The sequence below is a fragment of the Heterocephalus glaber genome, unplaced genomic scaffold (assembly GCF_053883595.1).
Source record: "Heterocephalus glaber isolate CG9 unplaced genomic scaffold, H.glaber_assembly_v1.0 deba00001532, whole genome shotgun sequence".
Lineage (NCBI taxonomy): Eukaryota > Metazoa > Chordata > Mammalia > Rodentia > Bathyergidae > Heterocephalus > Heterocephalus glaber.
Genome location: NW_028258330.1, coordinates 32,164,719 through 32,236,807, shown reverse-complemented (window position 1 = coordinate 32,236,807; position 72,089 = coordinate 32,164,719). Strand labels below are relative to the sequence as shown.

General features: G+C 38.3%; 2 protein-coding genes and 2 pseudogenes across 2 annotated transcripts; all 4 read left to right on the top strand.

The window, feature by feature from the left end:
- The first annotated feature begins 7,449 nt into the window (after window positions 1-7,449).
- On the top strand, window positions 7,450-14,756 carry LOC101724850 (olfactory receptor 2T1). The gene is given in 4 exon segments (XM_004841215.2): window positions 7,450-8,110; window positions 8,113-8,310; window positions 8,313-8,369; window positions 14,737-14,756. Coding segments are annotated over 4 exon segments (936 nt in total).
- Window positions 14,757-47,115: 32,359 nt separating this feature from the next.
- On the top strand, window positions 47,116-47,635 carry LOC101708432 (olfactory receptor 14A16-like). The gene is made up of 2 exons (XM_087188591.1): window positions 47,116-47,355; window positions 47,447-47,635. Exons 1-2 carry the CDS (start codon window positions 47,116-47,118, stop codon window positions 47,633-47,635), a joined length of 429 nt encoding a protein of 142 aa, XP_087044717.1.
- An 8,080-nt stretch (window positions 47,636-55,715) lies between these two features.
- On the top strand, window positions 55,716-56,767 carry LOC101725222 (histone acetyltransferase KAT7 pseudogene; annotated as a pseudogene).
- Window positions 56,768-57,709: 942 nt separating this feature from the next.
- Window positions 57,710-61,990, top strand: LOC106009082 (olfactory receptor 5V1-like; annotated as a pseudogene).
- The last annotated feature ends 10,099 nt before the right edge of the window (window positions 61,991-72,089 follow it).

Here is a 72,089-nt window from a genome sequence, read left to right as displayed (position 1 = left end):
GTGTCTCCAACTATGCGTCAGAGAGTTACAGATATGGAAATGGGAAAGTCTGGAATCAGTCGTGTGGCTGAGTTGCAATGGGAAGTATCAGGGTGAATTCAGTTTTTAACACCAGCAGACAGACAAGAAATAGACACAGATGTGGGTGTGTACAAGTCTTTATAGTGGCCTTAAAACCTATTCTGCATAATCAAAATCTGATCCAGAAAATAGAAAAGGAAACACAACACAGTTCATTGTAAGAAACCAGTGTTACTAGGATAGCCAAACCAAAACACAAAACAAAACAAAACAAAAAACACAACAGATCCTGGTGTGGTGGTGAACACCTGTAGTAGCAGCACATGGGAAGCTGATGCAGGAAGATTGCTGCAAGTTCCATGCCAGCCTGTGCTACATAGTGATTTGAAGGCCAGTTGGAACTTCTTAGTGAGACCCTGTCTCAAAAATTTACAAACAAAATTACAACATAAAGAAGAAAACCATAGATCACTACTCCCCAGGAATATATACTCAAAAGTCCTCAACAATATTAAAGAATCCAGCCAACAATATAAAAAAGAATTCTAAATCATGGCACATGGGGTTTTTTCTAGGAATTCAATGCAATTCTGCATCTCAAAGGTAGCACACCATAAAAAACAGGATAAACAAGAAAAACAAACTTAAGAAAAACTTTCTACATCAAATATTTTCTGACAGCCCCAGAGAAATAGAAAGTTCAGTCTTACAGGTCCACCAGTCCCACTCTTTGCTGTATGCTCAGGTGCACATATTATATCTTCTATGTTACAGTCATCACCATGTTGGTCATTATTACCTTATGTAACTTTGTTATGTCCTTTACTAAAGCTGGAGGAAAAATCAAGGGCAAGTGTAAATTTATAATGTTTTCTATAAACCTATTTATTGTAATTACTCTTCAAGCCAGCTTACAGAATAAAGAAAATGTAATGTGCAATTGTACTGTCTCTGGATTAGTTATGAAATTTCCTTTTTTTATTTGTTTCTTGTGAATTCAGATCCCTGTCTGAGGTCACCTGCCTTCACCCCAAATACCTTCCTTTAGCATTTCATAAAAGGAAGATCTGCTAGCAATTAACTTTCTCAGCTTTTGTTGGCCTGTGCACATGTGTATTTGCCCCTCAGGTTTATACTGTAGAAATGCTCTTTCCCCAGATGTGAGGCTTTTTATTTTGAGTGGACTGACAATGTCTCTCCCTGCCTCTGCCTCCTCCACTTCTGGTGAGAAGTCAGAAGGTTTTCTGGGGCTTCACTCCCTGTGCTGTGTGAGGATGAATCATTTTCCTCTTACAGGGCCCAGGATTTCCATCACCAACTTTCAATGCTTTTACTGTGCTGAGTTTGGAACCAGCCTGGAGTTCATTGGACTTCTTGGCTGTGTAGGTTAATGTTTTTCAATAAAGTTGGGTTGTTTTCAGCACTAAGCATTCACTTTGGAATTTTCATTTTTTTCATGTTTAAGTAGCTTTCACATTTGCTCTCACATTTCTCTGCAGGAAGAGCTGCTGGGGAAATGTTTGGTGAAGCCCTCAGGAATCAGAGCCTTGTGGCTTTTGAGTCTAGGGGCCAGGTTCTTCTCTCAAAGCACATCTGACTCTGCAGCTCACTGAGTCCTGGCCCAGCCCTTCTCGTGGGCTGTGCTGAGCCTGTGTCCCAGTCTCCTGAGATGAGGGCCAGGCTTGTTCTTCCAGGGCCCTGCCTTGCAGAAACCCATTTAAACTCTCTGAGCTGCCTCCCCATCAGCTGTGGGCTCCTTTGCCCTGCATTTCAGACCTGTGCAGAGGCCTTCTCTGGGCAGCACTGAGCCCTGTGCCATGGTGGACAGAAGCTGCCAGCATTGCTGTCCTGGACACTGGGCCCTGCTTTAAATGTTCTCAGTAGGAAGTGGGGAGAAACTATTTCCCCTGCTGTGGCATTCTCCCTCTAAAAACAGCAGCAACATTTAAAGGTTTCTGTTCACTGTACACAGAGATCTTGGGATGCCGGTGAGTTTGCTCAATGAGTTATTTCTGACTGTCACAGCCCTGAGTGAGCAGGGATTCTCCTCAGCTGGGCTGCAGTGAGAGTGGGGGCACAGGGGCTCAGTGCTGGGCTGCACACCTCCCTGAGTCTACCAAGGCTGCTGCAGCTGATGGTTTTCATAAAGAGTGTGCAGACTGCAAGTGTGAGGAGAGCTATGAAAAATGAGAGTGATGGAAGGAAAATGAAGAAATTGCCTCAAAGCTTCCTGAAAATTAAATTATGCATGAATAGACTGATGTTTTGTCTAAACAATGTAAAACTTAGGCCAAACTTAAATAATTTAGTGAATCATTCAGGAGCTTGTGCTACACCTAGGCCAATTCTTTGGTTATTCTACCCAGGCCTGTGGAAACTGGGCAGGGATTTCCCAAGTGAGAGCTCCTGGACTGATTCCTCATAGCATTACTTTAAAAATGCCATGTGAGAGGCAATGACTGACTTTCCACATTACAGAGAGGGTGGATTGAATTTATATTCTTTTTACATTTCTAAAATTCCTTTGACTCCACGTCTGCAGTGAATACCAGTGGCCCTGCTTGTGGGGAGTTGGTGCACGTACAGAACACAGCACAATACTTTTTGCACCCCTTCCCCTCCCTTGCTCTTCCCCCTCCATCTATTGATCCCCTTGTCATGGAGGTCGAATCTGAGGAAACTGAGGAAGGATGAGCTGCAGTGGCTGCGGTGCCCATGTCAGGCTCAGGTCCAGTGGAGGAGAGGTAACCCCACTCCAACCTGGAGGCCAGCTGCTCTGGGAGGCAGAATGCAGGCTCCAGAACCTGCAGTGGGCCTTGCAATCCCAGGCTGCAAAGGGGCTGCTGAGCAGGGCAGCACGCTTCATCTTTCCTCCACAGTAGCTGTGTGTATAATCCTAGTAAAACTGTATTCCTTAAATACCTTTTTATCTTAAGTGGAACTCAGTCTTGTGAATTGGACTGGTCCAGGACAGCACTAGCTAGAAGCACAGAAGGGCTACACAGAGAAGGTCTTCTTGGTTTCAGTTTCTAGCGTGCAGACCATGAAGCACCTGGTGTTATCGACACAGTGCCTGGTCCTGGGTTCTTGTCCTGTTTCTCAGATAAGGGCACAGAAGACTGGAAAGCTGAAGATGCTTTCTCTAAAGTCCCAGAGCTCATGAAAGGCTGCTCTGCCAGGTCCTTCAAGTCCAAGCTCTTTGCCTTACAGTTGGGGCAAATAAATCCACAAGTCACTTCCCACAATGTGGACACCTGCACTGCTCAGGGGCCCAGCTCCAGTTCATGGGCATTTTTCCTGTCCACCTCCCCCAGGCATAGCATGGACCCCACCAGGAGAGCAGATCTGCAGGGGTGGCCTTTCTCTGCTCCTGGACAGTTAGGGTCCTAGCACAGGGCTCTAAGAGAGAGGCTCTAAGTCTCTCAAACTGACTGAGTACATGAATGTTTTAATATCTAGTTGTTTATGATTCCACTTCAGTTTGACTTTATTCTAATGATTTCAATTTTTGAAATACTGAGAAAGATTTAGGAACACAGACAAGACTTAGTAATATGTTTTTACATTTAATTTCAAAGTTGTAAAATCTTATCGACCTGGTTTGAAAACCTCTCATGTGAAAATAAGTTTTAATATGTATATAATGACTTGAAATGATGTCTCTGATATGGAAGCAGAAAAGTAGTATTCCAGTGTATCCTGCACTGGAAGCCCATAACTGTAGTCACATTTATAAACTAAGATATCACTCTTTTAAAGGGACATTTCAAAGATCATCCCTTGAAAATACATCAAACTGGAGCATTTTTATCGAATTCATAGAGGACTATACATGAGATTTGGAAAGGAAAGCCTGGCACATAAAAGCATGAAGGAAAGCAGTAGCCATCTTCATAGTATGAAGAGTTTAGTGTTAAAAAGGGAGGAGATTGCTTTGCAGAGTTTGGATGGGCTGGGAGAAGGAGCACAGGGTAGGTTTGATCCAAGGCAGCACAGAAGTTCCCAGCAGCAGGACTTAGTGATGCAGGAACATGGGTCCTGGTCTTTCACTTGGCAGAAGCCTCACTGGTGGTAACCTAGCAGGGCCAAATTGTAAATAGAGTTGACTGTCATTTGATATGAGTGATGGGTATCGTGATCATCATAGACCTGCTCCAGGATTCCATCCTGCCATCAAACTGCAGCCGTGAGGGAGACAGAATTTTCTAACTATGTGTGCTCAACCAAACATGCACTCCATAAGTCCAGGAGAGGGTACTTGCAAATGTCATCATGTAATGAATGCATGGCCTTCTGTTAGTGTGTGATGTTATGTAATAAACAGCAACCTAGTGAAGCCTGAAAGGCTATTTTATTCAATAGCCATGCCATGTTATTCAATAACTTTTGTTACTTGGGCACAATTTGCAGCCCAAATATATCAATGCCCCTCAGAGACATATACATTTCTTGCAGGCTTATTTACACTTTATCTATTTTTTCCTGAAAATTTCCACTAATGCCATTTCCTTCAAGTCAAGGGATGTTTGAGCAAAAAGAAACAGATTCCAAGTACTGAAATGTGCTTGGATTCCCAGCTTTACAGACCTGCTGATCAGAAGGTATTTACCACTCAAATTTAGATTTTAGTTGAGTATCTGGATTCTTTAAAAGAGAGATTGGGAATTCTCACACATTTACCAATAGTGTTGAAAAATCACAATATGTGTATATCACTGGCATTCTAGTTTGTATTGTATAAAATGTTTTCACCTATAAATCTAAATTTCTTATTTAATCCTTAAAGCAGTCCTGTGTGCTTCATTAGCCCAACCTAATATACAGATAGGCTCAGGGAACTCGAGGACGCTCCGGGGTCACAGATTTAGGTCATGTGGTGAGGAGGAGAAGAGCTCAGGTCATCCAGCTCTGCATTTTGTCTCACTGTGTGTCTACTCCATCACTGCAGATAAAACTTCCTGTGTAAAGGCACTGAATCATTGTGGATGCCTTCTTATCATTTATTTCATACCATATCATAGCAAAGTGACAGTCTGTGCCCAGCAACATGTATAGTTCCATCTCTTTATTCTCCTCATAGTGAGAGCAGATAACACACTGCACCAGATATTTCTTTTAGAATTGGAGTTCACATTGCCAGGGCTTGATGTCTGGCAAATTAGACCTTTTATGAGGAAAAAAGACAAAGCTGGTAATCTGCAAAACAGAAGTAGCTCTCCATTCACTAGCTGGAGAAGAATGTAGACAGTGTGATATATAAAATATATATAGACAAATAAGATAGATTTTTAGGAAGTAGGGAGAAGTTCAAACAATCCCCTAAATTACCTACTCTACTGACTCAAAAGCATTTTAATGTATATGGTAATTTGTTTCATTTACACTACTAGATTCTCTTTGTTCACTGAAAAGAAATCTTTGTGCTATTATCTGCATGTTTCCTTTGTGTGAGAGAGAATCTTTTAGGTCTACGTCTTGTACTTTGAGTAACTGTTTTGAAGGTAATGATGCACAGTATATCAACTACTGTTCTCTTATAATTTTGTTATGAAATTTTGTCTTACTTTCACATAATTTTTTTTTAAAAAAATTGTAAAAACCATAAGGTGTGAGTATGGACAGAGAGCCTAGAAACATATTTAAGGATGCAACAGAACACATTGCTTCTCCTTGTTATTGAGGACTTAAGATAGGATAAAAGTTAAACATAAAATGGAGACTGTCGAAGAACTAATACTCAGACCATTTCTCTAACTGCGCAGAAGTTTTCCTTCTAAGGCATGGTTTACTAGACTACATCCATAGCAGGCACAAGGTCTTGAGTCTGATCCTCAACACTGCAAATAATAATAGTCATAAGACAGAAGATACAGATTGTAAATGAGATGAGATTACACATAGTATTAGGAAACTTTATGAAATGTGGAACAAAGATTCTGTAATAGGCAGAATGTAATAAAACTGTAAATATTACCCTCTTAAAAACAGCAGCACAGATTGTAATAAGTTGTGTGAGTTCTCAATTATGAACATTTTTCACTAATCAAATTAATAATTATACTCAGGTAAAGTTCTCAGAGATTCCCATGGTTCGCATATGTTATGTGGTGGGTACAGTTGAGGTGTAGCTTTTGTTCTGTGCATGGGTAAAACACAGAATGAGCTGACACTGCCAGTCCAGACCCTGCCCCACTAACAGCCTGACCCCAACATGACCCTCCAATTTCTGTGCCAAAGAAGGATTTCCTAGCTCCCTGCTTTCTGAGTTTATCCTGAGTGGGGACCAAAAGTCAACAGATGCAAACCACTTCTTAGCACACCTCTGGCACAGAGTAAACTCTTCACAGTGCCATCACCACTGTTTTCAATAGTATTATTTTTTCTGTGCAATTAACTCAAGTGCTCACAACTTTAGAATATTTAGAGAAGTATTAGATTAGTGTGGTCAATTTAGCTCACAGTTTCATAAAGTACCTTGCACATATTTAGCTTTAAAACATGAGAAATCTTCCTTTAGTCTCATATAGTGTTTGCATTTTTATTCTTTATCATAACCTAAAATTAAATGAGACACTGTCATTTGAGTTTTTCTTAATAAGTACTACAAAATAAATTCCAATTCCCAAAAATAATAGATGGAAAATAGCTCAATATGTGTATCCCTGCACTATTTCCTCTGAATCTTTAAGGCTAATAGTGATTGTTAATGATTATGCTAATCATAATTTAAATGATAAATCATCATCATCCTAAAATTAAAAAATTTTTCATAAAAATAAACAAAAATCATTTTGTACTGTAATTTCTTCTTTATTGGATGATTCTTTCAGCCTCAATTTACAAGAATAGTTTGTATCACCCAATTCATTTCATCCCTCACAATCTGGATGGCCTGACAGGAAGTGTCTGCCCAAGATGTAGCCTAGGATTTCAGGCCCAAGTCCTAGAATATTCACACTACTGACTGAGTGACAACATAAGACAAGTCAAAAGAATCAAAGGTGTTTTATAGATGGAGGTTATGCTGGCCATAATGAAGGTGCATTTAATAATGACATCAGTTTAAATTCACCTAAGGCAATGTGTTCACAAATACTCACAATATTACATGGTATGTTCAGCTGCTGTATGGTATAATATATACCCTAAGCTCTTGTTATCAGTATTATTGTAGTGCAGTACCATCTCCTGATATCTCGTCCAAAATATTCTTAAAATATTTGATTATGAATCACTTTTTATTTAAAATTGGTAAAAATTAACATTCTTATAAAAATTGTTGCATATAAATACTAGAACATACAGATGTTTCAATTTTTTTCACCTTTTAGACTGCTTATGCTTAACAATGAATTTGTATAGTCATTTTATTTCCCTGGGAACATCATCCATCATTTCACTTGGAAGATCTGAGGCTGCTTCAGTGCCATGGTAGGGGCAACGGAAGGGCACAACACATCCTCTACAGACTTCATCTTCCTAGGACTGTTCACCAGAGAGGAAACCTCAGGTCTCCTGTTTGCCACCATCTCTGCCATCTTCCTCACCTCACTGCTGTCCAATGGGATAATGATCTTTCTGATCCACACTGACTCACACCTCCACACACCCATGTACTTCCTACTCAGCCACGTTTCCTTGATCGATATGATGTACATCTCCACCATCGTGTCCAAGATGCTGGTTGACTATATGCTGGGCCAGAGAACCATTTCTTTTGTGGCATGCACAGCTCAGCACTTCCTCTATCTCACCCTGGTAGGGGCTGAGTTCTTCCTGCTGGGGCTCATGGCCTATGACCGCTATGTGGCCATCTGCCACCCCCTGCGGTACCTGGTGCTCCTGAGCCACCGGGTGTGCTGGATGATCATAGCAGTCTCCTGGTTTGGGGGCTCCCTGGATGGCTTCCTCCTCACACCCATCACCGTGAGCTTCTCCTTCTGTGGCTCCCGGGAGATTCATCACTTATTTAGTGAGGCACCTGCTGTGCTAAGCCTGGCATGTGCAGACACAGCCCTGTATGAGATGGTGATGTATGTGTGCTGTGTACTGATGCTGCTCATCCCCTTCTCTGTGGTGATCACTTCCTATGCCTGACCACTGTCTACCTCATGAGCTCTGTGGAGGGGAGGAAGAAGGCCTTTGCCACCTGCTCATCCCACATGCTCATGGTGACCCTGTTCTATGGGGCTGCCATGTATACCTACATGCTGCCACACTCTTACCACACACCAGCCCAGGACAAAGTCTTCTCTGTGTTCTACACCATCCTCACACCCATGTTGAACCCCTCATCTACAGCCTGAGGAACAAGGATGTGGCTGGGGCACTGAGGAGGGTGCTGGGGAGTATCAAGTTTTCCCAGTGAGTGTCTGGAGAGGCGTTCTGAGGGTTGGCTTGATCTCATGGGCATAAGAATGGGGACACTGAGTCAGGGTGGCCATGTTGCACTGTAGGATGAACTGGAAGGAATGGTTGGGGTGCACAGGAAAGAAAACATTGACAAACCTGTCTTCTTAATCCCTCTTCTTTCATCTCTTCCTTTCTTTCTGATATCTTCACTTTTCCTACCCTGTTCACATGTTTGACTACATGTAATTAATATCCACTGTCTTCCACAAACACAAATGAGAAAATTTTGCCCAGGACTTTAACCTCTTGTAACTATAAGAAATCACTCAAAACTTCAAATGTCATGGACAATATCAAGAGTTGCAGGAGGGAAGATAGGACATGGTGCTGGTGTATAAATCAAGTTCACCCTACAAAGAGATGGGGTAGGCTATCCTCCCTGACAGCCTCTCAGCAGAGTTGATGAGGTGTTTTTGTGCTCTCATCCCCTGGTTGTTGGAAGGGTCACTGAGCAGAGTTTGCTCAAATGCTGATCATCCTCACTGAGGTCAGAGATTGTTATTATTTGAGTAAAACATCAGTACTTTTCTTCTGTTTCTTTGCAATGCATGAGTGAAGACTCTGTGTGTGATAAGTTACAACCAATGGATGAAAAACAAAGAACAAGGCCCAGAGCAGAGGTCTGAAGAACATGCTCTGTGGAGCTTCCTGAAGCACTGGGGAAACATGCAACTCTGTGGGTTAGGAAGTTACGGAAACACTTTTCAGAGATGATAAATTGTCCTCCAGGTAAACCATGACCCGTCCAGGTAATACAGGTTAGCTTATGTTTATCTCCATGTTCCCAGTCATCATGGACTTGAGGACAGAAAGCAGATGACCAATCATGTACAAGCCCCACCACAGTTATATAAAGAATTCCTGCAGAATGGAAGTGGTGGCTTCAATGAAAATTTTAGGAGCCATGTGGAAATGGCATTATAGAAACTTCATCATGGCATGGCCAACACCACTTTGGTCAATCTTTCTATAAAATTAATCATTGATGTGCCCTGTTTGGTTTCTTGTCTTATAACCCTCTCAGCACAAGGCTCATTGAGCTCATTGAGCAGGTAAGGACTGTGGCCCTCAAGTACAGGCCTTAGGTTTTTGTGTGTAGTAGGTGCCAAGATTTCTAGAAATGTTACCAGTAAAGCATTCTATCCTACAGATATAGCTTTCTCATTCATTCAGTGAATGAAACAAAGCCCCTACCCTAAAAACTTCACATTCCAGTGGAGGAAAGACTGTGCAAAGAGACAAAAAGCAAATCAAATAAAATTTATATCCCCACCATGCTGTCTGTGGTAGTATTGACAAAGCTGAGGATAACCATAACCTGTACCCAGCACATCCATCTTTGGTCAACTCCTGATAGATATATCCATAATGTCCAACAAGAGACAACAGCAACAGGTAAACTGTATGGGGTTGCACAAGTTCACTGGCAGTGAAATGTATAAGTACGTCATGACATACTCAAATTGATAGAGTAATAATGTACAATAAGCCATCCCCTTGCCTTGCCCTTGCCTTGCCTCCATGTTTTTTCCACAAAATATTTTGTTCCAGAAATGTAACAGTTTGTGCTGTAGTGCTTCTGTCCAATGTATCAAATTTTTTTGAAAGTGTTTGAAGTGCATGACCTTTCAAGAATGTTCTGTTAGCTTGTCACCATTAAGGAATGTTCTGCTAATTCTGTCTCTTTCAGTAATGTTCTGTTAACACTGACCCTCTACTTCTGTGAGCATGCTCATCCAGTATGTGTTTCAGGAATGTTCTGTAACTCTGCACATCTGCTTCAGTGAGCATGCTCACCTACATAGTAGATCCTTCTATAAGGAGGCTCCCATTTCTGGTGAAGTGCTCAGACTTCAGGATATGAACTTCTCTGAGAAAGCCAGCAAAATAAAAGCATTTTCTCTGCCTCATCCAGTGATCTTTGTATTCTCGTCTTCAAATTGTGATAGCTGCCACCCAGAGCTATAACTCTGAGATGTAACACTCACCTGTGCTTCAGAGCTCTGGCACTTGGCAGTGACACTAAGCTATAACACTTGGCTATAGCAATAAGCTGTTCTACTTTGTTACAACAATACCATAAAATTAGATGTTCTAATACTACTTGGAGATACATGGATTAATCCTATAATCAACATGTCCAACTCAAGAAATACATTTACATGAAGTGCAGATCCAGTAAAACTAGTCTGTGCTCTTAGAAGATCTATCACTGGATGGGTGTGTGGGCAGGCTTCTTGGTGTGGCTACTTTTCTGTTTCTTCCCATGCACACTGATTAACCATTCAGAGTTCAGTTTGACACAGACAGGTTTTAAATTTCTGTACGTTTAATATTTTGAACTTATATTTCATAAAAAGGTTAAAGACACAATCCATGGTGTAGTGTACACAGGAAATACAATGACAACATGAGAAGGTGGAGACGGGTGGAGGGCTGCCTAGCTGTGGTGTTCAGGATGGTCCCCAGGGGATGGCATTTGAAAAATAGAGGGGACAGGAAGAAGAGGTACACAGCCCCCCGGTGGGAAATACAGCCAGTGCCCATGTAGTGGAACCAGGATAGTTTGTCCAAAAGGTGGAACAGAGTCCTTTATCTAACATAAAGAGTGGAGAAGATGAATCTGAAAACATACATGGAGCAGATGACAGAGGGCCTGGAGTGCTGTAGTATAGAAGTGGGAAGTTTCAAATATTAAAAAAGCCATTAAAGAAAGCCATGTGAAGAGAAGATATGGAAGTTTTCTCTGAGTAACAGGAGAGGCCAAGTTATGAAGGATGGGGACATGGAGTTAATTTACACTTTTTCCTGTACATGATGTCATGCTTGCTCAGGTTTGGCATAAATGGTCTGCTGGGGGAGAAATCAGTGACTCAGGAGAGAACATGAAAAGAATCTGGGATAAAGCCATGTGAGTGTGTGGGAAAGGTTGTAATATGGAGACCACATAGATTTGGCTCTGGGTAGAAGAAGAAAAGCAAGAGTACATGAAATGAAAGGAGAACAATGAAAAGAGGAGTATCTTCATATCTGAGCCTTCATTTTCAGTATTGCAGTCCTGTGATTATTTCTTGATTCTTTTAGCACAATCCTATAACAGCTGTGAAGTAGGATAGAAGACAAGCATAGAAAATAAAGAGAAAGAAAAATGGCAATGATTGAATTGTACTTTAAGAAAACATTAGCTTCAAGACATAAATTTACCCAAGGTTACCATTAATGTTTTCCCCTCCAGAATACTCATGACTCAATAAAGAAAAAAAATAATACTAAGGTCTTTAAAGTATAATAAGCTTATAAACTGGGGCTTTGCTGTTCTCCTATAAAATAGTCCAGTGCTTTCCCTCTAATACTACAGGTTCACTAATTCCACTGATTTCCACCCCTAGGATTCAGTATTATATACACATTATGTATGAAATTCAAATGCAAGCAAACAGTTTGCATTCTGAACCAGCTCACTGATGGGTAGCCTGAGAACACTAGGAAAACACATCCTAAGGCCCTGGCACCCTCAAGAACACATAAGCACCCCAGCCTGGACTGTAGCTCACTCTGTGAACACTCACGCTGCCTTCTCAGTGTGGACTTTTTTGATTCCACACATTTTCCTGTGCCACTTGTTTTCACATCAGGAAACACTCTTCTGTGGCAGAAAGCTCTTCCCTGGCTGGGGTGACTTGAGGTCCCCATCTCCTCTCCTTTTATTTATTTTATTAGGTATACATTTTCCATTGGGATTTGGTTCCTGTACATATCCCAACTTCATACTTTTTACTTCTGTTTACCTCCCCATTGGCATTCATTCCTACTCCCCTTCCCACCTCCCCACTCTCTCTCCTCTCACAGACCCACCCAGTGATGGTTGGATTGCTAGGGCTGTGCAGACACTGACTGATAAGGACACTTTTGTTTCACAGAGTTGATTGTGTCATTTAACTGCTTCAACTAGTTTAGTCTATTAGGAGTATGTACATGAATGTGAAAGTTTTTAAATCCAATTCTCAGGTCTCAGAATATGACACCCCAGAATATGGGAACTTGGTGTACTGAATATTTTCCTGAATATTTTAAGCTGAAAGAAATTGAGAAAAATGCAGAAGCAGAAAGGGCACCCCCTTAGCTTCTTCCTCCTTCCTCCCTGAGAGTTTCTATGGAAGATTTCTCTACCCACCCTGCGAAAGTAAGTCCTAACCCCCTCATTCTGGAAGGGTCCTTCCCTGCTACCAAAGGGAAGGGTAATCCCAAAGAAGCCAAGAAAGACCGAGGCTTTCCCAGTTCCTCTCCCTGAAGTTACTACCATGAGATTACTCCCCAGTATCTTCCAATCAGACTCCTGTGTGACCATCACAAAAACACACATTTTTTCCTGGATCTTTGGAGTTTTGCTTCTGAAGCCTTCAGTGACACAAAAATTACATTAATGCATTTGTTATGCTTTTGTTGATCCCTCTCTTTTATGAAGCTGTCTGGGTGAGGAAAAGATACTACTTTTTCTTGCCTGAAGCATCAGTTAGAAGCCCAGCAAACCCAGACACCATTCCCTTCTGTTTTGCACCCCTGGATCACAGGGAAGCTGCAGCACAGTGCAGGGGTCTGTGCAGCCCCCCTGCAAGGCAGTGAGCTGATGGTTCCTGTACCCCAGCCTCTGGAGACCAGAAGCACACAGGGCTCTGCAGGACACTGCCAAGTCCCAGGGCACATGACTGCTGCCATCCAGAACTAACGGATGGAAAGGCACCATGAGAGACACTGCAGATTGACCTCCTTTGTCTTTTGTCATAGTTCTACCATTTATGTATATTTTAGAGCATAGTTTATTGGTTTCTATGTTGACCTTTTAAACTGGGCTTGCTTTGTACTTGATGTCTTTATCTTGGCTGGAGGATAGGTATTAGTAAGAACATGTTCAAATGTGAAAGGGAAAAAAATCAGGGTTGGGTGAGGGAAGGAAGGGAAAAGGGACTAAAATAATTAAAGCAAAAAGAAATGGAGCTAGAGATGTTTTAAATGGGGAGGGGATAAAGGATTGGAGGGAAGGGAGAAAAAAAGGACCAAAAAAGAATTAAGATGTGTTATGTACAGGTACAAATTCCCATGATGATTGTGATTACTATGTACTGGAAAATATACCAAAAAATTAATGAATGAAAAAATAAATAAAAGCAAGATAACAGAAATTGTTTAGAAAAAAATTTTGGCATTTGCTTCTTTAGCTAAATATTACATTGGTAATATCAATCACACTATCTTGAATAGAAATAGTTTGTACATTTTCCTTAGTATATGACACTCCACTGGATGCGTATTACTAGAGCTGACATAACCATTCAGTGGCTCTTACCTATGTATGCTGTTTCCAGGTTAGGGATGTTGTGAATGATTCTGTACCTACGTCCCTATTCTTAAAAGCAAACAATAAGGCATATGCCCAAGGGGAGTATTTATGAACCAAAAAGGATCCAAACCTCAAAATACACTAGAATTTATATTTCAAAATATCTATACAACTATAGTCCCTCCACCAATGAAGCTTCACATTTAACCAAAATTTAGAGTTTTGGATTTTTTAATATTTGCAAATCCATTTAATATCTACTTCTATTAAGAATGATTTTAATATGTACTCGTGATTTCTATTCATATTTATGAGATTTTCTTTGATCTACCTATCATTTAGAGTTTCTCTTTGGTGAAGATCCTATGAAATCTATTGCCATCTTACCAATCTTTTCCCATCACATTCCTGATTTTGTTCATGTGTGAGATTATTTTAATACATATGAAGGACTTTTTTCTAGTTTTCTCTATGATCTGCTACTTTTTGAGCTATCTTTGTATGTACTTTGATTTTATATAAAATAAATTACCAACTTTTCGCTTATATTAAAAAATTTCATGACTTGTTTACATAATCCCTTCCTATGCAAGATATTCTCCTATCACGTCTTCTAAAAGCTATGTTTTTGCTTTCTATACATTTTGCCCATTGATCTGTGTAGAGTGGATCTAAGGAATATGAAGCCAGATGGAGTTTCCACAAGAACAAGTGAAGATGTCAGTATAATTGCTGACAAGCACCCTGTTCCTCCTCACATGAGGCAGTGTCTCTACCCCTTCTGTAGTCACATCCTTCACCTACTCTTTTGTTTAACTCCTCCTCCCACCTGTTCTCACACCTCTTCTCTCAGGATTCTCACTTGTCCTTTCAAGGAAGTTTATTTAAGTAAATGTGACAACTGATTAATTTTCAGGCCACTTTACACTTGAGCCATTTTGTGTTTATTTATTGTTTTGACACAGTTGATTATTCCTTCAAATGAGAGTGCTTGTATTCCATTTTGTTTTGCTTGATTAGCTTCAAGTGTACTATATAGTAATGACTTTATTCCTTCTTCACTCTTTCCTTTTATTACTTTTAATTATTTTTCTCCTGGTGTCCTTTCTCCAGTCTTGGTTCCTCTATTGGTTAGGGTTCTCTCAGAACAGATTCAACAGAAAATATATGGATAATATGCACGGGGATTTCTAAGGTAGCCTTATAGGATGAGGAATGGAAGTGTCCCCAGTGGCTGAGTGCCTGCTGGAAAGCTGGAGAGTACAGTAGCTGCTCAATCCAAGAAGGAAGCTTAGGTCAAGATGGATCAACAATGCAGCACCACTTCATGGTCAAAGGCCTGGAAGCTCACTTGAGTTTTAGGAGGATTTATTTCCCACTGTCTGACATGCAAATGTTTCACTTCAGAGTGGCCATTACTTTGTTCACTCATTCCAATCTGGATAATGTCACCAATGTAATAGACCAGTGTGATACCTTGTGAAAGAGAAAGATGATCAAGCTCCCTGCAAACTTAAGTGTGACACAGGTCCAGAGAGTGGATATACCCCTGAGGCAGAGTAGTGAAGATGTATTGCTGGCCTTACTAGATGAGTGAAAGTTGCTTCTGGTGTGCCTTGTGGACAGGTATGGTGAAAACTGCATTTGCCAAATTAATAGATGCATACCAAGTACCAGCAGATGTGTTAATCTCCTCAAATAAGGAAGCCACATCAGGTGTTGCAGCTGCAGTTTAAAATCACCCCTTGATTAATCTTATGGAAACCCACCATCATCTGAGGTCATATGTCTTCTACACAGGTCAAATAGGAGAGTGAAGTGAGGATGTGATGACAACTACCACCCCTGCATCTTTCAAGTCCTTTTGGTGATGCTAATTTCCAAAATCCTTCCAAGGGTTATGACTTTTTTATTTTTCTATTTTCCCAGGTAGAGACAACACTAGTGGCTTCTATTGGCCTTTCCCACAATAGTCCACACTCCACCTGTATGGTGCAACCCACACCTGGGGTGGGGGCTTCCCATTATCCACACTCAGAACCATGCTTTACCAATCAGTGGACAAATTTAGTCATCACATGCCCTTAATTTTACCATCACACAATGTGGTCCAAGCATCACACACCCTAGATCCAGCCACCCCAGAAAAGCCTTACCTATGAGTGCATGAGGCTTTGGGGTGACATCTAAATAAAAGCCATAAGAGCGATCAGTTGCACAGAATGGGGACTATAATAGTAATGGATTGCATATAATTAATGTGCTGAAAAAAGTAGATTTTAAGTGCTTCACACCCAAAACTGGTAAGATTGTTGAATGATAGAGTTCTTAATTTACCCCATGTAAATATTCTATTTAGTAAAACATAAACAATTCTGCATCCCAGAATTAGATATGATGGTTGTCAATGAATGATTTAATACATTAAATTATTAAAAACAAAAAATTCAAGAACTAAAAAATTTCCCAGAGAAGATACTTAAGTTTCATGATTGAAACAGTCTACCTCATGACATGAGTTCAAAATGCACAAAAAGTAATGGTAATATGGAATTTTATGAAACCACCAATAAAAATGATGTGTTCTAGGTAGAAAGGCTAAAAGAAGAACAAGACTGACACAATTTTATAATTTAAATTGGGGAATTAAAAGTCAAGATACATGTTCATTGAAAAAATCTGGAGGAAAATAAACCTGGACAGAAAATATGAATACAATTTTATACAGAAATAATTAGGACAAAAGAAATTTTTGTTCCAACATTCAAAGATTCAGAACTGTTAACACCCTACCTTTGTAAAAGTGCAATTTAAATACAAAGTAGAAAGTGAGTTTTCTTTTGAAAACAGCTATGCAAATGACAAGCATACAGAAATATTTCGAAAAGAAATGTGAATATGCTTATGAGCTTAGTTGGGGCAAATATTTTTATGGATACAGAAATCACATCAAGATTTGCAACTTACCTACATATAATTTTAACTGTCACTGTACCTAAATAAAGCTGGAGAAAAACAGAGGTAGCCTCCTCAGTGATGAAACATTGAAAGTTGAGATATCTCAGGCATCAGAGGAGGTTGAGCCACATCTAGACCTTCACCAGGGACATCAGCTCTCAATGACAGGAGGTCCATGGTGCCAAACACCACATGCTTCTTCCAGGAGCAATAAGTTCAGAGATGAAGTGAACCTGATGTGCTGTTGTTCCAGTTCTAGACAGGGACAAAATGGGTACCAGTGCCTCAATCCTGAGGTTTTCCTAGAGAGGGCTTCTAGATGAAACAGCTGAAGTATTTGGGACTCACATTTGTATTTGAACCACTAGGATTCTGGTTCAGCTCTTCAGAGTTAGATAGATAAAATGCTTTCCATTATGAGTAAATCCAAGTGTACATGCTACTTGAGAAAAATTTAGCTCACATGAAGCATCATCTGCTACACACATGAAGCATCATCTGCTACTTGATAGCAGTCTTTGTTCCATATGTCTCCATGTTACACTCTGAGTCTTGTTCTTCATTACTGTCAAGGTTTGAGTGAATCAAAATGATGCATCTTTTCATCCATAGCAAAGGGAGAATCCAAAAGTTTCCAAACAACAATACTTTGAATTTCAGCTTTTTCGTGTGTCCTAATTTTCATTGAATGAATTAAAAACATTTTAGAAGATGAAGCAGAAGGGGCTGGTGAGAATCTCAGTGTTGATCACTCCATTGTGTCCTCAGTTCTTCATTGTCCCCCTGTCTAATCTCCTTGTCTCATGATAGCCTGAGTGGAAGAGTGCATGCAAAGAGCACAGTGCAGATGGCAGGGTCTTCTCCCAGGACTATTAAGCATGCTTCTCCAGGTTGGTCAGATCCAGCACCTAAGGATCTCTCAAGAGCACAGGTGTCTATTAAGGTGGAACATGTAATGCATGCCCTTCTCCTTATGGTGCCTGATTTTGTTCTTGGCTGAGAGTAATCCCACATATTTTCAAAACATATGTGTGCTAGACATCTAGTGTTTCATGAAATGGGTATAAAATATATAACATATACCAAATACCCAGCAAGGAAAATAACTGCTTAAGCATAACAAGAACAGATGAGAAAATATATAAAGAAATCTAAAATAGATAATTCACAGGTGTGGCTTGTAATGTAAGAAAATACAGCAAATAAATTAAATCACTTGCAGCTGACATGTTCCTATTCATGTTTTAGTCAAGAAAATCTTTGATTGTGAACTGAGAATATCTGTGGAACATCCTTTACAGAGCAGTATTGATCTCCCTATTGCATAGACAGTAGATGATGGTGTTCACAAATGGGGGCACTGTGCAGAAGAACATGCTAATCAGCAGATTCTTTTTTTTTTATCAGCAGATTCTTAAGGGATGGTTTCTTTGGAATGAGACTGAAGTGAGCTATTGCCCCTGAAATGAGCAACAGCAGAAGAATGGCCAACTGTGGAGTACAAGTGGAAAGGGCTTTGTTTCAGGATTCCACAGAATGCATATTAAGCACTTTTAAAAATATGTTAATACATGACATAAACATAAAGGAAAAACAGAGTAACACAAGACAAATGCTTATAGGAATGATTACAAATTCTGAAAACTGGACATCTGAAGATAAAATCCTTAGAATTTGAGGTATATCCCAGAAATATTGCTGGATCACATTGGGCTTGGGGTTGGTGAAGGGAAGCCTGAATAGAGCACCTGTGTGGCTAGCAGAGTAGACAAGACCAGGTGCCCAGGAGGCAGTTGCTGTTTGGGAGCACAGAGTTGGGGTGATGATGAGCCTGTAGTGCAGAGGGTGGCAAATGGTCACATAGAGGTCATAGCACATGACCACCAAGAACCCAAATTCTACCCCTGCAAAAAGAAAATAGAGGAAAATCTTTGCAACACACTCTGTCAGGGAGGTTGACATACTACCAGTCATGGAATTCACTATGGCTCTGGGAATAATATCTGAGATTGTGCCGAGGTCTAGGAGGACCACATTGATTATAAAAATGTACACAGGAGAGTGCAGAAGTGTATCTGCCATGATGACAGTGACAGTCACAAGCTTCCCTGTTGGTGCTCCCAGATAAATCACTAAGAACAGCACACCTTGCAGAACCTGGAGCTCCCAGGAGGCTGTGACATCCTTAAGGAGTTAATCTGTGAAGATGGTGAGGTTGTCCATGTCTTCCCACCTGCCATAGTCTCTACAGGGTCAAAGGTTAGAGTGACCTGATGATGGTTCAAGCAGATTGTGGAGCACCTGGTAAAACTACAGCATGACTCTTAATCAGGAAATCAAAATAGAATAAATGGATAAAATAAAATATTCTGAAATACAGTAAATGTGTATATTTCTTTTCCTTTCCCAAACTGCTGAAGGATATCCTATTATATTCTACATGCATAGTCTGAGAATGACACGAACTGGTCACCCAACACCATTCTCCCCTTTCAGGTGCTCTCAATAGGTGTGTGCGAGAGCACTTTCATTCCAACTTTGCATCATCATCTATGACATTTGATTCAGGTCATAGAAATTCTCCTTTCCTGTTGATGATGCATAGACTGTTCCTATCTTGTGCTTTCTTGTCTGCACTTTTTAATTTAAAACAGACAAACAAACAAACAAAACTTCTTGAAGTATGCCTCTGAAATGCAACCTTCTGCTATGTATGCATTCTAATATTTATTTAGGTGCCAATTTTCTCTCCTGACCTTCTGTCTACTTGATCTCAAACCTTTTGATAAAATCTTCTCATTGTATAATTATTATTATAAATGTAACTTACCTGAGCTTATTTGAAGCATTCCAAATAATAAGTAACTTCTCTAGAAATTATTTTTCAGTACTAAAATTAGTTACATAGAGATCTTATTTCAGTATTATTTTATTTTTTGTTGAGAAACAAAATTGAACTGTTATATAACTATTAGCATCTATATATTTGTTAATATTATATATGTAATTTGCCATTACAGAAACATAATTTTTCTTTTTTTCATGCATAAGATTATTATTTGCTTAGTCACACATTCATATGGCTTTCCAGTCTTTTACAGAATATTTTATATGAATGGATTTTTCTAACATGTGGTTACTTCTTTTCAACACAGAAAGTTACTATCAAAATCAATAACTGCTAATTTGATACTATTAACATCCAGTAGGTTACTCCTGCAAACCACACTTACACCTATTTTTACTTTCCTTTATCAAAATAACAGATACGGGCCATAAAAGTCTCCATTCTATTCTCCATCTCTTCTTATTGCATATACTAAATGCTAAATTCATTTCTATTTTCTTTTTGGTACCAGAGATCAAACTTGGGACCTTGCACTTGAGAGACAGTTGGCAGAACCACTGAGCTAAATCCCCAGCTAACATTTCTATTCTTGACAAGCATCATGATCCAGTGGAGCAGAGGAATCTAAGGATTATTCCTTCTAAATCTTCTTCATTTTCTCAGTAGTATTTTGAAATTATTTAGCTCACAATTTAAAATCTGGACAACAGAATGATTGTAAATATTACTTCTCCAGAAATTATTAAATGAGTGAAAGATAATATATCTACAGATTTAACATTATTAAATTTAAAATGAAGCTATTGTTTTAAAATTGCTATAGTTAATAATAAAATTTCTAATAATTAATAATTAAATTGTTATTAACAATAATAAACATCTTAACATTGTTTGTTAAAGATTATTTGTGATTTGATTTGCATGAAATTCCCCATAAATTTCATCTGCCTAGAGATTTCTTTGTTATCCTTTTAATTCTAGGTCAAGAAAATATTGAATTTACATGGACTGATGCTCTATTTCAAGGTAATAACCAATTGCTATGATTTCTTCCTTTGACCTGGACCAATTATGAAACAAAGATCTTTGGAGAGCATTTGAGAACTACTTGCCTAAAATGAACTTTAGAATCTGAAACAATATGGGTATTCTTCAAGTACACAGAGATCATAAGGAACCAAAACCATCATACTAGATTAAGATTTTAAAGTATTTAATAGGTGCTTGTATATGACTTATGCTGTTCTAATGTTAATAGAAATACATGTATTAATACGTAAAATCTTAACCTGAGGAGTGATGAGTCAGACTTCACTACAGAATATTACTTGTGCACATTAGGAGATTGATGAGATCCTTGCTCTTGCTTCTTTCTTCAGTGAGCAAATGCAAACTCACTTCTCAGTGAGACTCCCAGCATGGACCATGCATGCAGACCTGCTTCTGGAATACCTGAGATCCTGCTGAATGTTCACCAAGGACATGTGGGGCTCACACTTCTGATGAGGTCTGGGTAAGTGGTGATCCCAGCTCCAAGGAGCCCATGTTACCTCCAGCCTTTAATTTGTGTCCATTCTTGGTCATACAATTGAGACTACCTAAATTTCTAGCAGAACACTTAACTAAATTTTGTGTGATCAACAATTATTAAACATAGATGCCTTAAAAATGTATCGTACTTTACTGGATAATCAATACATTTACAAGTTCACATCTGATTATAACATTAATTTACTTACACTATAGTAAATCCAAAACTTTTGACATTGAATAGTCAAGTGTGCCATGTTTGGGAGAGTGGCTTCTCTCTGAGTTGATATTTGTCTGATGACCAATACTGGCCTTAAAACAATTTAAATCAGACCATGAAAAATTTACTAACAGGGCTTCAGATTCCAAAATTCATTTATTCTTCATAAGTAGGTTTTGTGTTACTATGAAATACATGACAAATATCAGAATTTATATGAAAGTATGAATAAAGTGTTCCTGCCCTTTCTAATCATGCATCAATACAAGGCAATATTTTTCTTGTAGTTCAACCCAACACAATACTGCAACAAGATAAATACAGAGATACAGAATTTCACTTGCCTTTGACTGAGCCATACAAAAATATATTTTCAGATTAATGTATGTTTGTCCCTTCTCATTAATTTTGATTTTGGGATACAATGCATTTTCCATGAAAATATGGCTGCTGGATTGTGTTACATGATTCTATCTGTTTGCAATATGTCATTAGTTGTATTTAACTATTGTTCATTTAAATGTGTGCAAATTGTGCCTGAAACAATGCCTATAGACCCTGCTCTGGTAATAACATTCTGCTATTGCTTCTACTCTGTTCTATATCATGAAATTTTAAGATTTTCTCTGTTATGGAAATACCTTATTTCTTCATAATTATTTTCTTTTTTCATTTATATATTAATTGGTACATTATAGGTATACAATACATTTACATTTATCATTGGGTGTTTGTACCTGAACATGATGTATCTTAGTTCTTATTTTTCCCCCATTACCTATGCGCCCTTCACCCCCACCACCCTTCCCTATTTACATAGATTTCTTTTCCTTTTTTTTCTTTCTCATAATTTTTTCTTTCCCTTCTTCCCTTTCCCCTTCCCCTCCCTCCACTCCTACACCTTTGGACCTTTTCCTATTTCAAATTATCAATTATTCATTTTAATCATTTTCATCCTTATTTACACTTTCAGTTTCTCACACTACAGATACTATTCAGTTTTTACACGTGTGTCCTATTTATTTCACTTAAGAGTATGACCTCAATATGCATCCATTTAGCTATAAATGACTCTAGTTTCTCATTCTTTATGGCTGAGTAGTACTCCATTTTATAGATAATTTTGCTGGGTATATCATACTAGATTGGAATAATTTTTTAGGGATTGAAACCCTTCACTAAATGACCTCCTGGCTTTTAAAGTATGTGTTGAGAAGCCAGCTATAATTCTAAATTTATAGGTGACTTGTTGCTTTTCAGGGATTTTAGCTATGATGTGTCTTTGGGAGGTACTTTTTCGATTGCAGCTGTTCAAGGTCCCAAAGGCTTACTTTATCTGTATGTTCAATTTTTCACCATATTTGGAAAGTGTTCTGCTATTATTTTGGTAAACAATTTTTTATGCTTTTTGTGCTCTCTTATTTTTCACTAATTCAAATTAATCTTAGATTAATCCTCATTATGTCATGTAGTAGTTGTATCCAGTTCTCATGTTCTTTTCTTTTTAAAAGTCTCTGCATAATTGCTTCTCAACAGCAGACCTCTTTTCTAGTTCTCACACTCTGTCTTCACATTGCCTTAATTTCTGTTTTGTACAACTACATGGGTGCTAATTCTTTGCTGTACAGATCATTCATGTTTTGTCTTTTTGTTTAACTCAGCTACTTTAACAGTGTTGTATTCTGTAAACCCTCTCATAATTTCACTTATTATATCTATGATTTGTTTAGTTATGTCCTCTTTGAGTTTTAGGCACCTTATTTATGTTTTATCTCCTCTATGCCTTTTGTAATAATTTGGCTGTGTTACTTTTTTTTTCATCTCCTCAGTGCCCCATGTGTTGCCTTTGGGGCAGTTGGAGGCATAGGCTGGCTTGACTTCTCATCTTCCTATTGCTTTTGGGGACATGATTTGTGTAGGGTTTTAGGGATGGGGGCAGGTGCTAGTGTGTGTGTGGAGGACTGTGGATTGATCATTTTGGAAGACACCATTACTAGCACAGAGACCTTTTTAGTTAGTATCTGCTTTTCAGTGAGGCATTCTGGTAGTGGCTAACTGTTGTCCTGTGAATCTCACAAGATTCAACTGGCTGGATTTATTTGGGAGGGGAAGCTGCATGCATTTGGTGCAGCACCTAGTTCTCCAGGGATGAGCCACAGTATCATTACTGCCACAGACACAGTCTGATTGTGGCATAAAAAACAAATTAATAGTGAAATCTATGCCACCTTGACAACAGCAATAAGATCAGCAACAGTAGTAGCAACAAAGACCAAATGTATATTGATGTACCCTAAGAACAAGTAATGCACAGTTAATTATAAATAATATATATAATCATAGTGCAAATGCCAAGACAAACCAAATACTGCCACACAGTAAATAACTGCTAAATTTAACAACTGTAAATGCACTAACAATAAAACAGCATTCAACAGTAATAACCGAGTTAACTAACTATATAAAGATTCTTAAAGCTTTTCACAGTCTCAAGTTCCTAAATTTTCTTTTACCCAATCACTGTGGGAAGGTACCAATGGAAACAGTGAAATGGACTTGTTCTATAGTTCTTCTGTGGCTCAGTCTCAATTAACACCTTCCAAAATGATTCCTGATTAAATACCCTCTGGCAATATGGTGGGAACTGCACTGGGTTTTTTCTCCAACTCTAGCCAGCTTTAAAGGAGTCAGTGTTGTTGTAAAATCCTACACTGTTTTTGCATCTTATAATATGTGGGTTTCTGTTAGGGTGAGCACTACTGGTCCAGGCCATTATTTCTCCCTGGAGTTGCTGACCTTCTAGGACAATAACTTATTCCATGATTGAGTCAGTTGATTGACTGGCACCTTTGCTGCCCAATGTAAAGGAGCAACAAATTCAGGCTGGGCTTAGACTTTTTGGGTGGCCATAGCTGCCATACAGATTCCATGAGCAAGAATTTGAACTCTAGTTGCTTTTAGGTCTTAAAGGATGCATCATTATGTCATTTATTGGGGCCTGCTTCATTTTTATATTCTGTAACCAGACCAATAAACTTTCTTCTTAGTACTGATTGTATTTTGTCTTTTACATTTTGATAAGTAATTATCCTAGTGTCATTTGATTTAATCATATTTTAATTTCTCTTCTTCTCAATCCCATAAATCAGTTAAGAATACATCATTAATCCTCTAATGTTTGTGTCATTTTTATAGTTTCTTTTACTGTGGACTTCAAGTATCATTGTGACAGGATGTATGAGATTCTTTCAATGTTTTTCTTTTTAATTTTGAAACATAATGGCCAAAATTATGCTCTCCTTTGTAAAAGGTTCTATGGTATACTGAAATGAAAGTGTACTCTGCTAACATTAAACAAAATATTCTATAGCTATCACCTAGTAGGTTTGATACTTGGTATAGTATAATTTTGATAGTTCTTTCAGATTTTTTGTTCATGTGATCCATATATTTGTGATAAGGAACTGTTGATGTCCCCCACCATGATTATCTTGGTGGTAATAACTCATTTATTGTCAAATGATATTTTTTATGAAGGGGGTGTGTAAAAGCTCAATGCATATATATTTATGATTTTTATCCCTTCTTGGAGAGTTCTTGCACTTATGAGTATTTGGTAGCCTTATTTGTCTGTTCTGTACATTTTTCAGTTGAAGTCTACCTTGCTGGATATAAGTAAAGATATTTCTGCATGCTTTAGTGCTCTAGTAGCTTGGAGTATTAATTTTATCCTAACAATTTGAGTCTCTGTAGGTCTTTGAAGATGAGGTGTATTTATTCCAGACCACATAAGGATGAGTAATTTTTTGATCCATGTGTTTTAATTGCAGAGGTATAACAACATATATTGTTATCATTAAAAGAAGTGCACTAATACATGTCATTTGGGGTTTTTCTGATATTTGATTTCTTTTTCTTGTTTATTCACTTGTTTTCTTTTCCAGTAATCTTTACTAGTCCCTTCTTGCAGTGTATGACTATGGCAGCACAGAGGATGAAAGATTACTCAGAGTTGAATTTCACCTTATATTCCAAGAGGCCAAGAAGGACTCCTTTTCCAACACACATCAGCATGAGACAGTCTCAGAAAAACAGTGCCAAACTGAGAAACTCCTGGCCTTTCATTTTCAATCCAAGGTTGTGGGAACAAAGATGCAAAAGAAAAATTCATATAGGAGTTTTGGTCAGGGGAAGGAAAGGAATGGGATGGTAGGTTAAGCATCTGATCAGGGCACAAGAAGCACAATAACTGGGCCAAAAATCTCTCATATTATCTCATTGTTGATTCTGCTCAGCTGTTGTCCTGAAGATTCGCTGTTATCTTTAATCATGCAATCCAGGAGCCTTGTGCTATTGCTCTAAGGGTGCTTTCATCTTTACATTCAATCCATTCATTCCAGCCAGCATGTCCACATGATTCCCCTTTTTTGTCTTATACCTCAGATTGAGCAGAGGAGAGGGGGTAGAGGGCAGGATAGTATTGGATTTGGTGTAGAAAGGTCATTAGGGCTTCTGCACAGAGGGTGCATTGGAACACATTTTAGAACTCTCTTAGGGCTTCAAGAAAGAACAGAAAAAAGCATTATTTCATTAATTATGAGAATCCAAATGTGAAGTTTGAGGCCAGGGAAACAATTTCCAATGTTGAAACAGTATGTAATATCATTGAGATGAACTAAAGTAAGGTTGCAACCCTCGATGTGATGCTTAGAAAGTCAGGGTTACATTTACACCTAGAGATTATTAATGTCACTTTTTACCTTGTATGAAAAGCACCATGGTGGGACTGAAACTTCTCCCAAGATTCAGACCGATTAAAAGCAATAAGAGTAATGCACATTGAGCACAACCCAGCATCGCAACTAAGTGGGTTCCATGTCCATAGGGTCTGTTGGCGTTCACCAAGCCACATAGCAGATGCCTCAAGAACACCAAGTCTTGTAGAATTTCTTTCCCAGTAGTAGTCTGAGTCAGTAATTCTGAGGTAATATTTTGTAAATATTCATTGTATGAGCAGTTCAGATAGAGTGAGTCAAGGTGACCCATGCAATACCCAGAGTAGCAGTCAATGTAGAAGCAGCAATAATAGTTGTACTCAAAATCCTAGAAAGTGCTTTTGTCTGATATGTGCAAGCACCCAGGTGATTTGTTTAAGAGTGAAATTTCCCAACCACTCCTGGATGAGATTGGAGGCAATTTTCTAATTACTAAGCTTGGACTAATTTTCTAATTACCATAATATGAATACTATTTTATTGAGAGATATTAAAATTATTTATACACTATTGGGGCTGGAAAAGAATACAATAACCTTTATTGGTAGTATGTATTAATGGCTATGAATAATTGAAATTTTTCTGCCCGGAGATACCATGTGTGGGGTAACAGATGAGACCACTGGAATGGCCAGACTGGCTATAGTCCCTCCAACAGTCACTTAAGTGTCCAGGAGGTGGACGCTAAGCTCTGCCTGTATATGAGTTGTCATTAGAGAAAAAGGTGGTTTTGGATCTCCCTATTTAACTATGTCAAATACAGATGGGGTGAGAACAGGAGCCAAATAAATCACACCACTTACATGAGGTGTACATGTCAGCAAACTCAGAAATAGAAGGGATTTTTAAAATAACTTTATTATCAAACACACACACATACAAAAAATTAAAACCATTCAAAAAACAATACAAGGGAACAAAGCTACAATAATATTCAAATACAGTAGAACTCAACCAAAACAAGATTGAAAATCACTTAAACATTTTTCCATGTAACTTAAAAAAGCATCTCAAGCACCAACAAGACACCAGAGAATGTGATTTCTTTCAGGAAGATCCCCAAAACCAGCACTGAACAAATAATGATCTGGAAAAAATCTCCAGTTAGTTAGCAGACTCCACATAAGCCAAACATCTCCCTAATTTAAATTTTGATACAGTCATATGACATGCGATGGAAACACAATCTGAGAAATATGTTCTTAGGCCATTTCATCTGTTGGATCCTTAATTACACTTTCAGTTCCTTGCACTAGAGAAACTATTCGGTATTTACACATATGTGTCCTATTTATTTAACTTAAGAGGATGGCCTCAATATGCATCCATTTATCTATAAATGTCTCCAGTTTCTTATTCTTTATGGCTGAGCAGTACTCCATTTTATAAAATAAAACACATCTTCTTTATCCAGTTTCCAGTAGATGGGAACTTGGGCTGTTTCCAAGCTTTCACTATTATGAACTGTGCAGCTATAAACATGGGTGCAAATATATCTCTGTGGTAAGATTCTTTTAATTCTTTTGTGAAGATATCTAGCAGAGGAATAGTGGGGTTGAATGGGAATTCTAGTCCTAGTTCTTTGAGGTATCTCCATACTGATTTCCAAGTGGTTGCACCAGTCTGCACTCCCACCAACAATGGAGAAGTGTTCCTTTCTGCCCACACCCCCACCAGCATTTGTTATTAGATGGTTTCTTAATAGCAGCCATTATTTCTGGGGTGAGGTGGAATCTCAGTGTTGTTTTCATCTGCATCTCTCAAATAACCAGTGATGTTGAACATTTTTTTGTATATTTATTTTCTGCTTTTACTTCTTTGTCTGAGAAATGTCTGTTCATTTCAGATGCCCATTTTTTAATTGGGTCTTTGAACTTGAGGGGTCTGATTTTTTTCAGTTCTTTATTATAGATAGTAGTCCTTTGTCTAAGGTACAGTTGCTGAATATTTTTTCCCATATTGTAGGTTGTCTCTTAGCTCTGTTGGTGATTTGTCTTGCAGTGCAGAAGCTTTTTGATAAGATGAAATCCCAGTTGTTGATTCTTTGTACAAGTTCCTGTGCCACTGAAGTTTTGTTCATAAAGTCTTTTCCTATACCAATACCTTCAAAACTTCTACCTAATTTATCTTGCAGAAAATTTAGTGTTTCTGTCCTAATATTGAAATCTTTAATCCACTTTGATCTTAATTTAGTGCATGGTGATAGGCAAGGGTCAAATTTTAACCTTTGGCAGGTTGAAATCCAGTTTTTCCAACACCATTTATTAAATAGGCTGTTCCCTCCAATGAGGGTGGTTGGCTCCTTTGTCAAAGATGAAGTGGCTGAGCATATCTGTAGTTGTTTCTGTATCTTCTAATCTATTCCACTCATCCTCAGGTCTGTTTCTTTGCCAATACCATGCTGTTCTTATCACAGTAGATTTGTAGTATAGCTTCAAGTTGGGGATTTTAATACCCCCAGCCATATCTCTGTTGCCTAAAATTTCTCTTGGTATTCTAGGTCTCTTTTGGTTCCAAATGAATTTTTGGATTGTTTTCTCTAGTAGAAGGGATTTTTATCTTTGCAATTTTGGACTTATAAGTGATTCATGTGACATTTGCAAAAGAAACAAGTGTTCAGAAGTGAAGGAAATTCTCATGCTTTGCCGTGTCTGCTCAGCTTCAGGGTGAGTTTGTCCACTGCTGTGAAAACTTCTGAATCACAATTTTTAAAACTTGAAAATAAGCTTTGCTGCTGGGGGGGCAAGAAGTTCAAGAACCTGGAGGACTCCCTCTCTGGGTGACCAACCCCAGGCGATTTTAGTACTAAGAGAGTAATGCAGTGACAGAGGAGGGACACATTGGTTGGAGGCACTTGGCCTCTCCTCCCTCCTCAGAAGATTTCCAAGAGCACCTCTAGTGTGAACTCTGGCTGAGGCTGCTCTGTGGTCCCTGCCACCAGCTGTGCTTCCAGGGACGTGAGCTGGTCACCCTGCTGAGCCACAGGTCCTTGCTTCTGGGTCAGTTTATGGCCTCTGGGGCTGGAAGGAGTGCAGCGCTGGGTCCTGGCTCACGCCCAAGGTCTGGCAGCTCAGTCACTCAGCGCTCAGTGGGCCAAAGCCCTGGGACTTGCTCAGGACCAACCTAGTGTAATCCTATTGTAAGGAGGTATAAAAGTAATTGGAGAAGCTATCTGTAGAAACATGAATAGATTTAAATTCATCAGAAGGGTTGTGATGAGATGTTTATTTGTTAAATTTTATTTTCTTTCTATCTATGTTGCCTCATTTTTGAAGACTAGATCTTAACTTTCTGCAGTTGGGATTGTATGAACCATTTGTTTAGCTGGTTTACCTGTGATGAGGAAGGAGTGGATGTGGGGTTTAGACCCTTGATAAAATAATTGATGAGAAGCAAGAGCATCATCCAGAGTATTGCCTTCAACTAGAGGGCCAGGAAGGCTAGAGTGAGAGCATATATGTACAACATAAAAGAGAATAGTGTGTTGCTCGACAAGCCCTTGTAAAAGTCTAAATATATGAAAGAGGTTCTCCTCATTCCATTGTGCACTTGTACAGTCTCCACAACATGCTGAATCAGTGAAAATATTGAGGGGTTAATTAGTGAACTGTTAATTTTTCACAATCATAATTGTCTTACAAGTTGAATATTAACACATACAAATTATAAAATTTTATACAGAAAACTTATATTGAGGGAAACAAAATGTACCAGCATTACAATCATGATGATATCATTATACCAAATAACATGAAGAAACTTTTATCTAAATTTGTTATTTTTTAATAGAGCATAATCTAAGATGAAGGGATCTGCCTATAGACAATTTATGTGACATTGTTTGGACTATACATGGTTTGAGCATATACGTAACATATGTATGATATACACATAACAATCACACAAGTATCACCCTGAAAAACTGTTTTCATCCTTTGGCTGGCTGTCTCATGTTGGATTGGCATTATTTTATCACAAATCTTTGGAAGACAAGTAAGAGGAAGCCAGATATTTGAGCCTAAACACTTACCACCAGAAGTCATTTTAGCCTGGAAGTCACCAGTATGATGTTTTTTTACTTTTGTATCTTTGAAGACATATACATTTGTGAAACATAAATATAGTTAATATACTCTGAAGTCATCAATAGTGAGTGCCACAAGCCAGATCAGAACTGCCCAAGGAGGCAGTTTTGCCCTGCTTCTTGTCATTGACCAGTCTAGGTGCCTCTGCTAGTCATGAAGAAAAGCTCATGTTTAGCATTAATCTCAGAAATGAGTTATAGCCTTTGTCTGAAAGCACCAGACAAGGAAGGAAGTGGCTAATGAGAGTCAGGGTTTTAGCTTCCTTATCATCCTTGAGTAACAAGGGGCTTTTAGAAGAAATAGCTTGGGCTCAACAAAACCAACAAGAGCAAAACCTCAAAATAACTAAGCAGACATATTCCTTCTATAAATTATATCTTCTACAAACTTTTTCTCAACATGTTGAACCTTCTAGGTGTGTTGGAATTTCTGTGTTCTTTTCCTGGAAGAAAAAAAAAACCTTTATCATAATAAATCATCTCACATCAAAAAATCTCTATTTATAGCTCACTCCATGTTTTCTTCTTCTCCTATTTACCATAATCTTTCCATAACAAACCATGCAAAGACATTATGAATTATAAAGTACTTTACTCTCCCTCTTCCTTAGGTCTCAGATTGCTATATTTTAAATTTGACTGACTGTGAAAAAATTTCCAAGCACCTGAATAATTTTCTTATATTCAGAAAAACAGCAAAAGAGCTCATTAACTCTGTAATTGTGGTATAAAAATATACAATGCACAAGAAATATTTTAAACATATTGACTAACAAAAATGCCAACTCAAATTGGAATCCAAATGTGAATTTATCAGTTAGCTAAGATTTGTATCAAAGGTCTCTAGAAAATTTAGGAAAGGGTATTTATATACAGCAGACAATTTGGTGCAATAACCCAGGAAAAAATTTTCCCTACCTTTGTTTCCCTAATTTTATTTTTATTTTGAGTTGACTTCCACTATTGAGCTTCTCTTAATTCCCTTTAACCTTGAATTGTTCCTCTGTGTATGTAACCCCCAAATAAGATAATCCAGTCACATATTTGACTCCCAAAGCTGTTCAAACCACAAAGAGGCAGTACTTGCAACTCAATTTTCTACTCTGGGTCCTGCACAACATTGTCCAGTCACTGCAAAATTCTGTGTTATCTCCACACGCACCAGCTTTGTGGTCTTCAGAAGAACACTCTTGGGTGCTCTACAGTTTCTGTGTGAAAACAGAATCTCTAGGCAAAGTGGGCCACCCAAAAATGGGGGAAGAATTGTGAGAAGTAAATTTCCCAGCTCCCAGTTCTTGAGTCACAAAATTGGGAGAAATAAATGTACTTATTCATACATAAATTGGACTCTAGAGGCAACAAAAGTGAGGCTTTAATTTATACTCCTATGAGTGGCACCCATACATACCAATAGGCATGCTGGAGTTGAGAAGTTCTGTGTTATTTTTAACTCATAAGAGTCCTCTCTCTGTTGGATGAATTTGGTTTCATTTTCATGCTGATGTCTTGAATACCTAGGAGAAAACTTTTAAAATATTGCATACAGATAATAAGGATTATATTTATGAAACCAATTTTAATATCATTTTGACTGGCTAACATGAGTGAAAACATGTCATTGACCTTAAAGACAGTTTACCTTCATTAATTGATACGAAATAGCCCATTGTTAAGCTATGTGAACCACAAGCATTTTAATAAGGTCTTATCTGAAAGCTTATATGAAATGTCAATATGACATATCAAAACAGTCAAAAGAAGAAAAATTGTTGAGCTGAACCAGTTATTAGCACACACTGAACAGACAGATGGACAAACACACACAACACATAAACACACAGAATGCAATTGCTTTTAAATTTGTGTGCACTTTCACTTCTACTGGCCATGGTGTCCTTGAACCTTTGTAAAAACAATGATGAAGCTTCCTTCTTCCTGATGAAGTTATCCTAATTTAGTATAATTTACTGGGGGCTTGACTTTTATTGTCTGTAGTCTTTTTAAAGAAAAACAGGTCTAATTGGCATACAGGAGTGTAATTTAGAGTATCCAAATTTGGCCAACATTTTTGATCCCCTAGGGGGAGGTAGGTAGAAGGTGGTTTCAGAGGTAGCTGAGGGAGGAGGAGGAAACTTTTTAAATGAAGCTTTCTTTGTTTACATAGAGCAAATAGCAATCCTGCAGAGGTGCCATGCAGTGTGATGCACAAGTTTTACAGGAACTAAAGGATAGTTTAATTTTTGCCCCACATATTTCCAGTCTTCCACTTCTAGACTTCCTTCCAAAGGAAACCAAGAGCATTGATGATGAATAATGATTAAGAGTTCAATAAGTTGAGTTTCAGACTTTACATGTAGAAATTTTTGTAAATGTTGCTTAAGTGGTTTTTTATTTTTAGATAAAGTTTGATCCATTTTATAGGCAAAGCAGAAGAAACAAAATAAAAACCAAAAAAAAAAACAAAGCAACTCCCCCCACTCACTTAGTAATTGAACAGTTAAAAGACCTATGTGTTGAAATGTTTAGGCTTAGACCTCACTGTAGATGAAGGTTTTCACTGTAGATAGAGGCTATTCACTGTAAATAGTTGGCTATTCCTTGGCCATCTATGTTCCCTCCCCAAGATTAAGATAAAGAGTTGGAAGTCTTTTTTTTCTTTTTCAGGTTGTGAACATAAGTTCTCTATGCTGATCTGCAGCAGCAGATTGCCTTGCCATTTCATACTCACTTTTTATTCCTCAGCATTTCCTCACACGAGGCACCGCTTGTTGCAGTGCGTGACTGTGGCAGCATAGAGGATGAAAGATTGTACAGAGTTGAAGTTCACCTTACACTCCAAGAGTCCTAGAGAAACTGCTTTACTGAGATCATCAGTGTGTGAAAGTCTCAGGAAAACAGTGCCAAGCTGAAAAACTCCTGGTCTTGTATTTGCAACTCAAGGATGTGAGAACAAAGGTATAGAAGTAAAACATTTAAGTAGAAGTTTTGGTCGGCATAAAAAGAAGGGACATGGTGGTTTCCTGAATGAGCCATGCTGACTTAGTTTAATCAGGGAGAAAAGAACAAGTATTGCACAATATCACTCATATGAATAATCTAGTGCGGTCAAGTTGGAGACAGAAAGTACTGTAGAATGGAGGTTGATAGTATCTTGACAAAGGCAGGAATGGAAATTTGTTAACAGAGACTTTCAGTTTTGCAAGATGAAGAGAGTTCTGGAGGAGAGTTCCCAATGTGAATGTACATAGCACTGGAGAGGTCTACACTTAAACATGATTACCATGGGAGATTTTATTTTAGGGACATTTAACTTCAATTTTGAAAATTCTAAAAATAAAAAAGTGAAAATACCATCCACATAATGGGAGAAAACATTGGCAAATAAATGTCTGATAAGGAACTGAAAATTAGAATGTATGGAACCTCTTATAATTCCATGAGGAAAATCAAAGCATCCAATTAAAAGTAGATGAAGATCTATGTACATATTTTCCAAGGAAGACGTAAAAATATCTGAAAGTGCATAAAAAGATGCATCACATCATTTCTCAGTCAGAAAGTTGCAAGTTAAAACCAGAATGAGCTAACACTGTACTCCCTGAGGAAGGCATACATTCTATGGAGCTAATAACACATGATATCCACAAATTGAAACCTTCCTCACCTCCACAAAGCAATGAAAATTTGCAGCCACTGTAGAAGTATGACAGCTCCTCACATTATTCAGTGTAGCATTATCTTGTGACCTTAGAATTCTATTTCAAGTGAGCAATTCCATGCCCAATACAAATAGAAACACATGTCCACACAAAAATTTGGACAGTGTTGTTTACAGCAGTTTTATTCATAGTAGAAAAAAGTTGGATAGGTAACAAACATCCATTAATACATGATAGATGAACAATTTATGCTATATACAAGGTATGATCAAAACATATAATGGGTGTTTAAAATTTTTAAGATTCACTGTAATAAAAGACACATTGCCACCTATCACTCTCAGAATCCACCTCCTCTCTTCTAACACCCTAATACCATTATTCTCCAACTTTCTGAATTAGTTCTGGAAGTCTCCTTTCCAGAGTGTCTGTATAAGGTCTGACCAAAATATGGTGACTGCTGCTGCCAAGTGTCATCCAGCAAAAATGCAAGCTTATAAGAACATGACAATGGCAATATGCATGTCCTCTAATCTACTTTCTCATACTATTCTCATTTCCAGGGAAACCTCCCAAGCCTAGGGTTTACTAACCACATTCTCAACAGCATTCTGCTCCTCTTAATTCTGACCATAATCACCATTATGCTCTACTTACTGCATTCTAGGCCTTTCCTACTTTGCATCTTCAAATGTTTCTAAACTCCATCAAATCAATTCTAAAATTTATGATCAGGCATAGTCACAGAAATGATGCCACTCAAAGTCACTATTTCCTGTAAGGTCCCATCTCTGGGACTAAATATATGACAGCCATGATTTAATAACATAGAGATTTAATTTGGCTCTTGGTTTTAGAAAATTCATTCCTTGGACAGCTGGTTTCAGAGAAGGAAAATGATAGCAAAAGACTGTGAAAAATCCAGAAAGCATAGCAGGGAAACAGCATGAGAGAGGACGGAACAAGGGACCATATACGGATTGCAAGGTGCACCACTATGACCCAGCCAGATACACAGAAGTCAGATTAGTTGACACTTAAGCTTAATGACAGTCAGTTTCTCACTTTTGAAAGATTGTCCAAATATGTGAGCCTTGGTGCCATTTTCTATCACCACTATAATTTATATATTTGGCCCTAGCTTGGACCTTACAATTAATGATGTCAACTTAGTTGCATTATTTTTTATATTCTTATTTTCATCTCTAACATAAACATAGTGAGACCATCTGACTTGTAACAGAAGGCTCTATATGAGCATGCAACACACTAGTGAGACACAGCCCACAAAGCAGGCAATTTGAATGTCTAGGATGAAGGTAATAACAAGCAACTGATGAAACGCATCAAGAGGATTCATGAAACAATGAAGCAAATGGAAATACTCCCTAAATGAGCCAAAAGAAAGACTTGAATTATTGACAAAGTAGCCAGGGTGTTGGTTTCTTTAAGCAAAGATTCTAGCACAACAGAGGTTTTTATCCAACTACAGCGGGAGCTGTTCACTGACACCCCCTTTGCCCTGTTCTCCCAAAGACAGGGGGGAAAACATCACATTATTTAAAACAAATTTAGCCAGAGAATTTGAGCTTTCCTGCAACAATAGGCTGTGCAATAGGTTGTTAGGCTGTATTATCCAATGTTTCAGTTAGATGTCTTATTATAATTTTATTTAAATTTATGCAAAACTAGTTTAGGAGCATTTTTTAAAAGATGGGTTTATGAAAGAGACCAAATTCTTCACACTCTAGTGCAATTTAATAGTTATAGGCTAATATTCCCTTTCAGTTAGCTATAGAGTGAAAATGGTATTAATCAAATCTCTTTCCACTTATTGTAATATGAACTTGTTGACATGTACGATGGATCATTAAATCCTTCATATTTCAAATGTATACTGGAGATCCATAGTAGAAAGCCTAGTGTGGGACACTTACAGCATTTGTTTCCACCACTGGGCAAGCACTACATATACATGTCTGAGGCTCTTCTATTGTAGAGTAAGATAAAGTTGAATGCTACTGAAGACCAGAAGATCAGGATTATGAATTTGTCTAAATGTTCCATTAACTTTCATTTTGTTTTCTTATTCAATTTCTGGCATAAGTTAAATTTTAAATCCTCAATGTAGGTTTTGCTTAGTGCTAAGTTAAAACTAGTAATCTGAAGATGTGAAAGTAATGTCTAACCCTAAAGGTTCAAATACTACACTTGATACATCAATGAAATCTGTTAAAAGATAAATCAGAGAACCTTTAATATGAAAAACTTTTGACTAATAAGATGCTGTGATCAAGAGGCTCACATCCTTGGGGCAGTTTCCTCAATGTCAGGGTTTCAAGAGATGTTAGAACCTTTTAAAAGTACAATCAAGAAAGAGGTAATTACATTTTTGTGTAAAATTCTCAGGAAAGACTAATATACTTCTCACAGCAATGAATTGTTTAGAAAAAGAGGAGGTTCCCTCAAAAAGACCAAGCTTCTGAGACCAGGACCTACCTTCTCAACTCTACTCTCTTCCTTTGTCTTTAGCTACATTATTCTCTCTCTCTCTCTCTCACTCTCTCTCTCTCCCTTTCTCATTCCCACTCTATGTGATACTGTCTTCTATTAGGTGCTCATCAATGCCTGTACCATGCCTTTGGGCCTTCAAAACTCTTTGCTACATACATAAATGCATTTAAAAATAAAGTATTTTCATACATTAATGAAAAATCAGACCAAGGCACATTACATGTAGTGTTCACCTAAGCTTCCTGAAGAAACTATTAGTTACAAAGTCCTGGGTATGCACTGTCTTTCCATGTACAAACATAAAACCTACACTGAGGACAAAGAAGCTCTGTGACAATAGAGGAGAGGATCCTTGGTCCATGGGCTTGAGAATGCTGTGCAGGAGTGAGCTGCTTCTGAGGAGAAACCTCCTGGCCAGGGCAGTCAAAGAGTTTGGATGAAGAACAATAAAAGTACTGCTTAACATTTATATAGGATTAGTAAGGGGGGGCCGGGGATTTAGCTTAGTGGTTCCACTGCCTGCCTTGCAAATGCAAGGACCCGAGTTCGATCCCCGGTACCAAAAAAAAGGATTAGTAAGGGGAAGAGTTTAATCATACACCCATTTAATTCTGATATTTTTAACTTATTCGACATGGACACAAAACAACTTCTGATTTCTTAAATAATGATTGAACATAGGGAACTGAAGCTCTATGAATGAATTTATCATATTCTGATTTTAATTTTTCTAGCTCTTGCTATAAATCATGCATGATTTTATAATATCATGTATTGATTTTTTTGAAAACTTTAACCCACAGAGTGACGTCCCTCTACCAGTCACAGCACACTGACTGCAAGGCCAACATTTTGGGATTTAATAAAACATAAGTAAATTAATGTTATAATAAGTTGTGAACTGGAAAATTTATTGAATCTCCAGTGACATAGAAATCATATCTGAATGCTTACTCTTTCTTAAGTGTCAGAACCATAAAGTACTTCTTAAGACTCTATGTGAAATTTAATTTGTCTCAATGGTGTGGCCAACAATGCTTACCAATTAGGGGCTGGAGGAAACATGGGATCACCAGAGCTCCAGAGGTCATCAGAAGTGTAACCCTCACAGGTCATTGGTGAAGACTTGGCAGGCTCACAGGTATTTCAGAAGCAGAACTCCCCACGCAGTCAACAATGGGAGTCTCACTGAGAAGTGAGTTTGCTATTACTCACTGAAGAAAGAAGCAGGAGCAAGGATCCCATTAAGTCAATTAACACTGAACACAAGCAACATTCATGTTAGTGAGGTTAGACTCATTACTCCACTGGTCAGGTAATTTCATAAGTGTTATTTTCTGTATTTCTCTTAACATTAGTAATGTAGAAGACACATACAAGTATCTATGAAATACTTCAAAATCTTAAGCTAATGTAACTATTTCAGCCACATATGAAGTATGTGTACTATAAAATAGACAGATTGTTCCAGATTCTACAGTTTACCTTGAGCAATTAGTTTTTCAAATGGTCTCAGAGGAGCTGTGTTTCGTCTAAGGCCCAAGTCAAAAGATAGGAGTTATAGTGATTGGAAATTACCATGGAACAGAGCACTAGACTATTCTAACTTAATAATGACTTGAGGTGAATTTGAAAGGGTAATGAACAAATGAAAAAATGTATAAGCAGTTGAAATTTATGAGAGCATTTCATGGAAATCAAACTATAATATTTAAACATAGTCTTTAACTTAGCAAAAGAAAAAAGTTTGAGAGGTCTTATGTGGTCACTGTTATGCTCGCTTTTTGATGATAACTGTAATTTGTACAGCACTAAAGTGATAATGACTGTTTTTTAGATAAATTGTGATAATTCACCCATTTAGTAACATGGGAAATGAACTGTTTCACTCAGTCTGTTGTTCATATTTTAAAATTGTGGCCAAATAATTTCAACACATCTCTGAGAAAATGAAAAGAGGGACTAATCTGTATTTCCTGTTCTGCACATGATCAGGATGTGCTGTGCAGAATGGAAATGTAAGGTGAATTCAGCTCAGGTCAGCTTGAGAATTTGTTTTCACTGAGAGGAAGGACATGTAATAAGAAGAGATGGAGAATGAGACTAAGAGTTTTGAGGACCCTTATCTGTCATTTTGACAAAGGAAATAAAATCACCTTAGGGTGATTTGCATCTGTGATCCACACCAAGTCAGCAGATGCAGCTTCATCAATCAATTTGGTTTCAATAGTGAGATTCTGTGCTCAAATGATTGTCTTTTTATAACAAATATGCCTAAAAGAAGAAACCACATGTAACTAAAAATACCAGACAAAATAATTCCGATCAACATTTTTGTAATATACTCAAAAGCCATATGAATGTATCACTGTAAGGAAATCAATATTATTATACACAGAAAAGGCAGGAAAATGGTAAACGTTCTTGTAATGGCAAAGTAATTATATACAAAGTATTACAAATGCCAATGAGAATATTTTCAAGAGTATAATACTTCAATTTGCTCTTTACCAATGAAAATAAAATAATCTGAAGACTGAATCTCTCAGTATGACTAATTTGAATACTGAAAAGAAAATTAGTAAGCAGATTTTTGAATTTTTTGAATGCTTCAGAATAACCAGAGAAGTCCTATGAGCTGAATTGTGCAGGTCACTTGTAACCCTGCCCTTGGGCCATGGAGAAGGAGGCAAGAAACTGAGCCCTATCACTGCCACCCCTGCCCTTGGCTTTGGCTGCTGGGTCAAGCAGATACCTGGACTCACCTTGCAGAGGTACACAGGGTCTTAAAGGACAATGTTCTGAGCTCCAAAAGATAGAGCAGAAGTGAACAACAGAAAGAGGGTCTCTCTGAGGCTCCTTGATGAAAATTGAAGCCCACTGGAAAAGTGAAGAAAATCTCTGCAACAAAGGCACACCACACCACCATACTTGGTAATTTGGAGGGGTCACCACCTCCTATTGGAACCTGGACTATCTTCAGGGAAGGAAGCTGGAACCTGCAGTAGAACCTTGCAGGATTCATCCCAGCAGTTCAGTGAGCTCAACTTGGGCCTTGCAGCCAGAAATCAGCCCTAATCTCAGGGGTCTGCTGTTTGCATGCTGAGATTCATTGACTTATATTTGAGATTAACTGACAGATCTGCTGTCCACATTGTCTATTTTGACAGCATGGACATACCCTGAAGGAGGCCCTTCTTTCTTGTTTTTTATTTTCAAAATTATTTTCCCTTATTTTTAATTTTTCATTTTTTCTCCTTTTCAAATTTCTCTCTTTCCTTTTTTCTTTCTTTTTCTTTTTTTTCTTTTCTTATTCTTCTCTCACTCACTCTCTCACTCTCTCCCACCTTGTTCTTCATCACTTTACCTTTTTTTTGCTCTTCCTATGCTATTTGGATTTCTTTTTGCTTTGTTTTTCTATTGTCTTTTTCCTTCTCTCAGTTGTCATTAGATTTGAAGGAAAATGAATACTGTTTCTAGCTTCCTTATTGCTATTAGGTTGTTCTGTCCTTGTCTTTGTTCTTTTGTTTTGTCTTTTCCCCTTGTCTTCAACAGTTTCCTTTAGCTTTTGTGATATTCCTGTGTACTCTAGTCTCACTTCTACCCTTTCACTATCCTTCTACCTATCTCTCTCCCTAACCCAACTCCTTCTAAGTCCCTATCTTGAAGGTAAAGTTTCTAAATTGAAGAGTTTATTCACTATAAATATTTTGACTGGTCCTTGATTTTAATTTAATTCACACAGTTAAAGGTGATACATTAATAACAACTACAAATTGTCACTTTCTAAGCTGTGTTGATGCTATTGATGTTGCTGATTGTATCACTTAGGCTAAGGTGTTGTGATTGATCTAATGAATTGTCCTTCCTAGTGTAAGAAAACAAGATTTTCTAAGAGTCATTAGATAATCAAAACCTAAAGAACACCTAAATCTGGAAGACACCTCTAAGAAGGAATCGTTCCATAAGGGTTCTAAATAAAAGCAACAAAGATACTGATAAGAAGGAATACTGAAGTATCAACCCAGGAATTAAACCAAAAATATCACCCACAACAAAAACAGAAATAAGAAGACACTTAAGCAAGGCACAAACCCAGACTTGCTTTTCACCAAAGGCTAATTCTGGGGGAAAGGAGGTAGAAAAGTCTAATAATCAACCACCTGGCCACCCTGAACTGATAGCACGAGAAGTAAAAAAACAGGTAAATGAGGCTATAGAAAAATTCAAAACAGAAATAATTTCCCAGATAACTACAGAGATGGTGAGCAGAATGAAAGGCATGATTAGAGACTCTAGAACAGAAACAGATAAAAAAAAAATAGATGAGCTCAGGATCTTGATGAAAGCCATGAATGCCCAGCATAGAAAATAAATGGAAACTATTAATGCCCAACACAGGAAAGAAATGGAATCTATGAAACAGATTCAAACAGATATCCTGGAAATTAAAAACTCTATTGATAGCATTTGCAGCAGAATGAGTGATTGTGAAGACAGAATATCAGATATAGAAGACAGAATAGTGGTCAGTGACCATGGAAAAAGTGATCTCTTAAAACTAGTAAGGGACCATGAGAAATTAATCAAAAAGCTCCTAGATGATGCAAAGTAGAATAATATAAGACTGATAGGAGTCCATGAAAAAGCAGGAGAAAGTACAAATGACATAAAACAATCTGTTCATGGAAAGAATAACAGAAAACTTCCCAATCAGAATGAAAGAATTTGACATACAGATAAGTCAGGCATATAGGACTCCAACTAGAAATGATAAAAAATCTACACCTAGACATATAATAATCAAGATCGCTGAAACCCAGCAGAAGAACAAAATACTACAAACAGTTGAAAAGAAAAATATCACATACAAAGGAAAGCCTATCAGAATCACAGCAGATTTTTCAACACAAAGTCAAGCAGAGCATGGCATGAGGTATTTGAAGCTCTAAAACAAAACAACCTCCAATTGAGATAGATGTATCCTGCAAAACTATCTTTCAAAATTGATGGGGAAATAAGATACTTCTATGGAAAAGAACACCTGATAAACTTCATGAATACCAAACCAGCATGCCAAACAATACCAAACAGTATTCTAGAAAAAGACAATGAAGGTCACAACTCCAGGAGGACCAACAGAGCAAAGGCAATAGGCAATGCAAGAAATTAAAAAGAGAGGGGGGAAAATTAAAAAAAATAAAAGTGCCAACAACAAGAAACTAACATGACAAAGATATGTCAATACATATTGGTAATAACCATCAATGATAATGACTTCAGTTCACCAATTAAAAAAATAGAATGGATTAAGAAGCAAAATCCAACAATATGCTGTATACAGCAAATGCACTTAGTTCAGAAATAAATGTGTAGACTGAAAGTAAAAGGATGGAAAACAGTTCTCCATGTGACAGGAACTGAGAAAAAACCAGGGGTAGCTATCTTTTTTGCAAACAAATTAGATTTCAAACCAAAAGTAATTAAGAAAGACAAAGAAGGTCACTACATCCTTGTAAAGGGAACGACCCAAGAGGAAGAGATGATAATCATAAATATACATGCACCAAATATTAATTCCCCCAACTATACAATATTAATGAACATGAAAAACCTAATAAGCCCTAATACAATTGTAGTGCGGGACCTCAATACCCCACTGTTACAAATACACTGATCATCTAGACAAAAACTCAACAACTAGAAATACTAGAACTAAACCAAGCTTTTGAATAAATGGACTTATTAGATGTCTGTGACTGTTCCAACACACAAAATCAGAATATACAGTCTTTTCAACTGCACTCAGGCCATTCTCCAAAATAGACTACATGCTACCTCATAGAACATTTTTAAGTAAATACAAAGCAATTGAAGTTATCCCCTGTATATTATCAGACCATAGTGCCATTAAACTGGAGATCAATAGCATAAGAAATTGCAAGAACTCCACAAACACATGGAAATTAAATAACACTCTCCTAAATAACCAATGGGTCACATTGGTTTTAAAATAAAAAGAAGAAAATAAAAGAAGAAATTAGTCAGTTTCTACAATTAAATGATAAGCCAATATAACATAGAGGAAAGTATAGGACACAAGGAAAGCAGTTCTATGAGGGAAATTCATAGCAGTGAATGCTCATACTAGGAAAATAGAGCAAGCTCAAATAAACAACCTAATGCTGAACCTTAAGCTCCTAGGAAAAGAAGAGCAAGACAACCCCAAAGCTCATACAAGGGAGTTAATTATAAAGATTAGAGCAGAAAGCACTGCAATGGAGTCTAAAAGAATGGTACAAAATTTAACAAATCGAAGAGTTGATTTTTCAAAAGAATAAATAAAATTGATAAACCACCCTTATCAAAAAATCCACCCTTATCAAAAAAGGAAATAAAAGGCTCAAATCGATGCAATTAGGAATGAAAAAGTTGAAGTCATCACTGCCAGCAGAAATTGAGAGGATCATCAATACCTATTTGGAGAACCTGTACTCTAATAAAAAGGAAAATACAGAAGAAATGGACAGATTTCTAGATACATATGAATTACCAGAGTTGAATGAAGAATATATAAAAATTCTAAACACCTCAATTTCAATGAGTGAAATTGAAAACATAATTAAAAATTTACCAACTAAGAAAACTCCGAGTCAACCCGAGTCCTGATGATTTCACTGCTGAATTGTACAAGACATTTAGAGAAAAACTATTGCCACTACTATTTAAAATATTCAATGAAATTGAAAGGTAAGCAATACTATTGAATTCATTCCTGGAAGCAAGTGTTACACTGATTCCAAAATCAGAGAAAGACCCAACCAAAAAGGAGAACAATAGGCCAAACTCCCTAATGAACATAGATGCAAAAATTCTCAATAAGATACTGGCAAACAGAATACAGGGGGTCATCAAGAAGATCATATGCTCTGACTAAGGCTGATTTATCCCATGGATGTAAGGATGGTTCAAAATACATAAATCAATAAATGTAATACACAGTATTAACATAGCCAGTAAAAAACCCACATGATCATTGCAATATATGCAGAAAAAGTATTAAACAAATTTCAACACCCATTCATGATAAAAAATCCTGCAGAACATTGGAATAGATGGTCTTTATCTCAACTTGATAAAGGCTATCTATGAAAAACCAACAGCCAACATTATACTAAATGGTCAAAAACTGAAAACCTTCATACTAAAATCAGGAACAAGACAAGGATATTCACTATCACCATTCTTGTTCAATATAATTTTGGAAATATTAGTCACTACTATTAGACAAGAGAAAGAAATAAAAATAATAGAGATAGGAAAGGAAGAGGCTAAATTCTCATTGTTTGCTGATGATACGATGCTCTACATAGAAGACCCCAAAAACTCTGCCAAAAGACTTCTAGACTTAATTGACAGATTGAATAGCATAGTTAGATACAAGGTAAATACTGAAAATTGATAGCCTTCTTCTACAAAATTAACAGATTCACTGATATAGAGATCAGGGAAAAATTCCTTTCAAAATAGCATCACAAAAAATGAAATATCTAGGAATCAATCTAACAAGGAAAGCAAAATACTATTGAAAACTACAACACTCTGAAAAAACAGATCAAAGATTATATAAGAAAATGGAATGATATCCCCTGTTCCTGGGTAGGAAGAACCAATATAGTGAAAATGACCATACTTCCAAAACTGCTATATAGGTTCAATGGAATCCCAAAAGTATATTTCACAGAACTATAGAAAACAATCCAAAAATTCATTTTGAACCAGAAAAGACTGAGAATAGCTAAATCAATTCTAGGCAACAGTGACATGAGAGGAGGTATCACAATCCAGACTTGAAGATGTCTTACAAAGCCACTGTGATAAATAAAAACAGACCCCAGAATCAGTGGAACAGATTAGAAGATACAGAAAGAACTCCAGACATACTCAGCTACCTCATCTTTGACAAAGGAGCCAACCATCCTAGCAGGAGGAAATATAACCTCTTTAATAAATGGTGTTGGGAAAACTGGATTTCAACTTGCCAAAGATTATTAGACCCCTATATTTCACCAAGCACTAAATTAAAATCAAAGTGGATTAGATATCTAAATATTAAGACAGAAACACTAAACTTGCTGGAAGATAAGTTAGGTAGAACTCTAGAAGATATTGGCATAGGAAAAGAATTTATGAACAAATCCTCAGTAGAATGAGAACTAGCATAAAGAATAAGCAACTGGGATCCCATCTTGTTAAAAAGCTTCTGCACTGCAAGAGAAACCACTGGCAGAGCTAAGAGACACTATCCAGAATATATAAAAAACAAAAAAATCATACCCACCAATATAAAGATCCAATCCAAAAATGGGCATCTGAAATGAACAGACATTTCTCAGACAAAGAATTAAAAGCAGAAATAAACATATGAAAAAATATTCAACATCACTGGTCATTCAAGAGATGCAGATGAAAACAATGATGAAATTCCACCTCACCACAGAAAGAATGGCTGCTATCAAGAAATTATCCAATACAAAATACTGGCAGGGTTATGAGAGAGAGGAACAGTTTTCCATTGTTGGCGGGAGTGTAGACTGGTGCAACCACTGTGGGAATCAGCATGGAGATCCCTCAAAAAACTCGGATTAGAGATCCCATTTAACCCAGCTATTCCTCTGCTGGGTATCTTCCCAAAAGAATTTTTTAAAAAGAATCATACCACAGTGATATATGCACACCCACGTTTATAGTGGCACAGTTTGTAATAACTAAAACTTGGAAATAGCCCAAGTGCCCATCAACTGGAGACTGGATAAAGTAGATGTGGGGTTTTTTTTAATAAAATGGAGTACTACTCAGGAGTAAAGAACAAGAAACTAGAGATATTTATTGCTAAATGGATGCACATTGAAGCCATAATCTTAAGTGAAATAAATAGGGCACATGTGTAAATATGAAATAGTTTCTCTGGTATGAAAAACTAAACATATAAATAAGAATAAAAATGTATAATTGATAATTTGAACTAGAAAGAAAAGGTCTAAAAGAGCAGGGGAAGTGGGAGGGGTAGGGAAAGGAAAAAATGTAAACAAAGTCTTTGTAAATAGTGAAGGGTGGAGAGGGTGAAGGGAGGAAATGGGAATGGGGACAAAATAAAAACCAAGATACATCATGTAAAAGTACAATGATGAATGTAACTGTATTGTATGCCTACAATGTACCAATAAAATTAATGAGAAAAAAACATAAGAAAATGAATTAAGGTTAAATAAATCTTAGAATAAAGAGACTTGAGAAAAGTTCTGAAATCAATCAGGGAGAGGTCTGCAGAGAGTGTTGACACCTCATTAAATATAACAATCCATGTCTAGCACAAGGTTGCATCATGGATGAGTACTTTAAATTTTTTTCTATAAAATATGCAGACAAGGAGGTATCAGAATAAAATAGGAAATATACTACTGGTAGGGAATTAGACCTTTTACATCCAGGATGCATAGATGATGGTACAAAGAAGAAAGGACAGGGCTGACACACTGGTCATGAAGACTATCTGAAGTGAAAGAAAAGTGTGGCATGACCAGCCTGGTGTCCTGTAGATCAATGTCATCATCAAAGGAAGCTCAGGTTTACACGTTAGATCTTTTAGGGAAAACAGGAGATCATCAGCCACAGAAGGACCATATCACAGTCATATCACTATGACTTAGACAATGAGGAAGAGATGAGGGATTTCCAAACTCAAGGGCTGACAGAGAAGCTCTCATAGAGTAGATATGGGACATACACAAAAGTGAAGCAAATGGAAAAATATTGAGATCTCCAGGTAAAATTTAAAATCATTTTGAAAATACTGAAAAAATGAAAGATTGTTGGAACTTGATTTCATTTTAAATACTATATTGCATAATTTTCTCATTCTATGAGTATAAAAACTAAAGGATGTCAGCAGTTTGGGGAAAGAAAAATCAAAACAAAAATATGTACATTCAGTAGATTGCAAGATACTTCATTTTATCCACTTATTGTTTCCTGAATTCCTCATAAGAAGCCACACTGTAGCTCTAATGGGTGCTCTGCATTCTGCTTGTAACATCCACTGCTCACTTTAACCTCTGACTCTATAGAGACCATGGCAGGTGGGCAGACATGGACAACCTCACCATCTTCACAGAATTCCTCTTCATGTATGTCACAGGCTCCTAGGAGCTCCAGCTTCTGCAAGGTGTGCTGTTCTTAGTGATTTATCTGGGAGAAGTAACAGGAAATCTGTTGACTGTCACTCTCATTATGACAGACATACATCTGTGCTCTCCCATGTACTTTTTTTTGCTTAAATTCTTTTATTTGGTACATTTTAGGTGTACAAAACATTTGCATTCATCATTGGGTGCTTGTACCTGTATGTGATGTATCTTGGTTCTCATTTTTTTTCCCATTGCCTGTGTGCCATTCACCCCTCCACCCTTCCCTATTTCCATAGACTTTGTTTCCATTTTTTTCTTTTCTCATAATGTTTCCTTTCCCTTCTTTCATTTCCCCTTCCCCTCCCACTTCCCCTACCCCTTTGAACCTTTTCTTCCTATTTCAAATTATCAATTATTCATTTTAATAGTTTTATCTCATGTACTTTTTTATAAGCAACCTCTCAGCTGTTCCCAAAGTCACAGTGAGGCCTAGATCCCTGGCAAGGTGTGCTGCACAGAATTTCCTCTATATCCTTTTGGGATCAGAAGAGATTGCTCTCCTGGCGGTCATGTCCTGTGACCCCTACTTGGCCATTTTCCACCCTCTGCACTATGGGCTCATCATCACCCTGAGTCTGTGTTCCCAGGCCACAACTGGTTCCTGGTCCTCTGGTCTGCTCTACTCTGCTATCCGCACAGGCTCTCTATGCAGGCTTTCCTTCACCAAGACCAATGTGACCCAGCAATATTTCTGTGATGTTACTCAAATTCTGAGGATTTCATCTTCAGATATCCAGTTTTCAGAACTTGTAATCACTGCTCTATGCATTTGTCTTGTGTTACTATGTTTTTCCTTTATGTTTTTTATCATACACTAACATATTTTCATCTGTGCTTAAGGTTCATTCTGTGGAAGCCCAAAACAAAGTCATATCCACCTGTACTCCACATCTGGACATCCTCCTATTGTTGGTCATTTCAGGGGCAACATCTTACTTAGGTCCCATTGAAAATGAACCAACTCTTAAGAATCTGATCACTGCTCTTCTCTATAGCATGGTGCCCCCATTTGTGAACCCCATCATCTAATGGCTACATAACAGGGAGATCAATGCTGCTCTGCAAAGAATGTTCAACAGATTCTCTGAGTTCCCAGTCCAGGATTTTTTGACTGAAACATGAATATTAAAATACAGATGAAAGTGATTTAATTTACTTGCTCTATGTTCTTACATTATAATCTACACATATGAGTTGTGTATTTTAGTTGTCTTTACATATTTTCTTGTCTGTTCTTGCTATGATGCAATAAAAATTTACATAGTATTTTCCTTGCTGGATATTTTGTATATGTTGTATATTTTATGCCCATTTCCTGAAACACTAGATGTCTGGAGCACATATGTTTTGAATATATTTGGGATCACTTTGAGCTGACAACAAAGTCAGGCATCATAAGGAGCAGGGTGTTGAATACATGTTACAACTTACCAGATGCCTGTGCTGTTGAGAGGATCTCAGGTCTGGATCTGACCAACCTGGAGAAATGTACTGAGTGGTCCTGTGAGAAGACCCTGCTGTCTGCACTGTGCTCTTTGCACTCACTCTTCCACTCAGGCAAGGATAAGTGTCAAGAGGATTAGACAGGTGACAACTCAGGTCTGAGAACACAATGGGGTGATCAAGACTGAGAAACTTGCCAGCGCCTTCTGCTTTATCTTCTAAAATGCTTTTGATACATTCAATGAAAATTAGGGTGCAAAATAACTGACCTACAAAATATTGTAGTTTGGAAGCTTTTGGGTTCTCTCTTTGTTCTGGATAAAAAGATGTATCATGTTGATCCTCTCAAACCTTGGCTGTAATGAAAAACAGGAATCAGACTGTAACAGGGAGACAGATGGAACCATGAATGCTATGGGGATTTACCTGGAGAGCAGCAGGTGATGCCTCCATGTGAGTTAAATATTTCTCATCAAGTAGCCTGTACAAGTGGATTCACTCATAATGGTAAGGATTTTATTTTTCTGACTCTGAAGATCTGAACCTGGATCCTAGTGACTAAAATACATATTATTTCAGTGTATCAGAACTGAGTTGAGTTCCAAATTCTCCATCTGTTTCATGTAGAAGCCCTGTCTGAGAAAACCTCAGGATCCAGGCTGTGGTACCCATTTAGCCCCAGTTCAGCCCTGGAACATCAGGCACATCAGGCTCCCTGGGTCTCCATACTTATTGCTCCTGGCAGAAACAAGTGATGTTTGACACCATGCACATCTTGTCATACAGATCATGACCTGGTCAAGGTCTGGATGTGGCTCACTCTCCTCTGATGCCTGAGATACTTCCAATTTCAGTGTTTCACCACTGAGCAGGCTACATCTGTTCTTCTCCAGCTTTATGTAGGTATAGGTGACAATCACAACTGTATGTAAGGTACAAACTTAGTGATTTCTGCATTTGTAAAAATATTTGCCCCAACCAAGCTAACTAACATAGCCACATTTCTTTTCAAAATATGTCTGTACCTAGCTCATTTGCCCAGCTGTTTTCAAGGAAAAATGAATCTCTAATTTGTATTTAAATCTCACTCTTACAAAGATCATGTTAATTATGAATCTTCAAATGTTGAAACATAAATTTATTTTGTCCTAATAATTTCAATTTAAATTTGTATTCAGATTTTCTGTCCAGGTATATTTTCCTCCAGAAGTTTGAATGAACAAGTAGATTGACTTTTATTTTCCAGAGTTAAATTATAAAATTGGTTCACTCCTGTTCTTTTTGTCTTTCTACCTAGATGATATTATTTTTATTAGAGGCTTCATAAAATTTCATGTTAATATTTGTTTTTGTGCATTATGAGATAATGTATCATCATGAGTTAAACAATTTCAATCATGAAACTCAAGTATTTACTTATCGGAAATTTTTTATTTCTAGAACTTTTGTTTTTAATAATGTCATTTATTAATTAAATCAATTGTTCATCAACAAATAACAACTATATCTAATTATGTGATGCAGTGTGATTTCTTATGTTTCACAAAACATAATGCTTAAATGTGGCAAATTAAGAAATTTATCATTTGATATTTGTACCAGTTTGGGGCATGAAACATTTAAAATCTACTTTTTTAGCACATGGATAATATGCAATACATTACTATTAGAGTCACCATTCTGTGCAACTGATCACTCTTATGACTTGTATCTAGATGTCCACCTACAGCCTCATGCACTCATAGGTGTGGCTTTTCCGAGATGGCTGGATCTAGGGTGTGTGATTAAATTGTGTTATGCTAGGATTATGAGTATGTGATTATTAAATTGCTCCACTGATCTGTTAAGCCTGGTTCTGGGTGTGGATAATCACAAGGCCACCCCGGTTGTGGGTGTCACCACCCAAAAGCCTTGAAGGGATAAAAGGGAGAGGCTTCTGCTTTGATGCTTGCTGCCTCCTGCCTGCCATGGACTGTTTCTCCTCTGTGGCACCATTCTGCCATGCCATTCTGCCTTGGAATCAGCCAACTATGGGTTGAAACCTCTACAAACCGTGAGCTAAAATAAACCTTTCCTTTTAATTGTGGGTGTTGGGTATTTTGTCTCAGCAATGAAAAAGTAATTAAGACAATCACTTCAGCTTATTCTTTCTGTTTAATTAAAATTTGTACACTTGGTCAATATTTTCTATCTCCTCATCTAATCCCCTCTGCTAATCTGGTAACACCAATTTTTCTTTGTTGGTCTATGAAGTCAGCTTTGTGAGAATCACATATAAGTGAATCATGCAGTGTTTGTCTTCCTGTGCCCCACTCATTTCACATAGCAGAGTGTCCTCCAGGTGCAGCCATGCTGGTGCACATGAAAAAATTCCTCCATTTTAGGATGGAATAGTGTTTCATGCAGTGTAAATGGCACATTTTCTTTACACTCACCGACCCTGTTACTTTCATAGGTATAGTTTTATTGGTATACTGTAGATATGCACAATGATCACATGCATCATCATAGGGAATTTTTACTTGCACATGATATATCTTGATTTTTCTTTTTTCCCTATCCCTTCCCCTCTCTTCAACCAGTCTTCATTCCCCTCCTTATTTACAAAAGCTTTGTTTCCATTTTTTCCTTCTATTGTCCTTTTTGTGTTCTCTTCTTTCATTTCCCCTCCCCCTTCCCTTGTTCCTCTTCCCAGTTGAACACTTTCTTCCTATTTCCCAATATTTATTATACATTTTGGTCTTTATTTTACCTTTTGGTTTCTCGCAACAGAGAAACATTGCAATATTTAAACATCTATGTCTGCTTTATTTCACTTACAAGTATGGTCTTAAGGTACATCAATTACCTAAAAATGTGTCAATTTTATCCTTATGGCAGAGGATATATATTTTATCCTTATATTAAAAAACACATCTTCTTTAACAATTCAACTGATGATGGGCATCTTGGCTGTTTCTATGACTTAACTATAAAAATTGTGCTACTTTAAACATGGCTTTGCATGTATGATTATGGTGTGATGCTTTTAATTCTTTTGGGAAGATACCAAGAAGAGGAATAGCTGGGTCAAATGGAACTGTGTACAAAGGAAGGAGAGTACTTTGAGGGGATTAATGAGAATGTGTCTTTTGCTGTTATAAGTACCTTCATAATACCAGCATTTAGCATGTTTTGATCCCACATCATAGATGTCATAGTAAGTGCTCGTGAAGATTTGGGAGAAAATGAACACATTTACCTTGTTGTTGAGAGTATCAGTTAGTTTAGAAAATGTGAAACTTATCTCAGAGATTCCTTATAAGGTAAATAAAGAACTCTTTTAGAATTCTGAAATTCTGCTAAGCACATAGTTCAATGAAGGAAATGAGGATCTTCAATTGCTATCTGCACTCCACATCCACTACAGTATCATTCAGAGCATCCAAGACAGGTGATAATTTCAGTGTCCAAATGAACATACCAACAGAATGTGATTCACAGAAACTGCAATATTATTTGGACTACCCCCTCCCCCAAGAAATCTTATTGTATAACAGCCCGGATGAACCTTGGAAGCCTTATGCTCAGTGAAAGAAGCTGGGCACAGACAGGTGATTGCTGCATGATCTGACATGTCTGAGCACCTAACGTGGTGGAAGTCACATGGAAGATGGAGAAGAGCAATGAAGAGAGGTGGAGGAAAAGGGAGGTGGAGATGTCAGCAGGCTGCACACAAGTCCCCTCACTCAGGGTCCTGGTGATGAGAGTATGATGGGGTGGGTGTCATTAACCTAAGTGTAATGTGTGCTTGAGGCCTGAAGAGTGAGTAGACTAAGACTTTTCACTACACATATCAGTAAAGTAATATCTCTCCTTGGTCATGGACAAAGAAAGGCGCAAAAATGCCCTATTCACAAACATCATGATTTTCTTTATTTTCCTTGTTTTAATTATGTATTTTATTAGTACATGATTGAAATACATAATGATTACCTTTCTCATGGGGATTTGGTGCATGTCCATAACCCATCTTCATCTCTTTTGTCCCTTTCCCTCCCATCCCTACCCCTTCCCTCCAATTTTTGTTCCCCTTCCCATTTGAAAAAGCTCTAATTACAGTTTAGTTCAGTTCTCTCTTTTTACAAATCCTTTTTCCCTTTCTTCTCTTCTGCTGTATCTCTTCTTCTTTCATTTGAAAAAGTTCTCCCTACTTATTTTCAATCCTTTATTTTCCTCTTTATTTATATTTTGGGTTTCTCACATAAGAAAAGCCATGTGATATTTAAAGTTGTGGGTTTGATTTAGTTCACCTAACATTATTCCAATAAGTAATGAAAAATGATCAACATTGCTGGCCATTAGAGAAATGCAAATTAAAATGACACTGAGATTTCATCTTACCCCAGAAATTATGGCTAGTCAAGAACTCAAATAATCACAAATGCTGGTGAGTCCCAGGAATAAAGGAACCTTTCTGCATCGATGGTGGGAATGTAAACTAGCACAACTGCTATGGAAATCAGTGTGTAGTGTCCTAAAAAAACTAAAACTAGAAATTCTATTATGATTTTCAATTGAGAAAATATTATGAATCTACACCAGAAGGAAAATTGCTTGAAATATCAAGCAGAGAGTTCTATAACCAAGAGCATAGTATATTATATCAAAATTGAAAATCTATTGTATATCTATGTATCAGCAAGGAAAATTTCAAAGGCAAAATAAAAACTAGTCAGACATTTAATAATAACACCAAAGAAGAATGTAATACTTAAGTTGCTATTTGCAGCATGTACATTACTTCTTTGCTGCATAGCACAAAATGCTGATAAAGGGTATTAAATGAAGAAGTGAATGCATGTGTCACACTGACAGGCTGCAAGCAAAAACACTGTAAAGAGGCCATTGCTCATTACATGGATCTACACATGCAGCAGCAGCACAATTTCCCATGAACACCATGGGGTCACACAAATCTACACAAAGTGACCATCATGCCTATATGGACAGTGTAATGAGACTAGTAAGAGATCAAGTAATTTTTTAGAAGAAAGAGTTTGGATTAATCATTGTGCCTAATTTGAAGACTAATATGAAATGCAGTGAATACGAGCTTAGAAATAATATTTTAAATTCTAGAAATATAAAGCCATAGATCTTGACAGTCTAGAAAGAATAACTGTTACAATAAATGCAGCATGGAGGGGTTGCAGGGAGGCCATGGGAATGGGAAAAAATAAGAACTAAGTGAGATTATGTAAAGGTGCAAATTTCCAATGATGAATGTAATTGTATTGTATACTTAAAATGTACCAATAAAATTAATAAAAAAATAAATGCAGCAGATGATCTGAGTCATGGAGCAGTACTGGGTTATTGAAAAAAGGGTTGTCTTCTCTCCAGGCACTTTGTGCTTTACAGTGAAGCAGCCAGCTCAGGACACACTCTTCCTCAGGTGTCCAGGACTTACATCACTTTACTCTGACATTTGTTGTTATTGCCCTGACCACACACTCGATGGTAAAAGGAAAATCAAAGTGTGTTCACTTCTACTTCTCTGAAAAAGAATGTAGAAATTAGCCACTTTCTCTATCAATGATCACACACTGGAATATACACATATCACATATATGTATCTCATTCAGCTGATCCTATTTTCTTGTTCCAGCTGGATGAACAGTAGATTGGAAATTGTAATCAGCAGACTGAAAGGCATATTCATTGATGTTATTTGGATGAGTGCTATCCCCATACTGCTAACTCCATCATAAAAATACATAAAACAAGAAAATATATAATAGTGATAAATTACAAAAACTAAACAAAAACTCAGAGCTAAAACTATTGCAATGTATCTAATAAGCCAGATGTTTTTCAAATATTTCAACCTGAGTATTTTCAGCTTGAAAATATTTAATTTAAAATGTAGTACATACATATTTGGACAACGTAGTGAGACTAGTAAGAATGCAAGTAACTTTTGGAGAGTTTGGATAAATCATTCTATCTAATTTAAAGACAAATTAAAAGTACAATATGTAACAGCTTAGTATTAATATTTTAAATTCTATGAGCCAGATATTATATATAACTTCTTGCATACACACACAGAGATAAGTCAGAATATACACAGTGTCTAAGAGTAATCACTATTTTTATGAAAGCTATTTCAGATACAAAGTAATGTGCCCAGAATTCCCTTGCATTTGATGGTGACCTGATAACACTTCCACAGCTACAGCACCCAGGACCCTGGAACTGTTCTCAAGAGCCTTCTCCAGGGCCTTCCCATGCTGACCCCTCCTGCTCCTGGTGGGGCTGGTGCAGCTGCAGGCTGAGTGTGCTGAGCAGTGCTCACATGTATGTGTCCCAGAGGGCAGGCATGGGCAGCATGGTCATCAGTGTGGACAGAGAGGTGGTGGAGCCCTGGATGTTGAGCCAGAGGAGACCTTCAGCTCTCCTGGCATGGGCTGTCCTGAGCAGACCCTGCTAGCCAGTCCTGCCACCCAATCCTCCTATCTTACCCTGCAGGGATCCTTGCCGGAGTCCACCAGGTCTGGACCTCAAGGCCACAGAAAGCCAGGCTGAACTCTTGTAGACCTGGCATCCCAGAGAAAGGGTCTGAGCAGCCCTGTCCTGTGTAAAGCACCCAGCCAGTGCACAGTTAGAGCAGGAGCTGGGTGGGTGAAACTCGGGCCTCTGACGCCCTCAGTGAGAAGGTGCTGGGAGCCAGGTGCTTTCTGTGCTGGGTCTGGGCCTGGAAGCAGGAACACCCTGAGGAGAACCAAGTATGGGTGGGTGCTGAGCTGTTCAGGTCTGCAGGTTCAGATGGGAGACAGGCAAGGGCCTGAGTGTGGGAGAGCAGCAGTGCTGAAAGAAAGTCTCAAAGTCAAGGCATTGGGATCTTCAGTCACACAAATTTCAACTGAATTCCAGAGGAAGGGATGAGGATTTGGGAGATGTGAAATATATAGGCATATTTGCATATTTTATAACAGGGTATCAATATTTGTCTAAAGCCTAAATAAAGTCACATATAAAAATATAGATTAAAATCTGTTTCATGAACTATAAAGACTGTAATATAAAACCTGAAGACAGACTGAAAAATGCCTAAGTAGCAAACACGAATTTCTTTCTTTTCAGCTGCTAAAAAGTGAGCCCAGGCCCCCCAGCCCCACCCCCACCCATGAACTCTGTTGACAAGAAGCACATGGCCCACCTGAGCACAAGATTGTGGTTGAAATGTTCCCAAAGGTGAGGTGTGTTAGGAAATTGAGCTGTTGTTCTTTCTACAGTAACATAAAGTTGAGCAGGGATGTGATTGCAGGGTGAAATGTGTGATTTATTCATCTCTCTGTTATTTTTTATGTTCGTGTTTGAAATTTTCCATTTTATATTTTGAAAAATTAGAAACATCATAACTTGAAAAATTGAAATACTGTGGCTCTCCCATTTGGCCTCATAATCCCTAACCATACTGCATGTGTTTGGGTCTTTATCACTCCATCCCTCCCTCTATCTATCACCTATCAGCAAACATTATTTGTATTTTTCATCAATATATCAATGTACAAACAAAAAAGGCCTACCTGGCTAGGTCATGAGCTGCATTAAGTGTGAGTAGGTGCTGTCCCCAGTGTGTGGTGGCAGGCACCAACAGAAAGGCAGCTGCGATATAAAGAAAAGGTGGCTGAACTTAAGAAGAAAAGAAATTCTGAACTGAGCAAAGAACAGAAAGAGAAATAAATGGAGCACAGGTAGACCTACGGGAACACTCAGGAACCTTTCTTAGAAAACCTGACAAGCGAGTATGACTTGGATCTCTTCCGCAGAGCACAAGCCCGGGCCTCAGAGGATTTGGAGCAGTTAAGGCTGCAAGGCCAAATTACAGAGGGGAGCAACATGATTAAAACAATCACCTTTGGCCACTATGAGCTCGATACTCGGTACCATTCTCTGGAGTATGCGCGGCTGGGACGTCTCTACATGTGTGAATTCTGTTTAAAATACATGAAGAGCCAAATGATACTCCACTGGTACCTGGCCAAGTGTGTGTGGAAACACTGGCCCGGAGACGAAAAATATCACAAAGGCTCCATCTCAGTGTTTGAAGTAGATGGCAAGAAAAACAAAATCTACTGCCAAAACCTGTGCCTGTTGGCCAAGCTATTTCTGGACCACAAGACATTATATTACGATGTAGAGCCCTTCCTGTTCTACATCATGACAGAAGCAGACAACACTGGCTGTCACCTGATTGGATATTTTTCCAAGGAAAGAATTCATTCCTCAACTACAACGTATCCTGTATCCTTACCATGCCTCAGTACATGAGACAGGGCTATGACAAGATGCTCATTGATTTCAGTTATTTACTTTCCAAAGTGGAGGAAAAAGTCAGCTCCCCAGAATGATCGATCTCAGATCTGGGGCTCATAAGCTATCACAGTTACTGGAAAGAAGTGCTCCTCTGCTACCTGCATAATTTCCAAGGCAAAGAGATTTCTATCAAAGAAATCAGCCAGGAGACTGCTGTGAACCCCGTGGACATTGTCAGCATTCTGCAAGCCCTTCAAATGCTCAAGTATTGGAAAGGAAAACACCTGGTTTTAAAGAGGCAGGACCTGATTGATGAGTGGATAGCCAAAGAGGCCAAATAGTCCAAAGCCAATAAAACCATGGATACAAGCTGCTTAAAATAGACCCCTCCCAAGGGCACTTAAAGTGGTCCATCACTCTGAGCCAGCTAACCCCAGCAGTAGGAATCCTTCCCTTAGGGATCTGTCTGTCATTTCTGTTGCTCTCTTGATTGGCAAGTGCAGTACCCTTTGGGAAGGCCAGTCCCCTCAGGTCTGTCCTGGCTCCACCCTCGTGATCACTGCAGATGCTGGTTCTGAGGAACTGTTGTCTCGGCCTCAGTGAGGTTGCCTGGATGGGACCTGCACCAGCCTGTGGTGCGGCTCCCTCGAAGCACTGACCCAAGGAGTTCTGTTCTGGTACTGTACCTGTCCAGTCACTGGTTCTGCCTCATGTCCTCTGCCCCATGAGGTGTGTCATGTCCTCTGAGCTTCGTTCTAGTGCTTCTTGCCACCTGGTCACCAGACCTCCAATGCGGTTGCCATGGCAGGACCTTTGCAGTTCCTCCTCCCACTCGTGTTTGGGGAGTGGTGGGGAAGGGGCAGCACCTGGGACCGTTCACCTCAGATTGCACCTTGCTTTCCCTTTTATGCCTCCCTTTCTGTCCTTACCTGGCTGACCAGAGCAAAGGACTGGTGAAGAGCCTCCTAGGCATTAGTCTCAGTCACAGTGAACAATCCATCTGAATCAGATGATGGTGAGAGGAATAAGGCAGTGATTCCATATGGATTGGTGCTCACCTGTGGGCAGTGGGCAGAGTCTTGGTGGAAGAGAATGGATGCTTCTTTTCACTTCACCAAAAAGTGCCCTGAAGTGAACATGCTCTTTTTGTCCCTTGGCCCCTTTAATTTTGCAGGTGCCAAAATACTTTCCAGCTCTCTTGATCGTGCTCCATGGTGACTGGTTAGCTCTGCTGCACAACCCTCCACTTGCACATCAGTCACACTGATTTTGCCCTGAGCCTCTGGGAGAAGTTGAGAGTGACCGGAAATGATTTCCACATTGCAACCTGTGACTCAGTGAGGCAGAGTGGCCGCAATGCCTAGGTTTGCTTCTCCAGCAGCGTCACCCCCTCCTGTAGATCTGAAGGACTTCCATCCCCCGAAGCTCCTCCTCCTCCCCTTCCTCTTTGGGATGCGCCACCGTCCCTCTCTCCTCTGATTTCCTACTTCGGTGTTGTCTGAGTACAGGAAGAGACGCTCCCTCTAATTTCTCCCATGCCCATTAAAACCTGCTATCTTGGGGGCAGCCTTTGATGTCTGACATGTCGCCCTCCCCACAATCCCAACTCTGGTCATTCGTGCCTTGCTCTAGTCATCTCTGTACACTGCTGATACTCACTGTGGGTTGCAGGGAGCTGGTTTTAAGCATGGTCCCTGGCGGCTCCCCTCCAGCGTCACTGTTCAACCTTATCCAAAAGCAACTTCACTGGGGGTTTTCTTAAGGGGTGAAGGCCTTCTACAGATGCCACATCCTTCCGCGTGTGTGGTAGAATGTGCTCTTCTATATCTACTCAATAAAACATGTTCTCTGCTCAGAAAAAAATATATATCAATGTATACTTGTTCATCGAGTTATAGGTACAATGGGCTTGTTTTTCCACACACTTTGAATCTAAACTATTCTCATGTTGGTTCTTTGTGTGGATGACACCTAGTCTTCACAAAATAAAAGTATGCCATCATGATTAAAATTCAGTTAAAGTTTATTGTTCTCCCATGAAAATATTTTATAAAAAACTTTAATGGTATAACCATATGTTGGAAGACTGATTACTATAATCACAGCAAAGTTAGCATAACACCAATTAAATATTACTCATTTATTTCCTTATTTACTTATTTATTTATTTTGGTGTTTGGAGAAGGATCTCACTACATAGCTCTAGTTGGCCTTGAACTCACTATGTAGCACAGACTGGCCTCAAACTCATGGCCATCCTCCTGCCTCAGCCTCTGGAGTGCTGAGTTTACAGGGATGCTCCACCATGCCTGCAGCACAAATTTATTCTATCCCTACAATTACTACAAAAAAATCTTCCTTTTACCTAACCCTAGATCATTAAAACCAACAAAAATGTCACTCCTGTGATTGACAATGATGGTTAAACTTACATGAAATTTATTGGCCAGTTGTCCCTCATTTGGATTTTTGAGCAAGAGAAGCATAATCCATGTGGAATTCTTCTTAGGATATTTCCTTAGGGAGGTAGGCATAATGTAAACTATATGTTAAAAACTGATGCGAGTTCCAGGTATAAGTGATGAGTTTGCTTTTATTGACTGCTGCAATCCATTGGTTGCATCATGTTCTGTATTTCTTGCTGAAAACTATTCTCAGTAATGTGATCTCTTTTTGTTCAAAGTAATATATTCTTTATTTTGATAGTAAGTAAAACAATTTTAATTCTTTTGGTTTTAATATCCATTTATGACTTTTGTTCAGGTGGTTAGTGTTATTTTTGAAGTAATGTTAACCTAATGTAACTGTTTTCTGAAAAGAAAAATAGTACTTTTAGAATAGACTATAGGTAAGAGTGTAAATCATAACAAATAAGTGTGCTCAAATTCTGGGCAATTTCCAATAGAAATTGATGTTAGACACACATTCCTTGTGCTCATTCCTACTACATATTTGAATACTTATAATAAGCATTGATTCCAGTAACCATACAAATCATGTGGGGAGATGACATTTTGTAGGAAATTTTCTAAATCACTACTCAATGAAGTTCTCCAGTGGTATTTCAGATTAAAGAGGCAGGCAATAGAAATTCTTCCTAAATAACACTTTATTCATTTGATATCATGTTTATTTTCCTAATTAGACCAGAAGTATATAAGATATAGATTAATTTGTATAAGAGATTGTGCACATAAATATAAGTCCCTTCACCATATTAAGAATTCTATTGATCAAGGCAATAAGTTTCATTGAGCAAGATTAATCAATTGCAAAATTTAGGCAAAATCTGTTACAATTTTTGATGTCTACTTGTTGATTATATAATGAGAAACAACATATTATGCATATTAATTAGATTATGACTTTCATATAATTTTTGCTTTTAAAAAATCAAGTTTTAAAATATGAGCCAAAATTAAAATAAACATTTATTATATAAATTAATATTTAATACTTAAATTACATTTTGTAATATTTATCCATATCTGTCCTGTTTTCAAAATAGTTATATGCTTAGGTGTAGATAAAAATTTAATAGTTCTCAATAATCATGAATATTGAAAACCTAACAACTGACATGACAATTGCTTTTTGTTCAACTAATTGTCAGTCATTAATCTTTCTTTAAAACTGGATGGTACACAATCACTTTGTCATTATTATCACCATTTCCTCTCTTATATGTCATGATTTGAAGACATTGTCCAAAAAGTTGATTTTCTCCAAGAGTAACCCCATCTGGCACCATATTCTTGGCAATTCTTTACATCTTAGAAGAAAAAAATGAAAGCAGAAAGGAACTTCATGTCATTGGTGAAAATAAATCATTATCTATCATATATGTCATTTATATTTTCACTGTGCAAACAAAGATTGTATGAATTCTCCAGAGTATATTAGAAGGGGTCTATAAAATGTACCTTTTCATTTTATTTTCAAGACAACTTTCATTTATGAATTCACTATCACATACATGCAATTTGAAAGAAAAATATTTACAGTGACAGAACAATTTCCAGACAACTGATGTTCAGAATTTCAATGAATTTCTTAAACATTGTGATTATGTGGACTGCTATGGCAAATCTATTGTTCAGATTTCAATAATATGATTTTGAACTTACAATGGCATTCTATTCTTATGTCTTTTCAGTAAATATTTGAAGAGATAACATACCATTTATACAATCCTTTGGCTCATTATACATTTATGAGTTATTATTTGTATAATTCCTAGTATTTGTAAAAGTTATGTATAAAGAGTATACCCATGTATATAATCTATAACCATAATCTATATGATAAATGAATATTTAACATAGTGTGAAACATGTCTAAGATACACCCCAATACATCATAGACAGGTTCTGCTTCCAAAGATGTTAGTCTTCCAAGAGATTATAAAAGTTACTCAGTGAAGTAACATGAGACACAATAAGCAAGTCCCTACAAGGATGTGAGAAAGCCACAATCAGCTGTCACTGAATGTTCAACCACAAACAACATGGAAAGCTAAAAATCATAATAAAGGAGATGAATTGTCAAGGATCCCTATAGTAATCACAGGGCACGCTCCACATGAATGTCAAAGGACAACTATTTCAAGAAATACTGCGAGTACAGTAGTTCAGGTTACTGAAATTTCTAAATAAATTTGGAGATGTTTTTCAAGAATTTCTCAGAAGCACAATGGATGGCTCCCTAACCTGTGTTCCCTGACTTCTTCCCTCCAGAAAGACACTGGTGGAGAGGAGAGGGACATCTACAATGTCACCATGGTGACTCAGCTCATCCTCAAAGGGCTCTCTGACCTCCCCAAGGTGTGCTACCCTCTCTTTGTGGCATTTTCCATCATCTACCAATCACCTTGGTGGGAAATGGGTCCATCCTCTTGGCCATCTGGATTGAGGCAAAGCTGCACACTGCCATGTACTACTTTCTGGCAAACTTGTCCCTCTTAGACATATTCTGCCCATCAACAGCTGTCCCCAACATTCCGCACAACCTCTTGACCTAGGACCACAGCATTTCCTTTTTTGGGTGTGCTCTGCAGCTGTATTTCCTTGTGGCTCTAGTTGTGACTGAAGTCTTTCTGCTGGCTGTCATGGCTTATTATTGGTATGTGGCCATCTGCTTCCCCCTTTGCTACTCTGTCATTGTAACCAAGATTAGATGTGCCCAGCTGTTGTCTGGGACCTGGGTAGCTGGGTTCCTGAATTCTGCCATCCACACAGTCTCTACATTCTGCAGGTCCAATCTGGTCAACCAGTACTATTGTGATATCCTACCACTGGTGGCCCTGTCTTGCTCATCCACCTATGTGACTGAAATGCTTGTTTAGTGGTGGGGGTATCAGTGGATTCATTTCCTTCTTGACCACCTTGATCTCCTATATCTATATCATCTCCACCATCATGAAGATCCAGTCTGCAGAAGGGAAGCACAAAGGCTTCTCCACTTGTGCCTCTCACCTTCTGGTGGTCTATCTGTTCTATGGCACTGCCATCTTCACCTACATCTGGCCCTCCTCCAACAGACACTCCCCTGCCATAGTCAGACTCATCTCCATGCTCTATGGGGTCATCATCTGATGCTCAACCCTTCATCTACAGCCTGAGGAACATTGAGGTGTAAAGAGCTCTCATGAGGGCTGTGTGTGGTAGAATGTGTTCACAGTAAGTGCAGTATTAAAATAGAATTGCTTAGTATTCTGTTTAGAACTACTTCTTAGGAAGAATTCTCAGGGGAAAAAAATTTCTCCCAACACCGAATAAGTATCAGGTGATGTTAGAAATGTATATCCACAAGTAGATATTATTCTAGTTAGACTTAAGTATGTATCTTTAAATCTATGTTTATTTTTTTCTTTGTATCTCTCCTACAGAATTATTCTGTGGTTTGTTGTTTTTGTTTTAACATGATTTTTAGGGGCAGGGGCTGTAGACAAGAAAGAAAGGGACACATTATGTCTTCTAGCTATTCCTGACTAGAAGTAGATAAAGACAAACAGTACTAGAGAAATTCCCCTGAGAAGCAGGGCAATATACTTATGCAGTATAACAGACAACCACTCACCCCCTTTCTAACTCTAAGCTAACCATGAATGAGGAACTCTCTTGTGAACACATGAACCACCTGAAACATAAAGCCCTGAAAGGTAGGTCAAGGACAAGTGAAGCAGTGACAGAAAGAATCTGTACATAGACCAGGAGAAGAAATGACTCAGGCAGAGATGCCTGGAAGCTGATGCAGTTATGCAAAGCTCCAGGTTGGGGAGGGATCTGACTTCACCCCTTACATAGAGCACAGAACAAAGGCCCACAGGCCCTCCACCTTCCTGGAGCTCCCTACCCTGATTTTTCCTCATCATGGTAGCTATCTATCTCCTCACCCTCCTTCTTTTTCCTTTTTACAAATACAGTGTTTTCCTTCCCTTTAACTTTGTCTCTCTAATTTGGGGGGGGGGCGGAGTTTACAATTCTGGTTGGCTGCTTGAATAAAAAAACAAAGTTTTGAATTATAATATTTTATTGTGTCCTCCATTAATATTGCTGTGAAAAGTAAGGAATTTACATTTTCATTCTGAAAGATTGATGATTTCAGTTTATGAAATGAGTTGAAAATATATTAACAAAGAAAAACATAAAAGTTTTATTACTTGTCTAAACACAGGAGTCATGTTCACACAGCATGAGATTCCAGAGGGCCAGACAGTTGGAACTTGCCCAGAAGTGGACAAAGACATGGACATGGGCTGCTCGTGGAGCACAGAGCTCAGGAGCAGAGGTTGAGTAGAAGACTTGCCCAGGCAGCAAGAATGGTCTTGTTATCCAGGTAACACTAACCAGGTAACAGCAGCTTGCAGCAATCTGTCTTTCCCATGTTGAACCCATTTCCTCTTCCTGGTAAAAGACCTTTCCTGAGAAGGAAATGGATATGAGCAATGGAAGCCTTATTAGGTCCTCTGGTGTAGGTTGTTCACTATGTAAATTCTAAATTGAAATGTAGACTCATTTTCCAAAAGAGACAGAGTTGGCCCAGTTGCCCCACCAGAGCTTGACAGGAGGCAGGAAGTCAGCCATGTATGAAACCTGGTCCTAAGTACAGTGTCAGTCTCCAGGTATCCAAGAGTCTTCTCTAACATTGCTCTGACACTTTTTCAATCAATTGCTATTGAATGTACTGTTGATGAAAATACACAAATTCAAAGTGAGATTCACTTCTATTGTGGTGAAGAGGAATGTAGAAATGGACCACTTTCCTATGTTATGATGACACATGGGAATATTATACACATCATACATGCTAGTATCTCATTAACCTGAAATGCATTTTCCCATTCCATCTGGATATGTGTAGAGTGGAGATTGTAACCAAAAGACTGAACAGCATGCATTTGGGTGACATTTAGATGAGGAGTGCTCTCTGCACCCTGTGAATCCCATCATAAACATCATTAAGAGAAAGCAGAGAGTAAATATTAGTGACAAATTAATGATGACAAAATAAATAATAATCCAGAACTAAAATAGTTTTGAATGCTGTAGGAACAAGCCTACAAGGTTATTCACAATCAGGGAACCAAGGAGAACAAAATATTAAAGACACAAAGATAATTTGGAAGAGGAGGTGCAGGCGACTCTTGGCTCTAGTGGACAAAAAGCCCCAAACTGATAAACTTCCTCACTTTCATTAGATTCTCCCAAAGAAGAAGCAATCAAGCATGTAATCCAGGGCTCAGGGAAAGTTCATCAGATTCTCATAATTTATGGACTATATCCAAATGTGTATTTTCTTTTAAACAGTCTTCAGCTACAGTTGTTTCTGTCCTTGAAACTAGTTGATGCAGGCATGAGAACAAACAGCCTGAGGTGGGGGATGCATTGCTATGCCCTCACTGGGCACCCCAAGGAAAGTTCAGCCCAGGCTTTGGTCTCACACCCAGTTTCCCACGGAATGTGTGCCAGGCAATCTTCAAATATTTGACCCTGGTTATCAATACATACAGTTTAAAATATTTAATTTTTAAACAGTATTTATGACCACACACACACACACACACACACACACACACAATTAGAACTCAGAATATATACAGGGTCTAAGCATAATCATTACTTTTATGAAAGCTAATTCAAGTGAAAAGGAATGTGCCCAGAATTGCCTTGCATTTGATGGTGGCCTGATAACACTTTTACAAGTACAGTACCCTAAATTTGGAACTTCTCTTAGGAGCCTTCTCCAGGGGCCTCTCTGTGCTGACCCCTCCTTCTCCTGGTGGGGCTGGTACAGATACAGTCTGAGTGTGCTGTCCAGTGCTCACATGTGTGTGTCCCCAAGGGCAGGTGTGGGCAGTATGGTCACCAGTGTGGAGGTTAGAGTCTATGGAGCCTTGGAGGTGGAGCCATTAGGACTTGGAGGCATAGAAGGCAAATGCAACCCCTATCTCTTCATTCATTCTGTAGCAGTTTGTGGGTTTGTCTGCACCACAGTAAAAATACTGCCCTCCACTGACATATGATGAGGAAGGGTAATGATAATTTCATTATACATCCACATACTGGCTGGGATTCTTCATTTAATCCATACCAACACAAACAACCTATCAATTCTTAAAAAATAAATGATGTGTGAAAACTGAAGACCCATTGGTGAATTTGTTAAAGTCTGATTCAAAGATTTTTTAGACTGAAATGTTGGTCATGAATGACTCTCTAACAACATCTATTTTTCCGCTGAGAAATACCAATTCACAGAGAGATGAAATCTTCTCATCATAGCACACTGACTAGCTAATGCCAACATTTTATTATTTACTATAACAAGTAATTTTCTGTAATAATAACGTGTGAATTTGGGATATAGTTGGCTATCCAGTGATGTATGAAACTTTTTTCAATGTTTCCATTTTTAATATAGTGCCACACACATAATTTAGTTCTTCTAAATTATATTGGAAATTCAATTAGTTTCGATGGTGTGGCTATGAATCCTGGTCAATTAGAAGCTGGAGACAATTTGGGCTCCTTGCAGGCTAGGATAACTTGGTCACCAAAACTCATTAGAATGTGACCCCCCCATGTGCCCTAGGTAAAGACTCGGCAGGCTCACAGGTATTTCAGAAGCAGGGTTGCATGCATGGTTCACACTGGGAGTCTCATTGAGAACTGAGTTTGCATTTATTCACTGAAGAAAAAAGCGGGAGCAAGGATCTCATCAAGTCTCTTAACAGCGTGTAGACACAAAATTCACGTTAGTGAACTTAGACTCATTACTTCACTGCTCAGGTAATTTTTTTAATTAAGTTTATTGGTACATTTTAGGTATATATAAGGATCACATCCGTCATAGGGATTTTGTATTCCTGCATGATATATCCTGATTTTTCTTTTCTCCCCTTTCCTTACCATCCCTTCAACCCTTTTTTCTCTCCTCATTTACAATAGCTTTGCTTCCATTGTTTCTTCTTTTCTCTTTTATTCTCCCTTGTCTGGAGCAATGCTACATAACTTTAGGGTAAAATCATTTGGTTAGACTAATTCTCTTGCCTACAGCCCAGCTATGGAATAACTCCACTTTGGCCTCCAGTCACAACTGAGACCTCAATGATCTGGTGATGCTGTCTGTGATTCTCCAGGACAAGAAACATCCTGGGAGCTGAAAACACCCTGGGAAGAACAAACATCTACTCAGTTCCTCATTGTTCTTGGACTGTTGCCATCTTGTTTACCCGGATGTACTGAACTCTCTGCAAGTCATTTGTTACATTTGTTTCTCCTGATGTACTGAATAAAAGGTGCGGTAAACTGGGGGCTTTTGTCTTTGCTACCCAGAGCAGCACTGATCAGACCCAAAGCTCAATTTCTTCTCAGTCTCATTTTTCTACCTTTCCTGTAATTCGCCTAGTTCTGCCATGGCTTGCAGGAGACTAGGACTTACTGCAGAGATTCTAGTAACGTCCCCTTTCCCTGTTCCCTACACTCCCTCCTTTCCCCAGTTCCATTTCCCATTTGAACAGTTTCTTCTTATTTCACAATATCTATTTTACATTTTAGTCCTTTCAGAGCTCAAGTAATTTTGTAGATATTAATATATGTATTTCTATTAACATTGCTAATGAACACATGGCAGGCAAACACCTGTGAAACGCTTTAAAATCTTAAACCCATGTACCTATTTGAACCCCATATGATGTATGTTTGCTTCCATGATAGACAGATTGCTCCAGATTTTAATTTGTTTTAGGTAATTTGTTCCTAGATGTCCTCTGAAAATCTGTGTTTCACATCTTTGTGGGTCAGGACAGAAGGCAGATACCATAATGATTGCAATTCACCTTGGAAGTAAATAGCAAGCCCAGAAATTAAACAATTCCTTGAGGTTGATTTAAAAGAGCAACTAAAAAATCTATAAGGAGTTAAAATGGGCATTTCACACAAACCAAATCACATAGGAAAATACAGTCTGTAAGTTATCAGAACAAAAGATGTGAGCTATCTAGTATTGTTATTATGGGAAGTTTATGATAGTAGCTAAATTTTATAAACTATTAAAAGTAATGGTGATCCTTGAATATATTGTTATATATGACCCATTTAATAATACATGGAAAATTAGCAGTTGCAATCATGCTGTTGTCTACATTTTAAATTGTAAACCAAATAATTTCAAAATAGGAGTGGGAAGAAGATGGAGAAGAAAGAAAAATCCATGGATTTACTCTACTGCATTGGATCCTAATGCTGGTGAAAAATATAAATGTAAGATAAATTCTGCAATTATTACACAGAATAAGAAGAGATGACAATGAGAAGGAGATTTTTTGTGCACCATCTCTGCTATTTTGATAGAGGAAATTTAAAATAGGCATGATGTAGTTTGCATCAGTGACCTACAGGATGTCAGTAGTACCAGTTTAAACAGTCACTACTGTTGTTAATAGCAATATTCTGTGCTCAAAGGATTTTCTCTTAATTTAGCAAAGCAAGGCTAAGAGAAGAAACCACATGTAATTGAAAGGATGATCAGAGAAATCCATTCATATAAAACATATTTTACTTGCCTTTTTTTTTTTTTTTTTTTTTGGTACCAGGGATTGAACTCAGGTCCTTGCTCTTTCAAGGCAGCCTATGGAACCACTGAACTAAATCCCCAGCTTTATATAAAACATATTTTAAAAAACTGGAGACCCAAATAATGTATGAAATCATCATCATTATGCACATAAAAGGCAGAAACTTTGTCAATGTTTGTGTAACTGTAAATTAATTACATATAAAATGTTAACAAATATGTAGATGCTAATATTTTCTACATTATAATATATCAATTTTGTTTTTCACCAGTAAAATTTAAATCTACTTAGGTTTTGATGTAAGTAAATTTAGTACTGAAAATAATCTCTGACCAGATTTTTTATGATTTTCAATGCTTTAACATGAGCACAGGTAAATAAATTCCAATAATTATATTAGAAGATTTTAGCACAAGCCATGAAAGCAAGTGGAGCCTGGGTCTGCAGAGAGCATCCACACCTATCACAGATTACACTCCATGCCTAGCAGAAGGGTGCATTTTGGAGGACTTCAAGCAGTTATTTTTGTTCATTTGTTTTGAGACAAAATACACTGACAAGCAGGTACCAGAACTGAATTGTCCATAAACAGCTAATAGGAAAATATAATTTTTACTCCCACATGAAATAACATCTTGCACAGATGATGATGAAAGGAAGGAAGGGCTCACACACAGTTCTGGAAGAGCTCTTAAAGTGAGAATGGGGCCACCTGACTGGCCTGGTGTCTTTAGATCAAAGTCATTGTCAAGGGCAGCTCAGGTTCATATATTAGTTCTGTTAGGGACAACTAAGGAGAGCATCAGCCACAGAAGGACCGTATCACAGTCATTTTCCACCCCAGGACCTAGAGAATGAGGAGCAGATGTGGGATTTGCAAACCCAGTGCCATTACAGACGCTCTCAGAGGCAATGTCCTAGAGAGCCACAGAAAACTAAAGCAGAGTCTAAGAGTCAACATGGCTGAGAGGAGGAGGAGGCTCACTGGACCTACTCAGAGAAAAATCAACTAAAACACAGGTAACTGGAAGAAAGGGAGGGACAAACATCATGATGCCCAAACCAATCTGAAATCAGAGACCAGTAGATCAAATCAAACACAACCCCGGATGTGATAAAACAGTGCACTAGCCCACAGGGCTGTCAGTGAATGGTCACATGGGAAAGTGCCCCAGAAACTGATGGACTGAAAAGGAGCAGCTCACTCAAGCCACACAGGCTAGATTTGGGAGAGAAGGCTCTGGTCCCTTTAGCCTCCTCCTCACAAAGGACACTGCTGCTGTCTCTGGCAAACACAGAGCCAGGGGCTCCAGCCCATGCCTTGTTTTCTTTACTTTTTTCAGTCATTTTCTTCAGTGTTGGGACCTCAGCATGGCTGAAAATGTGAGTTGTGACCAACAGCTTGAGAGGAAGACACAGAAGCAGGTGGGATTTTAGCAAGGGCAATTAATACCCTGGAGAGAAGATCCAAGGTCCAGCAGCACAGCCCCCACCAAGCAGGTCAGGACAGGATAGAGAAGTGCCAGTGGTGTGAAACAGGAGGCTGTGCAAAGACCATGTGACCCATGGCAGCCAACGTACCTGGGACTGAGAGCTGCCCTGTGTGCCACAGCAATAGGAAGGAGGCTTGGGTGGGCCAGAGAGGGACACCCAAAGCTGCTGGCTTCTACCAGCCAAGCTCACACAAGATCAAACTCTACCAGACTCGGTGGGGAGGCACAGCCTGGTTCTGGGACACTACCTGCCCTAGACACTACCACAGGACTGTGTACTCTCAAGGAATTTTGTCATTTTGATTATATTTCTTTCTTTGTTGGTTTTGTTTCCTCATTATTTGTTTTGTTTGTCTATTTTTTAGTTTCTACAGTTATGTGTACCTTGCTCTACTCATCCTCTTTCTTTCCTCAACTGTCTCTCTGTAGTCGACTGTATTTTCTTGTGAGTGTAAATCCTTTCTTGTCTTTCTAGTTCACACTGATATTCTTTTGCTCTATACTTCACACTTTCTCTCCTGCCCTATTCTCCAGTTTCCCAAACCTTGGCTGATTATCTGCTGTTCTCTAGTCTTGCCTCTACTACATCTCTCTTCATCTACCTCTCTGTTTTGCCCCCTATCCCTCTTAAATTTCCACCCTAGTGGATAAACTCACCCCACTAAGAGGAAACTCATTGGATACAAGATCCTGGTTTATGCTGTATTGTGTTATATAACTGTACATCTTGCTCCTGTGATTAAAGTTACCAAGTCAATAATTATAAGAGTTTTTCAGTTTCTAAGCTGTGCTTGATGGTACTGATATTGCTAATTGTATTTCATTCACCAGGATGTCCTACCTGTTGTAATGTTTTGTTCTGTCCTGTATCACAACATTGAGATTGTCTGGCATCATAACCACCACCATAACCAAGTATCTAAGGACTGGGTGCTGAGCCAGATAAATAGCAACTTCTGATCCTTAATAAATTGGGAAGATAGGAGCTTGGGACAGACACAAAGCCCAAGCATCCCATTTGCCCAAATGACCTCCCTGAGAAATAGACATTTCCTAGAGAAGGCTTGATACTAGTGATAACGCTATCTGCCATAAGAAATTCACAAGTGTGGGTACAGAAAACAAAATTAAAAAATGAGAAAACTAATGTGAAGGAGAAAATAATTAGGTGTCCAGATAGAACTAGAAAACACGCTTAAAAGTAGCCAATAAATGGAAGATTGTGCAAAGTGATTGTACTTTAAATACTGTATTGCTTAATTCTGTCATCCTATGAATGTAAAAATTTTAAAGATATCAGCATTTTGGGAAAGAAAGAAAAATAGAAATATGTATGTTCAATATACTTTATTTTATCCACTAACCTGATGTTCCTGGGTAGAAACCACTCTGTAGTTTTACCAGGTGTTCTGCATTCTGCTTGGAGCATCCTCTGCTCACTTTAACCTCTGATTCTGTAGAGACCATGGCAGGTGGGCAGTCATGGACAACCTCACCATCTCCACAAAATTCCTCCTCCTGGATGTCACAAGATCCCAGGAGCTCCATGTTCTGCAAGGTGTGCTGTTTTTAGTGATTTATCTGGGAGCACTAGCAGGGAATCTTGTGACTGTCACTGTCATCACAACAGACACACAACTGCACTCTCCCATGTACTTTTTATAAGCAATGTGGCCCTCCTAGACCTCTCAGCATCTCATTTGTAGTTCCCAAAGCTGTAGTGCATTCCATGAAAGGTAGTAAGATCATATCCCTGGCAGAGTGTGCTGCACAGATTTTCCTGTATGAACTGTTTGCATCAGCAGAGACTGCTCTACTGGTGGTTGTGTCCTATGACCACTACATGGCCATTTGCCACTCTCTGCACTATGGCTATATCATCACCCAAGTCTCTGCTACCAGGCCACAGCTGGCTCCTGGGCCTCTGGTCTGGTCTACTCTGCTATCCACACAGGCTCTCTGTTCAGGCTTACCTTCACCAAGACCAATGTGATCCCACAATATTTCTGTGATGTACCTCAAATTCTGAGGATTTCATCTTCAGATATCCAGTACTCTGAATTTATAATGTTGGCTTTAACTTTTGCATTGTCTTGATATGTTTTGCCTTCATGTTTTTGTCATATGTTGATATATTTTCAACTGTGCTTAAGACTCATTCAGGGGAAGTCTGTAACAAAGCCATATCCACCTGTACACTGCAGCTGCCTATTCTCTTTTTATTTCTTATTTCTGGATTAGTGGCTGCATTAGGTCCCATTCCAAGCAAATCATCCCTTGAGAATCTGCTGACTGCCATGTTCTACACCATGGTGCCTGTTTTGTGAACCCCATCATCTACTGCATATGCAACAGGGAGATCAATGCTGCCTTGCGAATAAAGTTCAACAGATTGTTTGAGTTGAAGTCAAAGATTTTTAACACTAAATCTTAAATATTAGTCATCAGATTATAACAGCTTAATTGATATTTGATGTTCTCTCATACATTGAAATCTACACCTGTGAATCATCTATTTAGTTGCTTATACATTGTTTTGTTGTGTACACTTTTTTTGGTGAAGTACAAATCTACATCTTCATGTTCTTGCTGAGCTTATTGTATATGTCATACATTTTATTCCTCACTCCTAAAGCTGGAAGTTTGGTTCACATTGCAAAAATGTTTTGAAAATATTTGGAATGATTTTGAGCTAGAAACAAAAAAGGCACTCTAAGGATCAGGGTATGCTTTATGTGTTCATCCTTAACAGACAACTGTACTGTTGAGAGAACCTCAGGTGCTGGATCTGACCAACCTGGAGAAGCTCACTGAGTGGTCCTGTGAGAGGACCCTGCTGTCTGCACTGTGCTCTTTGCACTCACTCTTCCACTCAGGCTGGGATGGGTCAAACAGTGATTAAAAGGAGACAACTAAGAACCAAGGACACAGGGCTTTGGAAACTGAGACCCTCACTCACCCCTTTTGCTGCATCTGCTTAAACCCTTTTGATCACTCAGTGCAAAATCAAGACACCCAAATAAATGACCTTCCAAAAAAACTGTAATTTGGAAGTGTTTTGTTTCTGTGTGTAATCCGGACGAAAATGTGCAGTCCAGCCTTGATCAATTCAAACTTGGTGAGCAATGAGGAAACTGAGACAGATGGAATGATAATGTCTCCTAGG

Bases quoted from the DNA above. Each gene is read 5' to 3' on its own strand.
- LOC101708432 (XM_087188591.1), top strand. From the start codon at position 47,116: ATGTCCTGTGACCCCTACTTGGCCATTTTCCACCCTCTGCACTATGGG. The intron at 47,356-47,446 runs GTAATCACTGCT...TCTGTGCTTAAG, and splicing joins ATATCCAGTTTTCAGAACTT to GTTCATTCTGTGGAAGCCCA.